Here is a 72,089-nt window from a genome sequence, read left to right on the forward strand (position 1 = left end):
GAGTGTGGTGGTGGCGGTGTTTGTCTGCGGTTTCTGAGGGGGAGGTATATACCTCCAGTGGAGTTTTGAGTTAGACGGTCGGGTTGTTGAGTGAGTGTTGGGTGAGCTTAGCGTGTTTTTGTAAGTGTTGTGTGTTTTTGGGTGTTGTATACTGGTTAAGGTTGTATTTTTGGAAGTGTTGTATACTGGTTAGGGTTGTGGTTTTGGAAGTGTTGTATACTGGTTAGGGTTGTGTTTTTGGAAGTGTTGTATACTGGTTAGGGTTGTGTTTTTGGAAGTGTTGTATACTGGTTAGGGTTGGAATGGAGGGGTGAGGAGGAGGGGTTCCGTGGCTACAATGGTTTGTGGGTGGGTGGGAGTCGGAAAAAGGGAGGTCTAGTGTATGGCATAGAAGTGGGTCGAGCATGTTGACTAGGGGGGGTCGTCGTGCTGAAATATCGTACCGCCGTACTAAAGGTTCTTATCGTCGTAATTCAAGGGCCGTGTACCATCTTACCGTCGTATCGTACCGTCGTGTTAAGGCGTAACACCACCCTACTACTGTACCATCCTGCTCAAAGAAATCGTATTGTCGTGTTAAAGGGTCATATATAATCGTGGTGGTCAAGGACCGTACCGTCGTGCCAGAAGATCATACCGTCGTGTTAAAGAAACATTTCATGGTGCTGTCCGGGATGAAAGCAGACTATGAGAGTAAAAACATAACGCTAAATGAAACCTCCCTATGACGTCATCGTTTCTCGGAACTAACGTGAAGTTGCCAGCTCTCGCCACTTGAACCTCCCTACCGTACAGGATAAGCTTAGCAAAATAGACCCAGTTCACATCAAGGGTAATAATTACCAATAACTTGGACTGTATAAAAAAAAATTGGCTGATATTCATGATGAACTGAACTTTCCTTAAACAAAGCGTCTGGTGTCTGATTCGGTCATAGCAACGTACTGGTGGCATACGTATTGGCGCCCCACAAGCCTTTGTTCATACGAGGAAAGAATATATTGTCTCCAGAATATTGTAACTTTACATTGTAGATTTACGTTTCAACTTCCATGGATCGATGGAAATAGTCATGAGATAACGAGTAATCTATGTTTAGAATTCTTTAAGCGTTTCTTTTCTTACATAAGAATGTTGCTGGAACTAATTCATGGCTACCAAAGCGATTGAAGATTGTTATCAACAGTTAAGATAGGTAAACAACGGAGACCTTACAATGTTATCATACCTCTCTCTCTCTCTCTCTCTCTCTCTCTCTCACAAACACACTACCAACGTTGATGTATAACGTTCTATTACCAGAGAAAGAGAGAGAGCGCTACATTTGCTCGTTAATACAATGGAGAAGAGCGACGTCCTTATTTCTACAGCTACATAATCTCCGCTACACTTGCCTCTGACTGGGAAAGATAACGGAATCCAGTTATCTATTGACTGTATTCATCGATCAGTTACAAATTCTTTTTGATACTCTAGGATGTGGGGTACAACATGGGTAAATGGAGGTGAACTGAGTATAGTGGGCACAATACATGAATATAGGTCGGTGGTAGGTGGAGCCCGAGGGGACTCAAAGGATCATCACCCCAACGGGAGAGTCGGGACGATGTCAATGGCACGAGTGGAATACAAACAAAATTGTAACAGCCAGAATACAGCTTAGGGTACAGGTACATACATACCTGTGGCTGGTCTCGAGAACATTCCAAATGCCCAAGGTTCAGCTGGAAGACTGAACACATACCAGAACGCCATATTAGCCACTGTCACCACCAACTCGGTGATTTCAGACTTAACTTAAGGTCTCTGTAACTTTGTAACGTCTTAACTGCTGATGATATCTGTGCACTCTGTCTCGTTCCATGTGAATAGTGGTACCTAGCGTGTGTGTGTGTGTGTGTGTGTGTGTGTGTGGATATCTTTGCCAGGTATTTCTCGACCTGCCCTTGTTGATTAAGATGTTCTGTTGATGTATGTCTTATAGTTGTTTTCTTGTCCACAAGTGCCAGTAATATCTCATTCCTCCTCCTCTGCCGGGAAGATGGTCCTCTGGGCCCCAATCGGGCCCCACCTTACACCCACCTAAGTCCATGTGTTGTACCCCACTGAAGACTGTTCACCTGCCTCCACCCAACCCTAGTCACATACCCATACTATAACTTCTCACTTATCATGATTATCTATGAATATCAATACCACCACAACTACAACTAGCATCACGACTACAACTACCATCATCATAACCACAACTACCATAGCAACCCACGATCACCACTACTACCAATATAACTACAATTACCACCACTCCTGTCCCTACAACCATCATTACTACTATTACTATCCTACCAACACTCCCACTACCAACGCTCTCACTACAACCACCACAACTATCTCTTATCACCACTACCACTCCCAAAACTATCGCTACCAACACTACAACCATCACCACTACCAACACTATTACTACCCATCACTACCACCTCGATTACTCCTAACACCACCACCACCCCCTCAGCTACTATTACCACCACCCACATCATATTACCATCAGTGGAAAGGAATTCCCACAGGGGCATAAATGAATATAAGGGATTCCAAGAGCAGCAGACCACGGGGTCCTGACGTGACATATCATGCCAGTCAAGTAGACAGGACCGGAAACCCATGGGGGGGTTAGCGTGGTCCGAGAGGAAAGGCATAGATTTGACATATAGTCAAGGAGGCGCCAGTGCTATCTGTCGTGGATCCACAACCAAATGCCTTGAACATCCGTCCATTCGTTGACGTGTCTATATGGTACTACTACTTCCATGCACTCGAGTGGCTACATCGTTCCATATGTTGACAATTCTGTTGAGAAGGGGCAAACAAAGGACTTCGCCTCATTCGAATTTTCGCCCTCGAATCTAGTCACAGGCAAGGGAATCCGATACATCGAATGGTATCTGGCGACCCTATCGTTAAACAACGTGTATGTATGGGCGTTTATGTATATAGTATTTGTGCATATATGCGTGGATGGGCCGTTCTTCGTCTGTTTCCTGGCGCTACCTCATCCACGCAGGAAACTGCGATCAAGTATAATAAATGAAAAAATATATAAATATCTATTTATCTATTATACTTGATCGCCGTTTCCCGCTTTAGCAAGGTGGCGCCGGGACACAGACGAAGAATGACTCCACAGGTGTTCGATCGAGATGATCGAAGCCTTTGATCATTTTGAATATCGATATTGGATCCCATCTTTACTTCCCCCCCCCCTTTTTTTTTACGCTATATAATCGTCTTGGCAGCTCGATTTTGTGCTCTTTCCGGTCGTGTCTCTTTACTTGAAGGAGGGTGACCAAAAGTGAACACCGTTATCAAGATGAGACTCACCAGTAAGGAGTTAGGAGGATATCTCGAGAATTAGATTCGAAAGCCCTGCCCATGGATGCAAGAATATTGGTCACCTTTGTTACTGCTACTGTGTACTGCTTACTTGGATTTAGATCACTAAAGATTATTATCATTCACGTCTCCTTTTTTTTCCCCCTTATTTACATTTTGTAGTACATTAGAACTCATAGTTGAGCTTATTTTTCATGAACCTAACCCGATAAGTCAAACTTTATACGAATCAACATCAAAATCAATTGACCACCAGTGATCTGTTCAGTCCAATCAGTGTATCAATGTACGTTGGAAGAAGCAAGACGTTCACTTTCTGTTGTATGTCTATTTCTCTCCTTGGACCAGTCTTGGAATTTCGAGATCTTACAATGCAGTCCATTACGAATATTATCAATGTGTGTAAATGAGAAAGAGCCGGTCCCAAGAGTGATCCCTCGGGGCTTGAACATACAGGAGGATAAGAGGCGTGCAAGGAATAGTGTGAATTGGAATGATGTGGTATACCGGGGTCGACGTGCTGTCAGTGGACTGAACCAGGGCATGTGAAACGTCTGGGGTAAACTATAAAAATGTCTATGGGTCCTGGATGTGGAAAGGGAGCTGTGGTTTCGGTGCATTACACATGACAGCTGGAGACTGAGTGTGAACGATTTGTTTTGTTTTGTTTTCCTGGCGCTACATCGCTGAAGCGGGGTTCATTGATGATGTTTCCTGTGGGGCGGGGTGGCACCGAGAATGGATGAAGGCAAGCATGGGTATATATGTCTGTGTATGCGTATGTATATGTATATATGTTTTGATATGTATATGTGCATGTATGGGCGTTTATGTATGTGTTTGTGCATATATGCGTGGATGGGCCGTTCTTCGTCTGTTTCCTGGCGCTACCTCGTCCACGCAGGAAACTGCGATCAAGTTTTTTTTTTTTTTTTTTGAAAAAAATATATAAGTATCTATTTATTCGTGTTATACTTGATCGTCGTTTCCCGCTTTAGCAAGGTGGCGCCTGGACACAGACGAAGAATGACTCCTCAGGTGTGATACAAGAACTGATGATATTCATGTGGTTCTTAGTGAGAGCCAACTTGACCACATTATCCTCCTTTATAATGAGAAACATAATCCCTGTTTACAAGTTCGTTACTGTAAACTTGTCTGTTACTGAGTTTATCCATACGTCACAGGCGTGTCTTTAAGTCTGTGGTGTCTAGGCAGCCTTAAGATATCCATGAATTGTACACAACTGGATATATTTAAGGTTTCATGAGATAGTTATGAAGTAGGTAAATTTTGTTCAAGTATGGCCGAGGAGCGGCGGGCGATCGGCTGTCACAACATGGTGCAATCCTCCACCTCGGCCGCGATCACAACTTGCCACCGCATTTTTTCCAGCGAATTAATGCGATGAATTTAGACGGGTAAGTCAATAATTTTATTTGTCTTCGTAAAACTGAACTTGAATGGATTCGTATGGTATCCCTCAATTCTGTTAATGAAAGGGAGATCTTAATACTGGCCTTGTATAACAAAATATGAACAGAACAGGGAATAATCAGTATTTGTACGTCAATAGCTTATATTCAAGTGTTCAAAGGCCTTTAAGATATTAGAATGTCATATTTCATTATGATCTGAAAAAAGAATTTTCGAATCAAGGTCGAAACTTTCTCAAAAACACTTCATTTTGATAATCAAGTGGAAGTAGATGACAACTACACAGCAAGTTGTATCATGTATTCCGCCGCGAACATTCTTGTACTTTCCCCCGTCATTATTTTCATTTTCCATACATAAAAACATTAATTGGACAATTTAAATCACGTTTAAAAGCAATTGGGCATATAAGAATTGATAAGACACTAAAGGATAGCAAGTATTTCCAAAAATAGGGATTGGGGATTCCCCAAGAAACTTTGCACACACTGGCAACCCCATCTGCTACGTCACCGAGATTATAAATACAGGGTGAATAGCGCGCTCGCTCCGTGTTCGAGATTCGTTGATTAAGTGAGAGGTAGGAGGCGCTACCACCGGTCTCTGTGTAGCCAAATCGTTGAGGATTGCGTCAGATAGGGTGTGGAGCCCGCCACCCACTGACTTTGATACTCTCACCGTACTAACAGTACTTTTGGGAAGGTATGCACCACGCCTGTCATAGGATTAAGAGTTAATGTGTGTGTTAATGAAATGTATTACGGTATACTTTTAAGATGATATTTGACTTGTTTAAGTTATCCCTAATAGTGACATACAGGAGGAAATCGCAAAATGTTGGGGAGAGTGCATGCCTGGAATCCATTACAGTGACGGTAGATCACGTGCCTCACTGGGACAGGTGAATCAATGGTGGCACTCGAGCAGAATCACGTGCTGCACTCTGCACTTGAATCATCAGTGGCTTTTGGTCAGAAAAAATCACGTGCGGCGGTGTGACGGCAGAATCAGACAACATAGTTGAGCTTATCACCGTCATCACCTCCCACCCCACCAACAGTCACATGGTGGTGGTGGTGGTGGACGTGGACATACGGTTGAATTTTATTGGAATTTACCCTCCGATCTTTAGTGCTAGTGGGATTTATTCTGGAATACAGTCGTCACTGGGATTTATTAACCCGCGATGCCTTGTATTTCCCGGATATATCGCGTGATGCCTGGTGCCTCTTAAGATTTACCCCCTTAATGCCTGGTGCCACTCAAGATTTACCCCCTTAATGCCTGGTGCCACTCAAGATTTACCCCCTTAATGCCTGGTGCTACTTAAGATTTACCCCCTTAATGCCTGGTGCTACTTAAGATTTACCCCCTTAATGCCTGGTGTCACTTAAGATATACCCCCTTAATGCCTGGTGTCACTTAAGATTTACCCCCTTAATGCCTGGTGCTACTTAAGATTTACCCCCTTAATGCCTGGTGCCACTGTTATTTACCCCTTGATGCTGCTGGTGTATATACCTCGTCATGCCTGGTGGTACTGGTATTAAACCCGTCGTGTCTGGACAGTGGGAAGTATTCCATGATGGTGGGCGCTCGCTAGACTAACCCCATGTTACTGGGATTTACGTCTTGAAACTTGGATGTTACTGAGGTGTATCCTCTTGCTACCCTCCCAGTACTACGATGTACAGTGTGGTGGATGGTGCGTGCTTGAGGACTTTTATTTATACATGGCGCTGGTGGTATGGACTTCGTGATACTGTGGTTACCCCGTGATGCCAGGTGCTTGTGTGATTACCCCGTGATGCCTACTCCTTGTGTGATTACCCCGTGATGCCCGGTGCTTGTGTGGTTACCCCTTGGTGCCCGGTGCTTGTGTGATTACCCCGTGATGCCAGGTGCTTGTGTGGTTACCCCTTGGTGCCCGGTGCTTGTGTGATTACCCCGTGATGCCAGGTGCTTGTGTGATTACCCCGTGATGCCCGGTGCTTGTGTGGTTACCCCTTGGTGCCCAGTGCTTGTGTGATTACCCCGTGATGCCAGGTGCTTGTGTGATTACCCCGTGATGCCCGGTGCTGGTGGGGTTACCCCGTGATGCCAGGTGCTTGTGTGATTACCCCGTGATGCCTGGTGCTTGTGTGATTACCCCGTGATGCCCGGTGCTTGTGTGGTTACCCCTTGATGCCTACTCCTTGTGTGATTACCCCGTGATGCCCGGTGCTGGTGGGGTTACCCCGTGATGCCAGGTGCTTGTGTGATTACCCCGTGATGCCTGGTGCTTGTGTGACTACCCCGTGATGCCCGGTGCTGGTGGGGTTACCCCTTGATGCCTACTCCTTGTGTGATTACCCCGTGATGCCCGGTGCTTGTGTGGTTACCCCTTGATGCCTACTCCTTGTGTGATTACCCCGTGATGCCCGGTGCTGGTGGGGTTACCCCGTGATGCCAGGTGCTTGTGTGATTACCCCTTGATGCCTACTCCTTGTGTGATTACCCCGTGATGCCCGGTGCTGGTGGGGTTACCCCGTGATGCCAGGTGCTTGTGTGATTACCCCGTGATGCCTGGTGCTTGTGTGATTACCCCGTGATGCCTGGTGCTTGTGTGATTACCCCGTGATGCCCGGTGCTTGTGTGGTTACCCCTTGATGCCTACTCCTTGTGCGATTACCCCGTGATGCCCGGTGCTGGTGGGGTTACCCCGTGATGCCAGGTGCTTGTGTGATTACCCCTTGCTGACTGGTGCATTTTAGGATTGCCCTGTGATGCCCGGTGCTTGTGTGACTGTGATGCCTGCTTTGATCTAAGCATTTATCTAGATAGTAAGTAGTGGTCATGAGTGTACATGGGCTGAAGTAGTGATGCAGTAATGTGTCATAGCGTTACATTTACTGAGGCTGGTTGGTAGGTGGCTGTAGTAGATGTACCAAGCCAATAAATGAATAATGATGTGTAGATGTACCAAGCCTATAAATGAGTTCTGGTGTGTGCTGGTGTAGCACTGAAGTACGATTGTAACTGATAATCTTGATGTGCTCTTTTCGTATGTTCACTTTAGGTGTCTTTACTCTTCTATTTATTTTCTTTCGTGTTTGTGAATCCTAGTTGTGTTAAATTAGTATATATTATATATATGAATTTAACGGGTAACAATGTGCGAGTATATGTATTCGATACATATATGCCAATAGGTTTCCTGGCACATGTGAATTTTACTTGTGCCTTTTATATGTGGTTGAAATACGTATCATATATATTTCTTTTTGTAATAAGATTAGTTAGTTTAGCGTGCATATTAAAGTAACATGCTTTTCAGGCCTGGCGAAAACCGGCTTTCCCTGTTGGTGTTCCTTAACTCTTCAAGATTGATTTCAAGCCTTCATTGTCGGATCCAGTGAGTACACGTTAGATTTTTAATGTTCAGTTTGTTTCATCACTGTGAGAATCACCATGCTCACGGAATTACACCATTTTTATTTACTGTAAATGAGAATGGTTCAGACTGATGATTTAATCTAGATAAGCTGATCAGTGATGGAAGGCAAAAGTCTGTTCCCGGGATTTGGTGAGAAAAAAAAAACTTTGAAAGGAGTGTTATAATTATGAACAGTTGGTATATCAGGGCAGTTGCTTCCACACGTCATTTGAGTGTCTTCAATTAAAGGAAGAAAACCTCGTGAGATTTCTTGCCTTTTTTTCCCCGCAAAGTTCATGATACTCAACCAGATGTAGAATGTTAAGTAGTCATGGAACATCGCCGGGACAGACTTTTTCCTTTTACCACATACGTATATACTCACACTCACCAGTTGTACTTCCCAGAACCTTGCTTGTGTAATTCACCTGTTGTTAAATATTCATACCTTCTCTGGGAAGCAATCCCTTGGTCCAGTCTTTCCACTAGAGAATATTGCTAACTCTTCTTCGAGTCTACCACACTTTTCTACTGCCTCTGGACTCTGAAACTTTGATCAACTCATTTAAGAGTCTATTCGTGTAGATAGAAAAGCTCCTAGTTGAATTTTACAGATGACAAAGAATTAAAGTAATCGAAATGAAAGAACTATATAGATGCGGCGGCAAAATTGATGTAAAGGAAAGTTTAACTGAACCTGAAAACCCTCCCGGGAAAGACACTACAGAGCTACTGTCTTCAATAGTTGGACAAGTTTATGCGAGTAACCTGGAAGAAGCATGATGAGCCATTAATATATATATATATATATATATATATATATATATATATATATATATATATATATATATATATATATATATGCTACTTAAGACACGACATACACAAGGATCAAGTACAGAAAGTTTAAACCTTTGAGTGCATCGTAAAATATCGAGAGCATTCTCTGAATGCGATTATCCTCAGCAAAATGAAAATCTTATTTTGTAACTTCTTACTCTTATTAGAAAACAAAGATTAGTTTTCATGTGTGCCATCTAAAATTTACTTTGGAAATCCAATAACTGAAAAATAAGGATATATATATATATATATATATATATATATATATATATATATATATATATATATATATATACATCTTTCAAACTATTCGCCATTTCCCGCGTTAGCAAGGTAGCGTTAAGAACAGAGGACTGGGCCTCTGAGGGAATATCCTCACCTGGCCCCCTTCTCTGTTCCTTCTTTGGGAAAATTAAAAAAAAAAAAAAGGGGAGGATTTCCAGCCCCCTGCTCCCTCCCCTTTTAGTTGCCTTCTACGACACTCTGGGAATACGTGGGAAGTATTCTTTCTCCCCTATCCCCAGGGATATATATATATATATATATATATATATATATATATATATATATATATATATATATATATATAAAACAATCGCCGTCTCCAGCGTTAGCAAGGTAGCGCAAGGTAACAGGCGAAAGAATGGCCCAACCCACCCACATACGTATGGATATACACAAACGCCTACACGCCCATATACATACCTATACGTTTCAACATATACATACCTATACATACACAGATATATGTACATATTCATACTTGCTGCCTTCACCCATTGCCATCGCCACACAGGAAATAGTATTCCCCCCAAGGTAGCGCCAGGAAAAGACAAAAAGGCCACATTCGTTCACACTCAGTCTCTAGCTGTTATGTTTAATGTACCGAAACCTAAGCTCATATATATATATATATATATATATATATATATATATATATATATATATATATATATGAGAGAGAGAGAGAGAATTTCCTTTAAAATCCATTGCAACTACCCTGCCAGCCAAACCTCATCCTTTCAGTCGCTTTCTACTACACGCAAGGAATACATGGTCAGTGTCGTTCCTTCCCTATCTGCAGGGAGTGAGTGACGTAGCATCATATATAGATAATTAAGTTTTTGAGAAAAGATCATTGGGCTTTCCCTAGTTCCTTCGTGGAAAGTAACACAAGATAGGAGAAGTTCCAGACCGCTCCTGCCCCTTGTAGCTGTCTTCTATGACATGTAGGAGACAATGGACAGTATTCTTTCATTTCCCATGCAGCAGTTTGAAGAACAGTCAGGAAAAAGTTTCTGGAAACACTTGTATGATGTAAGATTTTCCTTACCAATCTCTGCTGGTTGACCTTGGAAATCTGTTACTTTCTCCAATTGTTTTGCATTAGAGCATAATACATTTTTTTCCTTCTAGGCTATGAGGACACCAGGTATGCCAACACTGCGTGTGGATGGTGTTGTAGAAGCAGTGCTGTCTGTGCTAGCTAGCTGGGATCATTTTATTCTCTCTTGTATGAGATATCAGGAATTCCTCACTTATGAGTCAGAAACCCACAACTCTGCTTAAATATCTTCTGTAGTGTCTTCTTCATTATACCTAAAATGCCTCTATTAAAAACTAAAGGGTGAAACAAAAGTTTGCAGGGATGCATGGATGTATGATTATCAGCTGAGCTGATGCCACTGGATCTTGTCTTTATCTCTCATCAAAATGTGGTGATTTATTGACTATACATCAAATAACAATCGTTTCACTACACCTTTGCATATAATATTTTGATATATTATTCATATCTTACTTGGGTTAGGTTATAAAAGCATAGAAAGAAGAATTACTGTTGAATTAATCTCTCGATTGCACAGCATGGGAGTGACTTGACTGTAGGTTTATGTTTCTGTTAACCACTAATTCTAGCATATGGCAGGACATACTGGAGTCTAGATGCCACATCAAAATTCATGGAAAAATGTACTTCATGAAAGATGAGGATTGATGTTTTTAAATGGTCTTGGAAACTGGCTAAGAAGAGTTTCTGGTGGGAGCACAAAAGGGGGATGAAGCTCAGAGGGTCAAAGAAAACTTAGCATGTGGTCTTAATGAGTTCTAGGTGCGAACCTAGAAAGACAATTGTGCAGCAATAGAGAGGAATGCTCTTCCACGTTAAGCATGACATGCAATTAGTACGACGTACTTGGCCAGCCATTGTAGCAAATTCACTCTGTAGGCTCTCTCTCTCTCTCTCTCTCTCTCTCTCTCTCTCTCTCTCTCTCTCTCTCTCTCCACTATTTATGAATGTTTCCTATTCTGCAAAACCTAGACCTGTGATGTGCTTCTAACTGCTTCCCAGAGTTGGTCACACCTACATACACACCACAAACATTTATAGTAACCTCCCTCATATGTTTGAATACATTTATTGTTTTACCGTATTTACACACACACACACACACACACACACACACACAGTACAAATAAATGATATCAAATAGGGAAAAAACACACACACACACACACTAAGGAGTTGACATTGTCCCTGCCCTGCAACCAGAGTCCCACCTAAGAAGAATAGTGAAGTAGACCTGTTTTCTAGCAGGTATTAAAATAGGAGTTAAGTTTAGGGAAAAGTTATTATTGAGGATACATAAGGCCAAAACTTGAATATGCTTCTCTAGTTTGGACATTGTGCTTGAAGAAGTGCAAAGAATTAATAGATGAAATTCAGATTACAAAAATAGCAGAAGAATTATTAGAGCTGAGTTACAGGGAAAGGCTGGAGGCTCTAAATTTATCCACCCTGGAAGAGAGAACATTAAGGTGTGACTTGACTACAACCTCGTATGTTTAAATAGATTAATACTAAGGCAGTGAATATTTTTTCAAGAGATGTAGGGTATATTCCTTAAACTTAATATGAAATTTAGTAAGAAACTTTAAGAAAAAAAAATGAAGTACCATTATAGTACTAAAGTGGTGGATGAATGAAATAAAATGACTGAAAACATGGTTAATTCAGACATCAAACAGGAATTAAACAAAAGTTGTATGATTGAGAATGTTCAAGAGATGAGGCATCATGAGTGTAAAACTCCTTTCCTTTACAATACATATAAGTAATTACACACATACAACACGTATGATGGAGAACATTCAAGAGATGGGCATCACGAGTGTAAAACTCCCTTCCTTTACAGTACATATAATTACAAACATACACACACCTGTCAGAAGGCACATGGTCCTGATAAAATTTCATGTGCTTAGAATGCGTATAGATACATTAGAGAAACTTTTTGAAGAGTAAAAGGCCAGGGGAGTGAATCAAGGCAAACAATCACACCTGTCGGTGAGTACTATCACAAACAGGCACTGAACTACAGACATCTCATTGATGAATGTGATCTTTAAGGTTCTGGAAAAGAAATAGAAAGTAAAAGTATGATTTTTAGTGAGGAAAAATTGCTGCTGTGAGAGACAGTTTAAGGGAAAGGACATATGTATCAAACATTTTAGATATCTTTGAGACAGTGGCCTCTCTCTCTTATTCAGAAGAAAAGGCTGGATAGATGTCGGGACTGCTAGAAAGCATTTAACACCATACTGCATGGGAGGTTGAGTAAAGGAGAAACTTCCTCGGAGGACAGGATTACCTGAGTTGAGGGGAACAAAGTTGCATGTCAGAGAACCCTTCTTACAATAGGTTGAGGTCATCAGCGGAGTGCCACACTGTTCTGTTCTGGGACCTGTACACCTCTTGATTTACTTAAATGACTTTCTTGAAAGTATGGACTCCTACTTGAATATGTTTGCAGAGAATGTATAGGTCATGAGGTAAGTAAAAAGCTTGGAGGGTTGCATAGCCCTATAAGGGGACTGTGACAAACTCCAAAGTTAGAGTAGCAGTATGTTAGGAGAAAAGTTAAGATGATCAGCTGTCTGCTGGCAAATATTAGAATAGCTTTCAAGTATATGGTTAAGTAAAAGTTCAGTAAGCTGTTCATATCCTTTATAAGGCGAAAATTAGAATGAAATTCTTAAGTTTGGTCATTGCACCAAATGAAGCACAAGAAGGTAATAGAGAAGGCCCAGAGTAGGGCAGCAAAGATTGATTCCTGAATTAAGAGAGCTAAATTATAGGAGAAGGCTAGAAGACCAAAAGTTGCCCTCTTTGGAAGAGAGAAGAGTAAGAGTGACCTGATCACAACAATAAAGTTTGTAGATCAGAATAGTGATGCATTTTACAGATCTTGAAAAGATGTAGAGATAGGATAACCTGATGTCATGATGAAATTAAGCAAGAAACGTGTTACAAAAGCTTTAAAGAAGTAATTCTGTTGTATGAGAGTGGTGGATGAATGAAATAAAGGGAATACTAAACAGCAATTGATGAAAGCACATTGAAGTTAAAAAATCCATGATAATAGAGATAGGGATCTTGTGAGTGTGAAAACTCCCTCCCTGGCATTGCTCTTTTGTTCTTATTTGGTTACCTGAATCCCACAGTAGGAGGAGAGTAAAGGAAACTAGTTGACTATAGACAGATATCAGAATATCATCAAGTATATGAACAGGGAAATTTATCGCTAACTGTTTACATCCTGTATCTCGCCATATTTAGAATATACTACTTTCATTTGGCCATTGCACTTATAGAAGCACAAAGAACCAATATGCAAAGTCTAGAAGAGGCTGTCAAAGAAAGCACTGGAGTTCAAATATTTAGGTTACAGGGAAGGCTAAAGGCATATATGCCCACTTTGAAAGAGTGAAGAGTAACCTGAGCATGATCCTTCAGGATTAGAATTAACTTGATAACTTAGATTGTGAACAGATCTAAGGATGTAGGATAGAATAAGTAGAGGATGTGATATGAAATTAAAGAAGCAGTTTGTAAGAAAAGATATATAAAGTACTTTTATCGCAAGAGTAGTTGATGAATTGGGTTATGGGATGGGGTATGCTGATGGCACAAAGAAATTGTATAGTATGTTGATCGTGTAAAAAAGTTGTGTCAATGGAGAAAGTTCAAGAGATGGCATTATGTAGTATGCTTCCCTTATACAATACGAAAGGTAATTACATACTCGCTCACAGGTCCCTCATGCACACATACAAGAAACACACTCACAAGCACTTACAAAGAAAATTGAAAACATTATGTGTAATAGTAGTTGGAACTCAAATGTTATGTAAATCAATAATGTTTGTCTCAATTAACATGCTCAGTAGATTCATTGAGGGTGTAGTTCTGTTGATGAGAAGAAGTAATGTGCATATGACTCCAGGTGGTGCCTTCCTCACAGTCCTGTGGTGCCTGCCTCACAGTCCTGAGCTGCACCTGGAGCAGGGCTGGCAGAAACCTCTGGAGAAGAAGAAGGTTTAGACCGGCCTACATCTTCTCTATTGACTTCTGAGGGACACCCATCATGGTGTTTAAACTGCTACTTCCAGATCTCTTATTTTTTTAGAGTATCAAGAGTCATTATTAATCTGACGTAGCAGTGAAGCAGACACAGGAGTAATACAGGCTGAACTGTTTGGCTTTGAAAGCCATTTCTAGAAAAGGCAGATTGTGGTGAACAACAGGACATCCCTGGCAGCCATGCTGGAGTTGTTGGTAAAACATGTATGGTTTCTGTAGCTCTATTGTGAAGCGTAAGACCAAGCAATAAGAAGTGATTGCTTTGTGTTCCGCTGTTTAAGTTAGGGTGAAGATAAAGAGTTAAGGAATCAAAAGACCTTACTTTTAAGTCATAATTGTTTATAAAGCCTTTATAAGATTGGAGTAGAGGCCCAACAACAATTCACTCTCAGTGGTTTAATTAGCTGTGGAAGCATCATGCAAGTTTCTTTTTCCAATATTAATCAAAGACTTATTTTCTCTTTTTAGAGTCCACAATGGTTCGTACAGAGATTGGCAGCGCCTCTGAGAATGGCTCCTTACCATCAGAAGGAGGGTATGGAAGACACCTCAACCACAAGAAAGGTTGGGGTGTCATCCTCAAACCTGATGACAGCTGTTGGAACTTGGACCGAAACCATGGTGAGTTAGAAATTTTGGGTTTATAAAAATATTACATTTATTTTGTTTATGCAGTCACTCTGTCCTAGAAATTATAAAGGCCGCAACTGTAGTCTCATACCTCTTGCAGCCAAAACTACTGCCGAAACAGAGTGGACCTGGGAACGACAATCACATTTTGGCCATGGGAGACTGCTTTATCAACGGTTCCTCGTCTGATCTCAACACGCCTGAAATCAGTGAGTCTGCATGTGAATCCCCTTAATATGCAACTGTCTTCATTGTCAATTCTGATGCTGGACATCCTCCTTTAAGGCAGTGCATATTTCCTCCACTTTCCGTATGCAAGCTCCTGCTGTTTACCCCCTATATTCTCTCTCTCTCTCTCTCTCTCTCTTAGTACATTTTCAGCTGGTTCACAACTGTTCTTTTGTCTTTTACTTTTTTCTTCAGTTGTGGTTTCTATGAATTATCTAATGATCAGTTCCTCTTGTGCACTTTTCCTTGTTTCCATTGTATTCCTTTTATTTGCCCAAGACTGTTTCTGCGTATTTGTCTGGTAAAATTTTGAGCAACACTCCTGATTTTTTTCCACTTTTTTCCATGTAGTTACTTGATTCCTATGGCATATCTCACTTGGCAGGCAGATAGGTTCTCAAGTTAGGCAGACTTGTATCCTTTTGGATACTGGATTTCATGTTTGCACCTTACATCTTAATGTGGATATTAGAAATTTTACCTTTTACACAGGATATACATGGGTACTGTGTTATTCTTTCTTCTCTGTCCTCTTGGAGTGGGGAATGATGTTATCATTATAATAATTAATTATTATTATTATCAGTATAGTGTGAATTGGTTGATTGTGTATGGTCTTATTGTTGTTTTGTATGCTTGCCTCAAAACTCTTAAAAATACTTAGACTATCAGTGGGTATTTAGTATATCCTAGTTTTCTGAAATTGGTGTAATGTGATTGAGTTGATAACTCTGTGAGAGAAAAGGCTTTCTAATGTTTTTACTATAAAAATCTTGTGATCATTACCTCTTAACTTGTTCCCAGTCTCATGAAAGAACTTTGAGCTATCGATGTTTTCCATTCCTTTTGTAATTTCTTAAGTTTCTATTAAGTCACCCCTCTTTCTCCTCTCCTCTCATGTGGTTGATATGAGTAGACCCGGTCTTTTTTAATACGACAGTTTTCTTAATTCTGAAACTATGTTAGTTACTCTACTCAGGACTCTCTAAAGCATCTATGATTTTCCCTAGATGAGATCAGCTTTGAAAAGCACACTCTCAGTGTGGTCTTACATGAGTTTTAAGTAATACTAAGAAAGACTTCAGACACACATATTTGAACAAATGTTTTCTCAGTCCTTCCTTTTGATTGGCTTTTCACTCTATATCTGAAATGTAGTTGTAAATTTCATATATCTTGGCTTTTTTTTTGTTTTTTAACAACCACTAAGTTTTCATGAAATATATGAAGCAGTCGGGGATTTCATGTAAAAGTCTTTGTTGCGAGGTTATGGACTAGGGCTGTGGTGTTGGTTTATATATGACAGCAGCTAGAGAATGGATGTCAGTAAATAAATACAAAAATATAGGAAATATTGTTAGTGTTGTCATTACTGTATATTGTTATTATTTCAGTTTGCTTTTTGATATCACTTAAAGGAAGCCAAACTCATTTGCCCTCTTTCAGCCCATGTATCTTCCTTGTCACTTCTTACTGTTTTCTCATGAAATGCCATACATTTTATATAACAATTAGAGAATTGATATGTGCAAGTGAGACCAATTTTCGTTTTTTCCTGATTTTATCTCATTAAAGGTGGAGAGGCAGTTTTTTTTTTTTTTTTTTTTTTTTTTTTTTTTTTTTATACTTTGTCGCTGTCTCCCGCGTCTGCGAGGTAGCGCAAGGAAACAGACGAAAGAAATGGCCCAACCCCCCCCATACACATGTACATACACACGTCCACACACGCAAATATACATACCTACACAGCTTTCCATGGTTTACCCCAGACGCTTCACATGCCTTGATTCAATCCACTGACAGCACGTCAACCCCTGTATACCACATCGCTCCAATTCACTCTATTCCTTGCCCTCCTTTCACCCTCCTGCATGTTCAGGCCCCGATCACACAAAATCCTTTTCACTCCATCTTTCCACCTCCAATTTGGTCTCCCTCTTCTCCTCGTTCCCTCCACCTCCGACACATATATCCTCTTGGTCAATCTTTCCTCACTCATTCTCTCCATGTGCCCAAACCACTTCAAAACACCCTCTTCTGCTCTCTCAACCACGCTCTTTTTATTTCCACACATCTCTCTTACCCTCACGTTACTTACTCGATCAAACCACCTCACACCACACATTGTCCTCAAACATCTCATTTCCAGCACATCCATCCTCCTACGCACAACTCTATCCACAGCCCACGCCTCGCAACCATACAACATTGTTGGAACTACTATTCCTTCAAACATACCCATTTTTGCTTTCCGGGATAATGTTCTCGACTTCCACACATTTTTCAAGGCTCCCAAAATTTTCGCCCCCTCCCCCACCCTATGATCCACTTCCGCTTCCACGGTTCCATCCGCTGACAGATCCACTCCCAGACATCTAAAACACTTCACTTCCTCCAGCCTCTCACCATTCAAACTCACCTCCCAATTGACTTGACCCTCAACCCCACTGTACCTAACAACCCTGCTCCTATTGACATTTACTCCCAACTTTCCTCCTCCACACACTCTACCAAACTCCGTCACCAGCCTCTGCAGCTTCTCACATGAATCCGCCACCAGCGCTGTATCACCAGCGAACAACAACTGACTCACTTCCCAAGCTCTCTCATCCCCAACAGACTTCACACTTGCCCCCCCCTCCAAAACTCTTGCATTTACCTCCCCAACAACCCCATCCATAAACAAACCAAACAACCATGGAGACATCACACACCCCTGCCGCAAACCTACATTCACTGAGAACCAATCACTTTCCTCTCCTCCTACACGTACACATGCCTCACATCCCCGATAAAAACTTTTCACTGCTTCTAACAACTCTCCTCCCACACCACACATTCTTAATACCCTCCACAGAGCATCTCTATCAACTCTATCATATGCCTTCTCCATATATAAGAAAATACATATACATAGAATCGAGTGTTAGCTGAGAAGGTAAACAAAAGTTGCACATCGAAGAGTACATGACAGACAGACAAGTTTTGGCATTTAGTCCAGTAGGCATGAATTGAGATATCTAGAAACCAGTAGGCAAAGGAGGTATGTGGTTGAAATCTTAAAGCAGGGTGGGCAGTAGGTGGTATATGGTAGAAATCATAAAGCAGGATGTGCAGGTGCCTCCATGCCATAGTACTGTGAATATTAGATCAGCCATAGGGGTGATGTTTGTTTTGCTGTCAGGTTTGTGGAGAAATTTTATATAAAAAAAAAACCTGAATGGTCTCATACTTGCATGTCTTTAGTTGTGATTAGATCAATACTATCAAAATGCCTTAAGGAAAACAAGTACAATAATTTGGGAAATAAAAAAAGCAATCTTTTTTCTTTAATTTTTGCAATTTGTTTCTTTCCAGAACTTGATGAAGACTTGTTTTTTGAGAAAAACACTAGCAGCCACAATGACTGCAGCTTGGATGCAGTATCTGAGATAGCACACATTGCAAATCCAGACAGAGTTGCCAGGAGCAACTTATCTGATAACCAAGTGGTGTTCGACTTAAGCCCTGCCCCACCTGACTTGCAGTCTGACTATTTCATGGACTTCCAGAAGTTCACAGCACCAGGAACAGCAGATGGCTTTATTACTACAGCTGAAAATAAACATGCATTAACTAAAGCCCCTGAACTAGATCTCCCAAGGCCCCGGCCTCCACCATCTCCCTCAGACTTTCTTACAGACATCAGACAGGGAATAAACCCACAAGCTGAAGTTGGTATTATGAAAGCCCAGTCCACAAGCAGGCCCACTCTTCCTCAGATGCTTTTGGATGATGGTTGTGATTTCAAGATTCCCACAGAAATTTTAGAACAGATGAGTAAACTTTTCCCAGATGCTCTACCTGATGATGTCCACATTAGTTCCACGGAACTTGACATGTGCTTGGGAATGCAGGAAGACCTCCTTAGTGGTGCCCTACACCAGTGTGGGATACCTAATGAAGAGGTAATTGAAATTTTGCTTGTGATTTTCATGTAGAAATTATTTTTGCATGTGATAATTTTAGAATTTAAGCTTTACCAGACATAGGCTGTACTTATCCTTCAAGAAGGCTTAGGCTAGGGTGTTTGTGTGTGGATATAAGTAGCTTTGGGGTAAAGTCAGGGGTTAAGAGCAAGGGCTAAGGAAGGTGAACAAGGAGTTCTGGTAATGTGTTAGGAGTGTACAGAAGTGAGCTTCAGAGGGTGCAGGTTAAATGAAATTGGATTTTCAGAGAGGTGATTATTTGTGTTGTGCCCCTAGAAATGAGAGGGCTAAGTTAAGAGTTGCAGGTGTTTTGGCCAGAAGAACAAAGTGAGTGTGGCTGCAATTGTGATGCAAGGGAAGGAATTTTAGCAATGATTTGAATGGGAGAGTAGGGAATATGGTAGTTAAGGGAATAAGTAGGTGGCATGGGGGGTACCTGGATGAATAAGAATGATGAAGTGTATGCTGAAAAAGGATGGGCTATAAAGAGGGACATTCATTAGGATACAACAATAAATAGGAAAGAAGGTAAGTGGGCACTATTGGATTAAGCGCTAATTTTTTGGCATGCGAAGGAGAGACTCATAGATGTGAGTGTCTTGAGAGGGGCAACAGGTGGGATGTCTAATCATTATGTGGTGCTGAGGTGAGGTGAATGTTTGAAGATGCTATACGAAGAAATGAAAATTATACAGGTGGGAGAGGTTTGTAAAGTGAGTGAGCTCAGAAAGAGGCTTAAAAGAAGAGATGGAATGTAGAATGGCTGAGGAAGAGACTTATATAGGGGAGGATTTCTGACAAATGCTAGACAAGTGTGTTGCATGCTGAAGGTGCAAGGGGTACAAGTAAGCAAACTCTGAGAGTGATGTAGTGAGAAATTAATTGCCTGTGAAAGAGGTAAGAGAGATGTATGGTGGTTACTTAAGGGAAGGAGTGCAAGTGTTAGCAAGTGGTTTAGTTAGAAATAAATTGCCTGTGAAAGAGGTAAGAGAGATGTATGGGACTTGCTTTAGTACAAGTGATGGGGAAATTTACTGGAGAATTTGGCAGGAGTTTAAGAGAAAGATGCTGGGACTCAAAGAGGGCAAATGAGAGATAAGATGAGCAGGTATCAGCATACTTCATGGAAAATAGGAAAATGTTTTTGATGGAGGTTAATGGTTTCAGCAAAACTGCTGAATAAATGGAAATATTGGTGAAGGGGGAAAATAGGGAAATGTTATTGGATAGGAATGAGGTGAAGTGGACTGAATATTTTAAAAGGTTGTTAAATGTGATAGGATAGGTGATATGGAATGTGTTGGATATCGATGAATGAAAAGTGAATGAGCCATGAGAAAAAAGTTTTATTAGAAGTGATCAAAGCCTTGTGTAAGAAGTTTAGCAGAAGGACTGGATTACATGGGAATGGAGTTTTTGTAGATGAAGTGATTGTGTTGTTGATTGTTAGTTGCATTTAAGGAACTAGAGAAAGCACATATTGTGTTGATAGAGATGCTTTGTGGATGGCATTGAAAATGTATGTTGTAGGTGGATAGCTTCTAGAAGCAATGAAAAGAGGTTTTTAAACTGAGTAAGGTACGTTTGGAAGTCAGAAGAGGATGAGTGTTTCCAGGTGAAGGTGGGAGTGCAGCAGGTGTATGAAGTTACCAGGACTGTTTTAATTGTGTATGGATGGATTGATGAGGGAGGTGAATGCAAGGGTCTTGGGTTGGATGGGTGGGCTGGGATGTGAATCAATTGTTTGTTGCTGATTCGGTGCTATTGCTAGATTTGAATAAGAAACTGTAGATGGCGTCTGAGTTTGGGAGAGCATCTGAAAGAAGAAAGTTGAAAAGTAATTTAAAAAGAAAAAGGTTTGCATTGAGGAGAGAGGGTTGTACATAGAGAGTTTGGAGAGACTTTAGAGTAAGAGAACTGCTTTAAATATCAGATTGGATATGGTAGTAGATTGAACTGTAGCAGCTGAAGTGTGCCACTAGAAAGATGAAGGGCTATGCTCCCAATCACATTGAGAAATGTATAGAAAGAGAATCTCTCTCTTGGCTCCAGTCTCAGACAAGTCCACATCAAGACCTGGCCTTAATTGAAATGAAGAGAGAATTCTGAAGTGGAAAAAGAAAAGACAAGGGAAATATATTTTTTGAATGGGTATCGGGCAAGATGTGTATGTATTTTATGCGTCAAGGTCAGCAGAATGAATTTTTAGTTCAAAAAGAAGATTGGTATGCTTTATCATGGTTAGCTTTGCAAACTACTGTCACACAATGTTAGCCAAACTTATATCATCTCAATCTTTTTCAGATATTCAGTGTATCTGAAGACTTTCTACCAGAAGTAGCCATGGAAGTGGCTCAGAGCACCTTCACTGATGACATATCTCACATGCAGACTCAGTGCACTTCACTTGAAGATATCACAAATGTCCAGGCCCTGAGCACACCACATGTAGACATCAGTGATGTTCAGGCGCAGAGCCCTTCACACGATAACATCATCCGCATCCAGGACCAGAGCATTTCTCATGGTGACATCACTCACAATCAAGCCCAGAGCACTTCACATGGCGACATCACTCACAATCAGGCCCAGAGCACTTCACTTGGTGACATCACTCACAATCAGGTCCAGAGCACTTCACCTGGTAACATCACTCACATCCAGGCCCAGAGCACTTCATGTGATGACACTAGTCACAACCAAGCCCAGAGCACTTCATGTGATGACACCAGTCACAACCAAGCCCAGAGCAGTAATTGCATCCAATACCTAATTCCAGTCATTCATACAGACAACAGTCAGTCTAATTTTCCATCATCTGATTATGTTTCTACTCATACTGATCAATCAAAAAGCTTTTTGACTGGTCCAGCCCCTGTCATTCCAACTGGGGTTGCTACAACGTTAGGATCTGATGCAACCTCTCGGGTTGGTCCCATAAGAGTAACACGACAGAGGAGGAGTGCCAGGAAACCTGTCAGGTTTAGGGACAGTGATGCTTTTGATGAATCTGTCACCACCACTGACCTGAATATTACTGTGGAATACCCAGGGGAACAGACAGGATCTGGAGACACCACCACCCGCAAGGAGGACAAGCTGTTGCAGAGGGAGCTAACAGATAGGGAGAAGTACCACAGAATACGTGTTTTGAACAATGAGGCATCAAAGAGATGTAGAGAGAAGAGAAAAAAGACTATGAAGGAGATGGAAGAGGAGATGTTTACACTGGAGGAGAGGAACCAAAAGCTGAAGGAGAAAGAAGCCGCTCTCAGGAGACTAAGAGACAAATTACAAGCCTTTGTAAGTGAATTCTTTAGTAAACAGTTTGCTTCAAAAGAGTAATGTGTAAACATTGAAATGCCATATTCTGATTGGAAAAAGTAGTAAATTCATTTATGGGTTATTGAAGATCAAGGATTTGTCCCAGTGGTAATAATGGTGCTTGCTGGCACTATGTTAAGGTCTAGATATTTGTTTATAATTACTGAATGTATAATATTTGTTTTTATTGATTTACATATACATCAGGTTTTATATATTTATATAATTTAAAATTATTGGAAAATGTTTCCAGTTATTTATAATTTTGTGAATTTCAAAGAAAAGAGAAATAAAAAGTTGAATATTTATCGACACTTTTCTATATCCTTTAAAGATGTAGTGCATGTAAAGAAGAAAAAACGGATAACTGGTTTACAGAGGTTCCTACATAATGGAGAACAGTTGCAGGAAAGTGTGCAACACAACGAGAGCATGTGAAGGTACATTTAGAGCAGCTGGTGAATAAATGAATAAAGTGCAGGTACAGCAACAGCAGAACTTTAGACAATGTATGAATCTGAAGAAAAAACTCGAAGAGTAGTCATTGTAACATTGGTTGTTAAAAGTAATCAGTAAAGTCGGGATTATCCTATATCAGTGGTCACAAATATTGATTAAGTCAGGGTAATACTGTAACGCTGGTCATAATGATGACCTAAGACAGGGTTACACCAATGTACGTCACAATGGACAACAAAGTCAGCCAAAATAATATGGTGGGAATTAAAGTGAAACGTGTAGAATGTATATGCCAGACCATTGGCTTTACTGAGAATTGTATTTACTCTGAGAAACACATTTATTGCTTTGTTTTCACTTATATCTTGTTTCACTACGTACTTTTCTGTAGAACAGTATAGGGTTAAATTCCAAAGACTCTTGAGTTCTTTTACCGAGTTAAAGCTAATTACAGCATTATATATCAATCCCAGTCAAATGAATGAACCACACACCCTAAGTAACGGAACATAACCTGTACTCCTCGGCTCACAGGCACAGCATTTTCATGATGAACAGCACTACATCTGGTCATATTAATGACCAGCCTTACATTAAGTGAAAATGTTGACCAGCCTTACATTAAGTGAAAAAGTTGACCAACCTTACAGTAGGTCAAAATGCTGACCAGCCTTACAATCAATAGTGTTGACTAGCCTTACATTAAGTGAAAAAGTTGACCAGCCTTACAATATGTCAAAATGTTGACCAGCCTTGCATCAGGTCATAAGGTAGAGCAGCCTTACATTAGATCATATTGACAGGTCATGGAAGCTTCAACTAGTAATATGTGGGTTTTATGACCTGCGTACATACAAGAATCATTCAGTCTTAACTATCACCCCACCAGTTGCGCAGTGTCATACCACTGGTTGTTCCAAAAGCTTTCCAACCTTTCCTCCCTTCTCTACTCCTAATGGATATCCAAACTGCCGTTCCACTAGTCGTCCCGCCATTCATCCCACCAGTCGTAGAAATTGTCCCACCAATCATCATCCCACTGGTTATCCAACCTAATGTCCCACACGTCGTCCCAATGGTCATGCCACCCGCTGTCACACCCTCTCACCCCAACAGTCACCCAACCTACTACATCACTGGTCCTCGCACTATAGTTATCCCACCAATCGCCTAACCTGTCTTGCCACAGGTCATCCACCAGCTGGTCGAGCACACATCCGTCGCTAAATGAGTCAGCTGATGACGTCACCAGGTGCTGATAAACATGTACCCACTCCCTCACTCATTCACCCACAACCTCCCTCATTCGTTCACCCACCTCCTCCTTCATTCATTCACCCTCACCCTCTCACACTCGTTCACTCGCTTCCTCCCATACCCATTCACTTACACTTACTTATTCACTTCCCCCTTACTCATTCACCCACTTCCTCCCTCACTCATTTTCCTGTTCCCTCACTTATTCACCCACTCCCTCACTAATTTACCTACTCTCTCCTTAATTCATTCACCCATTCCCTCCCTCACTTATTCATCTATCCCATCACTCATTCAACCACTCCCCCACACTCATTTCCTCATTCTGTCACTCCCTCATTTATTTAGTAACGCACTGCCTCACACACCGAATGGAAAGTCCGTAAAGCCTGACAAGTTATTGGAAGCACAGATCTGAGGTGGGTATGTTCTGCCATTATTGACATTCCCCAGCAATTCTTGAACATGTCACAGCAGCGTCGGACTCTCCCAGTCAAATTACGTAGGTCTTTAACTTGTCCACTGACTGTTCCCGCGGGACGGGTACTTCATGCTGACTGTATCACCAGCGGACAGTGTCCAGTCACTCATGCTAACTGTACACCAGCGGACAGTGTCCAGTCACTCATGCTAACTGTATCACCAGCGGACAGCGTCAAGACACTCATACTAACTGTATCACCAGCAGACAGCGTCCAGTCACTCAATCTGACCGTATCACTAGCAGACAGCGTCGTCACTCATGCTAACTGTATCACAAGTGGACAGCGTCCAGTCACACATGCTAACTGTATCACCAGCGGACATCGTCCAGTCACACATGTTAACTGTATCACCAGCAGACAGCGTCCAGTCACTCATGCTAACTGTATCACCAGCGGACAGCGTCCAGTCACTCATTTTGACCGTATCACCAGTCACCATCAGGCGTCATCAAGAGTCACCATGGCGTACCCCGCGGGATGGCTACTTCATGGCCCGGCGTCATCACGGGCCATCATCCCCGACTGAGCCAATCTGCCGCACGGCCGGGATGGCTGCCTGCCTCACCATACACATTCCTCCTCCTCTACCGAGCCAACGTTACCCGAGGGACGGTTCCCTCATCCTCCGGCGTCATCAAGAGTCATCGTCTACTGAACCAACGTAACCCAATGACGGGTTCCTCGTCGTCTGCCGTCATCACAGGCCTCTATGTATGGCCGCACGCGAACCTAACAAGTTAAGCCAACAAACGTTTCTCCAGAACGGAGCCCTTAATACAAGGGACTGTTTCCCGTTTTGGCCGCGTCCCGAATCTCTTATATATAATACGTTGTCAGCCTCGCTACTCAACAGATTGGTACACCAATCACACCAAACACCACTCACAACGTCGATCAGTGCCTACGACCATGTCTTACTGGACTGGCCAATCTACAAGCAAGACCAAGAGGGACCACAACAGAACCTGCCCCACCTACAACATGCAACACCTTCGCACTGCCCTCGACTCCGTCCTGCCCACTACCACCCAGCCACAGTCTCCCTATGGTGGTCTGGCCGCTCTAGATAACTTCGACCTGGACATGGTGGCGAATCTTGCACCAGAAGACAACTGGGAAGGATCAACACCCACAGCGCCTGACTCCTACCTGCCACATTATCTGTCATCTGACTCACAAGACGACCACCTCGTAAGTGGAATTACTAAGTGGTTTCTTCCTCACACAATCCATATTCATGTGACACCACTGACCCTACGCTCTCTGCTCTGCCTCATTATGCACTCTGGTCCACTGACATGGAACACACACACACTCCCCGACACTACATAACTGACAAAGTCATCTTATCTGCTGTTTGAATACATGATCCAGATTGCCTGGCCCACGGTTGACAGTACTGCCTGGCCCAAGGCTCACACACTGCTGCTTCTTCCACGACCCACATCCCATCGTCACATATATGTGTATATATTTCTTATATATGTGAAATCTAAACCCATTAGGAGTAGTGAGATATAAATGCGTGGACTTAGTGACACGGGGAACTAAGCTTCAGTTCCTACATTAAAAGGAGAATGTTGGCTTGGACCAGGAGTCCTTCACTTACCACATTCAATGTTTTCGTTATATTTAGTCTTACTGATGATAACATTAGACAATGGTTGTGAACAAACATAATTACACTGTTGACAATCTCTACACAGGTCTTGTCTCAACAGCTGTCTCTTATATTGACACTTGTCAGGAAGGCAGCAGATTCAGTCTCTTATGGTATACACTAGAGAGAGAGATGATCTCTCCCTGATGATACACTCGCATGGGGAAAAGCAGGAAGGGAAGTCGCTACTGCTCAAAGTTTCTCCTACCTTGTTACTAGGTGGCACCAAGCAATATTGGAATCACATCAACATAATAGTTACCCATTTACTTAACATATAGTCATTTACGAGAATTACTTTGACATTCCAAACAATCACTTCTTAGGGCTATGAAATGGCGCCAGTTTCCAGGACATGCATTCCAACATGGACTCGGGGTTCCAGTCCTAGATCCAGGCCTCACTCAACATTCCTCAAACAAAAAGATGCAAACTTTTGGGCGTTGCCAATCATTTCGCTATATCTAGGATGTAAACTGAGAATAAATCTATAAGCACACTAAAATATATTTCTATATTCTGCTACTGTCCTCTGGCATTAGAGATAATAATTAGTATTACCTTGATGTACAGAGTCTGGGTATGGTTAACCCCAACGACGTCCTAAGAACCACTGACATGGGAACCTCCTACCACACTATGGACACTTTGGACCCATTCCTGCCGCCAGATGAAGTCGAGTTGTACCTGAGCGACTTAACCAAGTCCTCCGATAGTGAAGATCAACAGTGCCTGCCACACCTACCACAGCACCAGGCCTCCTTCCCTGCTACAGGGGCCATCAAAAAGAAAGGCGCGCCTCACCGACACAGAAGGCAGTTCCTTCCTGAAGGAGAAGAGAAACAACGACGAGGTCGCCAACTGAACAACGAGGCGTCGCAGCTGTACCGTAAGAGACGGAAGGCAACGACCAAGGAGATGCAGGGTCTCCAGCAGCAGCTGCAGGAGAAGAATCAGCGGCTGACATCCTTCCATCAACAGCTGGAGACTTCACTGCAATGGTGCCAAGACGTGCACACCAATTACCTGCCCTCCTCCTCCTCAGCAAGCCTTCTTCCCGGACCTTCACTCAGCCACGACTTCCACCCTGACCCTCCTCAAGCCTACTCCCTTACCCCCCTCGACCCTGACCCTCCTTACACCCACTCCCTCACACCTCTCTACCCTGACCCTTCTTACACCCACTCCCTCACACCCCTACACCATGGCCTCCACTCTGATCCTTCCCCATCCTGAGCCTCCATCAGCCTGGCCATTCAGAAGCCAAAGAAGCTTACGAGATCCAGTATTCCTAACTGGCCAAGTCGTCCCCCCACTCTTCCCTCACATCAAAATATCTGAAGTCTAACAAACCTTTCCTCTGTGTCAACAATATGTATGATAATGACTCAACTGTTTAAACATCAACCTGATGAAACGCTAACGAGACTCTTAAGATGTAAGAGCTCGAGAATAATGAGATGTTTTCTTTCTGTGATTTTGAAAGTATAGGTTTGGCTACAATGTTTTTACTGCAAGAGTCTGTTACAGGACCTGTATGTACCCCACTGGTCCAAACCTTCTATGTCTAGTGGCGCGAGGGAACACAGGGGGGGAGGCAGGTGTTGAAGTCCCCCCTCTTTGAAAAGCAGGGGGTTCTCAGCCTCCCAGTTTTGTTTACATTTACTTGTACAGAACTGCAGTATGGCGCATCCTCACCTTCAGATCACTGGCTCTTGTTCCAGTGAGGCATCATCACTCCCCCCACTTGTTAGAAGGTGCCGCCGTGACTGTAGTTCCACTGGTGAGATACAGGAATATAGCCAACCCATGCACTGTAGTACATGTATTTATATCATTAATAATAAAAAAAATGTCGTTAAAAGTGTGATATATTATCCTTATGTCCAGGCAATGAAGATGCCATACCACCCCCTCCGTAGACCCAATACTTAAAGAGATAAAGTTGTCATGGCAACACTGAAGGTTGACACTGGATAAAGGTCTTAACCAACGACACGTGTAGTCGGGTATCAAATGATGGTAGAGTATCACCACTAGAGAAAGTCCAGTGACACATATTGGTAGTGTATCACCACTAGAGAATGTCCAATGACGCATTTTTGTAGTGTATCACCACTAGAGAGTGTCCAGTGACACATGTTGCTAATGTATCACCACTATAGAATGTCTAGTGATACGTGTTGGTAATCACCACTAGTGAATGTCCACTGACACATGTTCGTAGTGTACCATCACTAGAGAATGTCCACTGACACATGTTCGTAGTGTATCACCACTACAGAATGTCCAGTGACACATGCTTGACCTGTATCACCGTCATAAAATGTTCAGTAATACATGCTGATAGCGCCTATCCAGTAGACAGTGTCCAGTGACACATGGTGGTAACGCGTCACTACCACTCACTGACACAAGCTGACAGTGAATCATAAGCAGACAGTGTCCAGTGACACATGCTGACCCGTGTATCACCGGCAGAGTGTCCAGTGACACATGCTGACCCGTGTATCACCAGCAGAGTGTCCAGTGACACATGCTGACCCGTGTATCACCAGCAGAGTGTCCAGTGACACATGCTGACCCGTGTATCAGCGGCAGACGGTGTCTCCTGACACATAATGAGTGTATCACCAGCAGACACTGTCCAGTGACATCCATAAAATGTATCACGAGCAGACTGTGTCCAATGACACATGCTGACTGTATCATCAACATTGGCAGTCGACTGTATCACCAGCAGACAGTGTCCAGTCACTTACGCTGACTGTATCACCAGCAGACAGAGTCAAGTCACTTGCGCTGACTGTATCACCAGCAGTGTCCTGTCACTTACGCTGACTGTATCACCAGCAGACAGAGTCCTGTCACACACGCTGACTGTATCACCAGCAGACAGTGTCCTGTCACTCACGCTGACTGTATCACCAGCAGACAGTGGCCAGTCACTCATGCTAACTGTATCACCGGCAGACAGCGTCCAGTCACTTACGCTGACTGTATAACCAGCAGACAGCGTCCAGTCACTCATGCTAACTGTATCACCAGCAGACATAGTCTAGTAACTCATGCTAACTGTATCACCAGCAGACAGGGTCCAGTCACTCATGCTAACTGTATCACCAGCAGACAGTGTCCAGTCACTCATGCTGACTGTATCACCAGCAGACAGTGTCCAGTCACTCATGCTGACCGTATCACCAGCAGACAGTGTCCAGTCGCTCATGCTAACTGTACCACCAGCAGACAGTGTCCAGTCACTCATGCTAACTGTATCACCAGCAGACAGTGTCCAGTCACTCATGCTAACTGTATCACCAGCAGACAGTGTCACAGCGTCCAGTCACTCATGCTAACTGTATGACCAACAGACAGTGTCCAGTCAATCATGCAAACTGTATCACCAGCAGACAGTGTCCAGTCACTCATGCAAACTGTATCACCAGCAGACAGTGTCCAGTCACTCATGCTAACTGTATCACCAGCAGACAGTGTCCAGTCACTCATGCTGACTGTAACACCAGCAGACAGTGTCCTCACTCATGCTAACTGTATCACCAGCAGACATTGTCCAGTCACTCGTGCTGACTGTATGACCAGCAGACAGTGTCCAGTCACTCATGCTGACTGTATCACCAGCGGACAGTGTCCAGTCACTCATGCTAACTGTATCACCAGCAGACAGTGTCCAGTCACTCATGCTAACTGTATCACCAGCAGACAGCGTCCAGTCACTCATGCTAACTGTACAACAAGAGGACAGTGTCCAGTCACTCATGCTAACTGTATCGCCAGCAGACAGTGTCCAGCCATTTATACTAACTGCATCACCAGCAGACAGCGTCCAGTCACTCATGCTAACTGTATCACCAGCAGACAGTGTCCTGTCACTCATGCTAACTATATCACCAGCAGACAGCGTCCAGTCACTCATGCTAACTGCATCACCAGCAGACAGCGTCCAGTCACTCATGCTAACTGTATCACCAGCAGACAGTGTCACAGCGTCCAGTCACTCATGCTAACTGTATGACCAGCAGACAGTGTCCAGTCACTCATGCTAACTGTATCACCAGCAGACAGCGTCCAGTCGCTCATGCTAACTGTATCATCAGCAGACAGTGTCCAGTCACTCATGCAAACTGTATCACCAGCAGACAGTGTCCAGTCACTCATGCAAACTGTATCACCAGCAGACAGTGGCCAGTCACTCATGCAAACTGTATCACCAGCAGACAGCGTCCAGTCACTCATGCTAACTGTATCACCAGCAGACAGTGTCCAGTCACTCATGCAAACTGTATCACCAGCAGACAGTGGCCAGTCACTCATGCAAACTGTATGACCAGCAGACAGTGTCGTCACTCATGCTAACTGTATCACCAGCAGACAGTGTCCAGTCACTCATGCTAACTGTATCACCAGCAGACAGTGTCCAGTCACTCATGCTAACTGTATCACCAGCAGACAGTGTCCAGTCACTCATGCTAACTGTATCACCAGCAGACAGTGGCCAGTCACTCATGCAAACTGTATCACCAGCAGACAGTGGCCAGTCACTCATGCTAACTGTATCACCAGCAGACAGTGTCCAGTCACTCATGCTAACTGTATCACCAGCAGACAGTGGCCAGTCACTCATGCTAACTGTATCACCAGCAGACAGCGTCCAGTCACTCAATCTGACCATATCACCAGCAGACAGTGTCCAGTCACTCATGCTAACTGTATCACCAGCAGACAGCGTCCAGTAACACATGCTAACTGTATCACCAGCAGACAGCGTCCAGTCACTCATGCTAACTGTATCACCAGCAGACAGCGTCCAGTCACTCATTCTGACCGTATCACCAGTCACCATCAGGCGTCATCAAGAGTCACCATGGCGTACCCCGCGGGATGGCTACTTCATGGCCCGGCGTCATCACGGGCCATCATCCCCGACTGAGCCAATCTGCCGCACGGCCGGGATGGCTGCCTGCCTCACCATACACATTCCTCCTCCTCTACCGAGCCAACGTTACCCGAGGGACGGTTCCCTCATCCTCCGGCGTCATCAAGAGTCATCGTCTACTGAACCAACGTAACCCAATGACGGGTTCCTCGTCGTCTGCCGTCATCACAGGCCTCTATGTATGGCCGCACGCGAACCTAACAAGTTAAGCCAACAAACGTTTCTCCAGAACGGAGCCCTTAATACAAGGGACTGTTTCCCGTTTTGGCCGCGTCCCGAATCTCTTATATATAATACGTTGTCAGCCTCGCTACTCAACAGATTGGTACACCAATCACACCAAACACCACTCACGACGTCGATCAGTGCCTACGACCATGTCTCACTGGACTGGCCAATCTACAAGCAAGACCAAGAGGGACCACAACAGAACCTGCCCCACCTACAACATGCAACACCTTCGCACTGCCCTCGACTCCGTCCTGCCCACTACCACCCAGCCACAGTCTCCCTATGGTGGTCTGGCCGCTCTAGATAACTTCGACCTGGACATGGTGGCGAATCTTGCACCAGAAGACAACTGGGAAGGATCAACACCCACAGCGCCTGACTCCTACCTGCCACATTATCTGTCATCTGACTCACAAGACGACCACCTCGTAAGTGGAATTACTAAGTGGTTTCTTCCTCACACAATCCATATTCATGTGACACCACTGACCCTACGCTCTCTGCTCTGCCTCATTATGTACTCTGGTCCACTGACATGGAACACACACACACTCCCCGACACTACATAACTGACAAAGTCATCTTATCTGCTGTTTGAATACATGATCCAGATTGCCTGGCCCACGGTTGACAGTACTGCCTGGCCCAAGGCTCACACTACTGCTTCTTCCACGACCCACATCCCATCGTCACATATATGTGTATATATTTCTTATATATGTGAAATCTAAACCCATTAGGAGTAGTGAGATATAAATGCGTGGACTTAGTGACACGGGGAACTAAGCTTCAGTTCCTACATTAAAAGGAGAATGTTGGCTTGGACCAGGAGTCCTTCACTTACCACATTCCATGCTTTCGTTATATTTAGTCTTACTGATGATGACACTAGACAATGGTTGTGAACAAACATAATTACACTGTTGACAATCTCCACACAGGTCTTGTCTCAACAGCTGTCTCTTATATTGACACTTGTCAGGAAGGCAGCAGATTCAGTCTCTTATGGCAGACACTAGAGAGAGAGATGATCTCTCCCTGATGATACACTCGCATGGGGAAAAGCAGGAAGGGAAGTCGCTACTGCTCAAAGTTTCTCCTACCTTGTTACTAGGTGGCACCAAGCAATATTGGAATCACATCAACATAATAGTTACCCATGATACTTGTTTTACTTAACATATAGTCATTTACGAGAATTACTTTGACATTCCAAACAATCACTTCTTAGGGCTATGAAATGGCGCCAGTTTCCAGGACATGCATTCCAACATGGACTCGGGGTTCCAGTCCTAGATCCAGGCCTCACTCAACATTCCTCAAACAAAAAGATGCAAACTTTTGGGCGTTGCCAATCATTTCGCTATATCTAGGATGTAAACTGAGAATAAATCTATAAGCACACTAAAATATATTTCTATATTCTGCTACTGTCTTCTGGCATTAGAGATAATAATTAGTATTACCTTTATGTACAGAGTCTGGGTATGGTTAACCCCAACGACGTCCTAAGAACCACTGACATGGGAACCTCCTACCACACTATGGACACTTTGGACCCATTCCTGCCGCCAGATGAAGTCGAGTTGTACCTGAACGACTTAACCAAGTCCTCCGATAGTGAAGATCAACAGTGCCTGCCACACCTACCACAGCACCAGGCCTCCTTCCCTGCTACAGGGGCCATGAAAAAGAAAGGCGCGCCTCACCGACACAGAAGGCAGTTCCTTCCTGAAGGAGAAGAGAAACAACGACGAGGTCGCCAACTGAACAACGAGGCGTCGCAGCTGTACCGTAAGAGACGGAAGGCAACGACCAAGGAGATGCAGGGTCTCCAGCAGCAGCTGCAGGAGAAGAATCAGAGGCTGACATCCATCCATCAACAGCTGGAGACTTCACTGCAATGGTGCCAAGACGTGCACACCAATTACCTGCCCTCCTCCTCCTCAGCAAGCCTTCTTCCCGGACCTTCACTCAGCCACGACTTCCACCCTGACCCTCCTCAAGCCTACTCCCTTACCCCCCTCGACCCTGACCCTCCTTACACCCACTCCCTCACACCTCTCTACCCTGACCCTTCTTACACCCACTCCCTCACACCCCTACACCATGGCCTCCACTCTGATCCTTCCCCATCCTGAGCCTCCATCAGCCTGGCCATTCAGAAGCCAAAGAAGCTTACGAGATCCAGTATTCCTAACTGGCCAAGTCGTCCCCCCACTCTTCCCTCACATCAAAATATCTGAAGTCTAACAAACCTTTCCTCTGTGTCAACAATATGTAGGATAATGACTCAACTGTTTAAACATCAACCTGATGAAACGCTAACGAGACTCTTAAGATGTAAGAGCTCGAGAATAATGAGATGTTTTCTTTCTGTGATTTTGAAAGTATAGGTTTGGCTAAAATGTTTTTACTGCAAGAGTCCACTGGTGAGATACAGGAATATAGCCAACCCATGCACTGTAGTACATGTATTTATATCATTAATAATGAAAAAATGTTGCTACAAGTGTGATATATTATCCTTATGTCCAGGCAATGAAGATGCCATACCAACCCCTCCGCAGACCCAATACTTAAAAAGAGATAAAGTTGTCATGGCAACACTGAAGGTTGACACTGGATAAAGGTCTTAACCAATGACACGTGTAGTCGAGTATCAAATGATGGTAGTGTATCACCACTAGAGAATGTCCAGTGACACATGCTGGCAATGTATCACCTGCAGAGAGGTCGTGACTCATGTTGGCAATGCTGACACCAGCAGAGGTACTGTGGTGTAGGCTCTCAGTGTACCACCAGCACAGTGTCCAGCGACGCATGTGGGCAGTGTATCACTACCACAAAATGCAGTGTCACATGCTGGTACAGAGACACATTCTGGTGGGTATCACCAGCAGAGGTACAGCGACACACGTTGACACCCAATGACTAGTGACACATGTTGACAATATGACCGGTAGACAGCGTCCAGTGACACATGTTGAGTGTCACCTGTTGTACTCATTGAGATAATGACAGTATCACCAATGTGTCCAGTGACATAATGTTGACAGTATCACCAACAGACAATGTCTGGCTAGTGACACATAGTGACAGCATTCTAGCCATCCACAGTCGCCCCACAAAGTGACATTTTACTGACGACGTCCTAACTTGGTGGCAGGTCACAGTGGGTGAACTCAACCTGACCAAAGTAGTCCTAAGGAAATGAGTTTGGTGGATCAACCTACGGCCGTCGCTGTAGTCACAGATGACCGACCTGACCCTTTTCATAAGAAGACCCCGCTCTCAGTCCACCAGCACACGGAGAGAGGTCAGGGCTTGCTACATTCGGCTTCGACAACCTGACCTTCCTACCTCTTATATACCCGGGTGTCACAGCAGGAATGCAGTCAGGCAGCGTCCTCGTGCGCGACGCTAGACAACGAGTGTACCACTCCAGTACCTGAAGTCTTGGCCGTGTGACACAAGATTCAAGCCGCTCTTTGGGCACCTCCAAACATCAGTACGAGTCCCAACGTGACTCCTGACGCTTCATTTTCATTTTGGCGCGTCACCTCCGACGTCCATCTTCGGCATGACTCGCGTGGGACACCACCTCCGCCCGTCACGAGCAGCAATTGTAACAAAAAGGGACCTACGGCCACGCCTGCGGGGGCACTCCTGCATCGCAGACACAAAACGGCAGCCGACGATCACTCCATGGGCCACGATACAGGTCACATCCACCTTCTAAAGGAGCTCCACATAGACTAGGCAGCCACATGCTCATGCTTCATCTGGCATCCTCATCAGCATCACAGGATCCTGGTCAAGCCTGTCTCATGTTATTCGACCTGCCTCACTTTACTTTTTCACAGAAATCCTGCAACTTCAGTCGCTCAGCCTCTGGGTGTATTACTCGACCTGCCTCACTTATTCACGGTAATTCTGTACCTCCAGTAGCTCACTGTCTCTGGGTTATTTCACAATTATGGACCTTGATGAAAAGAGCATTGTTATTGTTGTCGTTCATCGTGTTTCCTTGCCTCCTCTCTCTAAGTTACACCACTCCAACAAAACCATCTAGAACACGTCCTACAGCATGTATGCAGAAAATCTCAACAAACAAGTGGCTTCATAAATGCTGAAATAGCAAAAAAAAAAAAAAAATCTCACCTTAGAGAGAGAGAGAGAGAGAGAGAGAGAGAGAGAGAGAGAGAGAGAGAGAGAGAGAGAGAATAAACGACTTAAAAATCAAGTAAATTTCATTGGGAAAAAAAACTGAATGGGCTGCTGTCAGAGAGATGTTGATTTGTATGTTTAGTGTGGATCGCTTGAAAGGCATGGTATGAATTCATCATGTCTCTCTATCATGCACTTCCACGGGTATTACAGTCGCTGCTCAGACTCAACGTTTACTCACAACAATTACTGTCACATCACAAACTATCATAAAATACCGATCGGGTACTTAATGCTGTCAGTAATATCAGCCATGCGTGATGGAGCAAATTCACAACACTGTACGACATGATAAACAAACAGATAGACTGGGTTCACACATGTAGCAAATGAAATGGCTTATCAATCAACGCTGATATATCAGTAGTGAAAAAGGCAAATAAGAGTAAGAATCATGTAGAGTTATAAAAAAGTAAATGAGGAAACAGGCTTGAGTGTAAATAGCACAAGGAAACAGTAATAAATGACTTAACTCTACGAAACTGCTCAGATGTCGGAATATCTTGTCTCTTGACAAGTCGCTCCTATATAAAGGTATGGCCCGTCCTCGTTGTAGGAATCGTAAAACAAAAAGCTCAGGGCAGGCGGACGGTACAGGCAATGCAGGTCGGCAACGCGTCGAGTTTGGGCACCACGGACAGTTATGTAGCGCCCTATGTTGGCTAGCAATACCATGCGTCACTGTGTCATTATTTCTACACTATTCCTTGATCCTATTCACTGCGCCATATAGGGATGGCGAAAACAAGACGCTGGCGAAGGCGTGACACCGAGTTTAACCACAAACAAACAACATACACCAGGAAAAGTGTTGATTCCGAGAACCTACTGCTTCTGCCGACAGGGTGCATGACGCTCGTTGAAAACAAATGGGAGACGAGCGTAATACATTACATATCAACATTACATGTAGAGATACGGAAGACATAGTTTTCATAAGGATACGCAACATAAACTTCTTCCACTCGTATGGAGTACTGTTCGCACATCTGGAATAGGACCTCACTGCACCCTTGCTTAACAGAGTTGAGTCTTAAGCGGCCCGTATTCTAAACTCTCCCAGGCTAATTTCAAAACTTGACCCTTTTTCACTGCGCCGTAATCTTAGTTTACTTTCCCTTCTACTATGGGTATCACTATGGTTTTTTTGCTTTCGCGAACAGCCTGCTTGTGTGCCCCGACCACTAGTAAGACCATGCGATACTCGGCAAGCTGCTGCGTTGACAACACAAGGGTGCGTTGCTTTGATAATTTATTTTCATCCTAACACCTCGAGCCTTCGGAACTCTCTACCTTGTAATGTCTTTTCCAATGACTATGACCTGGCATATCTTAAAAGTTTTTCACTTCCTCCAAAATTCGTAAATACTTTTCCTTGTCTCTTCCTTTTCTTAGTCCTCTCTATACTTCATTATTAATAAAGTCTAGCCTTGATTTGGACTTTAGTCGCTACCCCCTATTTCAGCGAGGCACCGCCAGGAAAACAGACAAAAAAGGCCACATTTGTTCACACTGTCTCTATCTATCATGTAATGCACTGAAACCACAGCTCCCTATTCACATCCAGGCCCCACAGACCTTTCATGGTTTACCCCAAACGTTTCACATACCTTGGTTCAGTCCACTGACAGCACATCGACCCCGGTATACCACATCATTCCAATTCACTCTATTCCTTGCACGCCTCTCATCCTCCTGTATGTTCAGGCCCCGATCTCTCAAAATCTTTTTCACTCCATCCTTCCACTTCCAATTCGGTCTTCCGCTTCTCCTTGTTCCCTCCACCTCAGACACATATATCCTTTTTGTCAATCTTTCCTCACTCATTTTCTCTGTATGTCCAAACCATTTCAACACACCCTCTTCTGCTCTCTCAACCACACACTTTTTCTTTCCACACATCTCTCTTACCCTTTCACACTGCTCTTACCCAATTTAATGCTTTGTACATGCTTTCACCCTCTCATTTAATACCCTCCCATATAATTTCCAAGTAATACTCAACAAACTTATGCCTCTGTAGTTTGAACACTCACCTTCATCCACTTTGCCTTTGTACAATGGCACTATGCATGTATTCCGCCAATCCTCAGGCATTTCAACATGATCCATACATACACTGAATATCATTACCAACCATTCAACAACAAAGCCATCCCTTCTTAATAAATTCTACTGCAATAACATCTGAACCCGTCGCCTTGCCGGATTTCATCTTCCGCAAAGCTTTCACAACCTCTTCTCTCTTAATCAAACCATTCTCCCTGACCCTCTCACTTTGCACACCAACCCGACCAAAACACCCTATATCTGCAATTCTATCATCAAAAACGTTCAACAAACTTACAAAATACTCTCTCCATCTTTTCACTTCATCACTACATGTTATTACTTCCCCACTTGCCCCCTTCACCGATGTTTCCATTTGTTCTCTTGTCTTACGCACGTTATTTACCTCCTTCCAAAACATCTCTTTATCCTTCCTACGTTTAATGATACTCTCTCACTCCAACATTCATTTGTCCTCTTTCTCAACCCTTGCACCTTTCTCTTGACCTCCTGCTGCTTTCTTTCATACACCTCCCAGTCATTTGCACATCTTCCCTGCAAGTATCGTCCAAACGCCTCTTTTTTCTTTCACTTACAACTTTAATTCTTTGCATTTGAATCACTCATCACTAAATCCGGTTTCGTGCGACAAAGCTGCTGACACACTCTCAGCTGCTCCCAAAACACTTGCCTCACATTGTCTTTCTTCTCATGACCAGGTGCATAAGCACCAATATTCACCCGACCTATTCTACCACTTTCAGGTTTACCCACATCATGTTTAGAATCTAATCTCTTACTCTCCTATCATATACTCCCACACCTTCAGGAGTAGTGCTACTCCTTATTTAACTATTGTTAAATATATATTAAATATATATTCTAAGATAATCTTCATAAGATAGCATACGACATCGCAATATTCAGTTTTTATCACCAGGAACAAGATGCGCGTCCTCCTAAAACTGATAAGCTGTCAATATTGTCTTTCGGTTGGTCCGGTGAGCAAGGAGCCATAAGCTTACAGGTTTGCCTGTCCTCACTTCTGACGCAGAAGACAATATGCTCAGTGGCAGGTCTGCAAACGACAAGGTATACTAAGAACTCGAGCCACTCAAGGGGCTTGTCCTGCATCGTGAGGTTTGGCTTGCATGGTCTTGGCTCAACCCAACATTGCTGGCTGGCCGCTCCCAGTACACACTCCCGTTGGGTATATAGAATGTTATTCATAACCTCTTCTCTAGACACCAGTACGTATACTTATCAACCCTGCTCAACTATTTGTTCCAAATCTTGTACTCTTTATAACGGATGAGAACGACTGCAACAGGATCTTAAAATGATGAGGTGGCCACAGGGACTAATGCTCAGTAATTCAATTCAATTCCGTTACTTAATACCATCATAGAGGAACAGGATCCTCGTACTGTCACTAGGTAAACCTGTACAATACCATCAAAAGCATCTGGCAAGTGTCACGAGTATATATAGATACAATAATGGGGCTTACTAAAGCCTAAGGAAGGAAGGACATTTTTCAACACATCAATACTGTTTACATAATATCTGGCCAGTAGGGGGAAGATTATCGTGGATCCGTTAGGGGTCGTGGGCTCAGCAATGATCGTCGCCTCTCCGTCAGGGAGTCGTGGGCTCAGTAATCTATATTTTCATTCAACACACAACACACTCTTAAACTCCTTTTCAACATCCAGTTAAAAGAAATCCTCCGCATGAGTGATAACTGCTGTACATGAAACTTAACACGACTAACAACTGGCTGCCAGTACACACTGAATCACCAACAGAACTTAGAAGTAAGAAAACTAATGGGTGACGAAACGTTGGCAGCAGCCACTTATCGTACCTCTGGAGTCTACATCCTCACCAACCACCTGTACATAAGTTGCATCACGTTATCACCCACTAGAACACAACTGGGCGACTGTGTTAAAACTTGTGGGGGCCACAACTCTTAAACGTGTCAACTGATTAATCTTCCCATTATATATGTCCACAAATCTGTTTCTTCTGACACACTAATTTAGATTTTATCATGCAATATATATGGTAAAGACACAGACTCGTCTGGTTGTGACCCTTTAGCTCATATCATATATTAATGAACGCCCACTTGGTGTAACTATATCTACATTACCAGTGTAATGGTCACTGTCGTACATGACAAATGTCTTAACAACAAGCAAGATCTCGGGACATAATTCTTAGATGTCAGACACTTCTGATTGGTGTGTGGTATTATAGTCATCTACTATACAGGCCTAATCCTCATAGAGTCCTAGTTGTAAATTAGCCAATGACAGAATAATATGTGCCTTCAAAATTCCTCATACCATCAAGAGATTCTAGATAGCATTACCAGGTACTTCTGCCATGTGACCATCACCTGTAAATGATAACCAGAGGTCACACAAGTAGGCTGGGTCAGACATAGTGACCCTGATCATTGAACACCCAAAAAAATGTCACTATCATATCAAAATGAAAGAAATACAGGATTATGCATGTCTCTATATTTGAAAAAATACGTTAAGTGTAAGTTCTCGAGTTTCAATCAAGGACTTGATTCAAAATACTATTATAAAAATTAAAAATGTTTAATAGCATACATTTAAGCGTAAATTACATAGTTGGTTTCATAAATTCTTTGATATAATCAATACATCAAAGTGAGACACCGGGAGGAAACTAATCCAACACTGAACATGACTGGGACACAGCATAGGCTATATCATAATATGTGTACAGGTGAAAGAGCCCAGAGGAACATTTTAAGTCCGACCCATATGTTGCCGGAGGAAATTGTGGCTGAACTGCTTCATCTTGTCCCTAAGCTGTTCCAGGTTGGCCACCCTGGCTTGCAACTCAGCGTTCCTCTCGCGAAGAACTCGTTCTTCCTCCTCCATCTGAGATAATTGATTGCGGTGTCTTTCACGGTAATGTCTTGAGGCTTCATTATTCAGGTCTCTGATACGCTGGTACTTTTCCTCCTCTGTGAGCGTTCTGTACGACACTCTAGGCCGTCGCCGACGTGGTCTGGTAGCCGTGTCGCTACTGGTGCTGCTGCCGGCATCGCTGGTACCGCCCAGCTCCTCCGCGGGCGGAGACAACCCTTCCAGAGGCGGGTAACACTGTGAGTGAGAGTCGCTGGCCACGCCCAACTCCTCCAGATGTGGGTACTGCTGTGAGTGGGAGTTGCTGGTCACGCCTAGTTTCTCTAAGGGCGGGTATGAGTTTGAGTAGGCGTCGTTGGCCACGCCCAGATCTATAGGAGGGAATGAATGTAACTGAGTGTCTGATGTTGGGTGGTGGGCGATGGGCGGCTGAAGGGAAGCAATGCTGGACCTTTGACTTCTCGTGGTCTTCGGCCGTCGTCGTGTAGTGCCTGGCAACCTGGGCCCAGAGGCCATTGGTTGCAAGCCTCCATTATTGCTTCCAGTAAAACTGTTGTCCACATTCTGCCAAGATTTAAGAAAGAAAGTGTCGTTAGTGAATGAAATGAATAACTGATGCTGATTACGTCAAATTCATAAGTTACGAATATGACTAATAAACTGTTCAATAAACCCTAATCTAATTTACCTCTAGATATTGAATTAACTGAATCACTTATGTTATCCAGAACCTCTGATTATGAACTCTTGCAGCCCATGGATACACTACTCTCAGTAGCAGGGAAATGTAGACTCCTTTGGAGTGAAATATCTTAAGCAAAACAGAGGCGCCTCGCCAAGATGACTTAATTCGCTGTAAAACCTCAGGTGGATCCACGTCCGACTATATATATATATATATATATATATATATATATATATATATATATATATATATATATATATATATATATATATATATATATATTGTGTGTGTGTGTGTTACCAGACTCCGCCAGCTCAAGGTTAAACTGCCAGTGAAAAGTTGTCTTTGGCTAGACTGAATCAAAAGCAGTATGAGTTAATGTCTTCTCACTCCACAACAGTCTACATTTCCGTTACTGGAAGTACCTCCGCTCTGAGCTGCAGAAACCTCTAGAAAGAGGACCTAAGTTACTGCAGGACTCAGTCAATTTAGAAAGACAGTTGTAATATATAGATATATATATATATATATATATATATATATATATATATATATATATATATATATATATATATATATGTATATAAATATGTGTGTGTGTGTGTGTAATATATGATTCCGCCTCCATAACTATAGGGTATCCTATCCATGTTTGAGTTTACCTTAACACAGTTAAATGAAGTAGCAAGACTGCACGTACTAAAACATTTCTGAGTAACCTACCCTATTACCATAACAGACTAGGTTTACCTTAACATCTGATCAGGGAAACAACCTATCAAAGAGGGGGGTGTATGTCAGAAAAGCCAACGTTATCTTCAAAATGTCCAGTGAAGACGAGAAACTTCACCTACCAGGGTTTCTTCGTCGACGTCCTGCCACAGGGAAGCGGCCCCGATCTCCAGGTCCATGAGGTTGCTCCCAGGGTCGTAATCTCCCACGGGAAAGTCGTAATTATTCGGCAGGAGGGAGTTGATCATGTCCTCTAGATCCTTTGGCAACTGTAGTCTGCTGCCACCACTGATGGAAACATCCTGGTCTTGTCGTCCACCCTGAATGCCATTATTCGCGGGAAACTGCACGTCAGACATCACAGAATTCAGTTTGAGCTGACGCTCAAATTTTAGGGACATACAGTTGTCGTCGGGGTTAATACTCATGGTATTTGGGAACAAGGACTGGTCCGAGCGGTAGCTTTCCATGATATGCGTAACTCGTGAACATGCAGCTCTTGTCTGCCACCACACAGTCAGTTGTTCGACTAGATTACGAACACTAACAGTAATGTACTGAAACTGGACGTTCGGTCCAAGTGTATATATAGCAAGAGGACCTTGCGTCACGTTGTGCGGCTCAAAACGTTTTCATTGACACTTTTAGTACGTGTTGCATGTACGAGAACGTTTTGAGCTCGTTTATTATGATTATACTTTATTTATAGATTATCTTCATTTACCTATTATTGATATAGTATTTCTCAAGATAACTTATCCCTTGAATTACTAAATATGAAGATTTATACTATAAAGCAAAAGCCCACAGTGCCTGGCAACTCAGGTCATACGTGTTGAGCCTTGTAAGCTCGGCGCTGCCGGACGTAAGACACTCCATCATACATTGATCTTGTTGTCACAAGTATGATTATCATTTACTGTCAACAATTCACTCAATCGTATGATATAAGATTAATTAACAGTAATTGTTCGAAAGAGACTCGTCAGTGTTCAGAGGACGTAACAGGAAAAAAATGTTTGAATTACGTTATAGAGAGAAGGGATGATGGGGTGGGTGTGTGTTCATGTTGTGACAGGAAACAGCAAGACGAACGACATCACACATGACGTCACCACTACACGTTTGAGTCCAGCACAGGCCTTTTCTTTTTTGACGAACTTGTCTTTGAGAATCTTCAATGACGCCAAACACGTGACTCAGCCGGATTTTTTTTTTTTTCGTTATTGTTCAGCTGTGCATGTTATACGGTTTGAACCTACATCATCAGACTCGTCTCGTGATCTTTAGAGAACACTCTATTAACCACAAACTAGTTTTACCCTGAGTGTCTCGTGTATCAATACGTATATATACTAGTCCATTCCGTACATCACAATTGTTCCCTATGACTTATCTTGATCTCCCAATAGGTTTGTTATCATTGCCAGTTATCTCTGAATGAGTCAATGTACATCATTGAATGCATCATAATATGAGGAGCTTCTAACGTGCCGGGATTATATGAAGGAAACAGCGTTACGTTGGCAGACGACGACCCCATAGTGCTGTGCTGATGAACACATGAGGGAACTGTTCACCACTACGGGACGTGTGGTTATATATATATACATATATATATATATATATATATATATATATATATATATATATATATATATATATATATATATATATATATATATATATATATATATATTGATGCTGACGGCTCGTCTTCATAAACCTGGAAATTGTTGGTTTAATAACTCAAAATGGCTCACTAACTGAGGTATTCCTCCGCTAGTGTGGTGTTTTGATCAACAACCTCCCTTCTGTTGTGTGAGTCTTGCCATTTTACCCTCGATTTACGGTCAAGTGTTCCATCAGTAAATATGCATATATGTAATATCCTGAAGCTCCTCATCATATTCATGTGAATGATTGATAAAAAAAAATTTTGGTTGTCATATGCATTTCATCTCAGTATTCGAAATAAGAGGTACGTGAATTATCGGACAGAAGTTACGATACTCATATGTTTGTAGGTCATCAATTGGGAGACATGTTATAGTTTTGTAGGTCGGGGTGTTATGATACATATTTTATACATTGTGTATCGTAGGTCGGGAGTTATGATACATATATATTGTAGGTCAGCAGTTATGGTACATATGTTATACATTGTAGGTCAGCAGTTATGATACATATATATTGTAGGTCAGCAGTTATGATAAATATGTTATATATTGTAGGTCAGCAGTTATGATACATATGTTACATATTGTAGGTCAGCAGTTATGATACATATATATTGTAGGTCAGCAGTTATGATACATGTTATATATTGTTGGTCAGCAGTTATGATACATATGTTACATATTGTAGGTCAGCAGCAGTTATGATACATATATATATTGTAGGTCGGCAGTTATGATACATATGAACATATTGTAGGTCAGCAGTTTTGATACACGTTATATATTGTAGGTCAGCAGTTATGATACATATGTTACATATTGTAGGTCAGCAGTTATGATACACGATATATGGAGGAGAGTATGGTACCCAGCCTGTGTTAGTGGGACGTGGTGGGTTGGTATCGTAATTTCATTTTCCGGCACATTTAAAGAACTGGGCAAGGTTTAATGGCCGTAAGAGAGATGGTTGATGACATAAGAGAGATGGTTGATGACAATGAGATAAGAATGGACACTGGTGGACACCAGGAACAGGGGCGCCTCAAGATGAACGAACCTTCCTTTTTTTTCGTTTTAACCCAAGTCGACAACACGGGCGCAGAGCAGGTGTTGGGAACAGGCAAGAATTGATCCCCTCGAGGTCATGGAACCCAACAAGACGCGAGTGACGAGTCTGTGGGACGAGAGTGTGGCGGGGGAAATGTCTGATATTGTCATAGCCAGGAGGAGGGTTCAGGTGAGGCCCAAGTAGAGCTGCCTCAAAAGCACGTCAGCTTTCTGATATTGTTATAGCCAGGAGGAAGGTTCAGGTGAGGCCCAAGTAGAGCTGCCTCAAAAGCACGTCAGCTTTCTGATATTGTTATAGCCAGGAGGAAGGTTCAGGTGAGGCCCAAGTAGAGCTGCCTCAAAAGCACGTCGGCTATAATCATAATTAGTCCAAATTTACATAAACAAAACACCTCAGTGTCAGTCTGGGTGAAGGGTACATATCGAGGGGTAGGTGGAGGCAAGTGTAGGGCGTACAGCGGGTACAAATACATGGACACTGGAAGGTGACAGGTGGGCCTGAGTGGGGCCTAGGGGCAACAGACAGTCAGTCATGTTGTTATGGGACAATCATGTTGATAATTGACAGTCAGTCTCGTTGATAACTGACAATCATTCATGTTGATAATTACCGGACAGTCAGTCATGTTGATACTGAACAGTCAGTCATGTTGATACTGGACAGTCAGTCATGTTGATAACTGACAGTCAGTCATGTTGATACTGAACAGTCAGTCATGTAGATACTGGACAGTCAGTCATGTAGATACTGGACAGTCAGTCATGTTGATACTGGGCAGTCAGTCATGTTGATACTGAACAGTCAGTCATGTTGATACTGAACAGTCAGTCATGTTGATAACTGACAGTCAGTCATGTTGATATTGGACAGTCAGTCATGTTGATATTGGACAGTCAGTCATGTTGATACTGGACAGTCAGTCATGTTGATACTGGACAGTCAGTCAGTCAGTAACAGGAGTGATATGGGGTACGACAGCATACAATACAATAGAGGCATAGAACACCTCACATTACAATGTTAAGGGTCATATTATAGAAGGGGCCGGGCACAATATATACACACTAGTTACCTACACGCTGAGAAATAATATGTATTACAAATGGGGTACAGTGTACTACAGCCATTGGGCGGGGCGTTTGTTAACATGAGGAGTACTAATACAAGGAGTCAAAAATACATTACAAATACGACATATTACGCACAAAACGTACTGGTCATGATGCACCATTAGATGTACTGTTAATGACGCACCATCAAATACGCATGTGCTGGTCATGACGCACCAATGTAGCAGTCAGACGGGGTCATCTCCTCTTAAAAACACGACCTTATATATACGCCTGTACATACAAGAGTATACATACAGGAAAGTACATACAGGCATATAAACAAAGGGAAAGAACATACATATGTGCACAATGTACATGTATGCCTACAGGTACATACATACAGGATCATACATTCAGGAAGTATACACAGGTGCATACCATCTGAAATGCACATGCAGTCACATGTACATACAATTGTATGTAGGAACGTACACACAGCCAGAAGCCTGCGAACACGTAGGAATGTACATAAGCTACGAATGTATAAAACAAACGATAACGTACATTCACCCACATCCGTCAAGACAAACATGTAGGAACGTACGTAGAAGCATACACGTACAGACAGACATAGAGGAACGTGTACATACACCCACACAAGGGGAAGAGGTCGTGGGGGACTCATACATCAACACCATCGTTCGATATGTCTTCACACGTACCCAGCATGGACGTTGATAACATACGAGCATGGATGTTGAGAACATCATATATATATCTACAATAAACACCGGTCGTAAGAAGTGAACCATGCTATACTCAAGATGGACCATGGGGTAAACGAGGACAATAAAGGTGCAAGGTAAAACAGGACATAAATAAAGCATGGACTCAAATGGTCGGAACTACACAGACTTCAACAGTGTCTATGAGCAACGTTGACTAAGAAGTGGAGTTCAGCTGCCGAGAACCAGCAGGGCTCTGTGTTGCGAGGTTCTGTGGAGCTTACTACGAAGGAGTCGAGGCGTGGGTACCTTCAACCTCAACCACAGAGGGGATCGGTAAGGGACATGAAAACAGTGGTATAATCAAAGATGTCATTGAGCATAAGGGCTTCGAGATGTGAAGTGGTAAAGGAATAAACAGCTCTCCAGACAAGTCATCTTTGCATAGTATAAGACTGACCACCGAATGAGTAAATGAAAATTGAAAAAAAAGGGAAAATTGAGAACTTTGAAAAAAAAAATCCAAGAACTTGTCCTGCATTCATGAGGAATCAGGTGCCAGTTTAGAAACAGCTAATTAACCTACGAGATTCAGAGAGAAGAATCGACCAGGAGGATAAAATTTCACCAATATACGCTATAGATGTGTGCATATATACGCCAGATAAACCATTTGAATTGCTGCTGAAGACGTCACTAGAGCAAGACAGAGTGGCCAAGGGAATGGTAAAGAGCAAACTTCGTACATACATGTATGAGGGAAAACCGGGAACAGACTATGAATTACTGACCAGCCTAAGTAGTGGTGGCGTAGGTTCTGGAAAGTAAGGTTCTGGAAAAAATGAATAAAAAAAAAAGCAAGTGGGTGATTTTCTCTAAGATAAATGACTTGAGTGATAGACAATATTGTTTTCTGGAGAGGAAGTCATGTGTGATAAGGATATCAAAGTTCTACGAACCGCGAACTCAGTCCTGGATAAAAGGGATGGCTGGGTGGACTGCTGGACTGCTGTATCTGCACCAGAAAGCATTTGACACTACCGCATGGGAAGATGATGATGATGATGATACTGAAATAATGGGGGGAGGAGGGGGAAGGAAGAGAGAACTCCTTCGATGAACAGATGATCTCAAAGGGAGGGAACAAATGACGCATGTTAGAACCTTTTTTTTTTTTTTGCAAATGGGTCGAGGTGAGCAGCGGAGTGCCACTGGGTTCTGTCCTGGGGCCATTACTCTTCACGATCTCAAGGTACAGACTCCAGTCTGAATTTGCAGATGATGCGGAGGTCATGAGGGAAGTGGAAAGTGAAGAGGATTGCATTAGATTACAAGGGGGAGCTTAACAGACTTCAAAGTGGGTCTGAAATATGTTTTGGTGAAATTCAACCCAAACTTATGTAATGAGGATGGGGCAAAGCGAAAATCTGTCTCTGTGTATATATTAAGCTTTAGGATTTCAGGATTCTCTGTGTGAGGAGAAGGACTTGAAAGTCGCGGTCGTCCATAACTTGTTGCCAGAATTCCATATAAAAACAGTGAACAAAACATCTGCTGGTAAATATCCGTGTAACCTTCGGGTAAACGTTTAAGGAATTATCTAAAAAGTCTAGATTTAACAAGGCCAAAAGTATGTTCCTCGCGCCAGCACATCTTAAGCAGCATAAAGTGCTAAAAGAGAAGGTCCAGAGGAGGGCAACAAAAATGATATCAGAATTAAGAGTGAAATGCTGAAAGCTTTAAATTTATCCTGCTTAGAAGAGAGAGAGTGAGGGGTGACCTGATCACAAGTTTTCAAAATAGGTCGATTACGTGGACAGCGAACAAATCTTCGAAAGATGCTTGGATAGAGCATCCAGAGGATAAACCATGAAATTGAGCACGAAACTAATCTAAAAGGATATACTGAAATACTTTTATAATGTAAGTGATGGGTGAATGGAAGAGAATAAATGAGGACAGAGTTAATGTAGACAATATAAATAAAAGGTCGTGCAATGGTACAAAATGTTCAAGAGATGTGGCTCCACGTTTAAAACTCCTTCCCAACACTACAAATCAGTAATGACGTACGTACAGACAGACACGTAGGAACGTAACACAACTACATGCATAAGGGCAATATTGTAGGACCGTACATACAGCCACATACGTACAAACCACGTATTCGGTGGTAACACTGACGCACCTTCAAACTTTTAAAACTAGTGAGATCTGCAGGTTCCATTGCGTCAGCGAACCTCGACTGATGGAGACGCAAAATAAAAGGCATATATGAGCTAAACGAGTGGGAACGTAAATACAGCAAACACAATTGAACATACAGCAAACAGAATATGCATACTCATCTCGCGAATTAAACGGCCAGAGGCCTGCAGCAACCTACCAAACTCGAGTTGCCAACCAGACATTCTTATACATAACTACCACAGCTGTTACAATCACCCGGACGGAACCTTTTATATCCACTACACAACTTAGAGGTACTGGGACACTTATTATGAGAAAAATATTTGCATGTATGGATCTATGTAAGTCTGCTTTAATATTAAAAAGGCATCGTTGGGATCTACGCGGGGGAACAAAACGTCATAGTCGCTACACGCGCCAACATGCTGGAGCGGTTGGCGGTATATATACGTACACTGGTAGAGCATCCTCACCATTACCTAGTGACCAGCTTGGCTGTCTCCACTACCCTCTATTAGTAACCATATCGTCTGATAATCAACATTCTTCACGGTCTGCCCCCCTTAAAACAATGGATCCCAACCTTGGTCAAGATAAACTGTCAACAAATCTCTCGTCGGGCATCCTTACCTTAGATAACAGTAATTATCTGGCTAATGCCAGCACCAACTTGTACTTGACCGGTCCAAGGTGCAGCGGGATGTTCCCAACATGTGCTGATGATGCAATGATCAGCGTGGATGTTACCATACCTCCAGGACTCGAACATAGTAGCGTCAGTAACGCGCTGGTGTTCTACAATGATCCACAGAGCACTCGCCTGACCCAGCCGGACCTGCTGACCACCTGGAATAACCTGGATAAGACCCAGCCTGATCTGGATTTGACTCAGACTGAGCCCCTGTCATCGATTGACCTGGGTGTGTCCCAGTCCGATCTGGATTTGTATGACCTAGGCCTGACCCAGACTGACCTGGCAGCTTTTGATGATCTGGCCGACACTCTGGACCTGGACTCTGGTGATTCTTCGTTCTTCGAATACCCTGATGAAGTAAGCAAACTTGTTACATGAAGTAAAAATAAGTAGGCTTATATATATATATATATATATATATATATATATATATATATATATATATATATATATATATATATATATATATATATAATCCCTCATATTCCCTTAATATATAAAAATTACATTTATTTTCTATTACCTACAATGAATTACACGCAATCTCTATTTGCAGGGGTTGGAGGCTCTGAAAATGGAAGACTTGCTTGTGAGCAAACGTAAGGAACCAAGGCGAGCCGAATGGCCGGCCATGGAGTCATGTTCTCCATTCCACACACCCAGAAAGTCTAAGAGAAGAGCAGCCAACAACAAGATGGCCTTACAACCTGCCACCCAACACTATCCTGACACCCCTCACCATGTCAGTCACCTCCACGACCGACCTTCAGCTGTAAGTCCTACCGGTGTTTCACATGACCCCATTTTGTCTACCCAACACCAATTTACCGCCTACCCACTATCCACGGAACAACACTCCACGCCAAACACTCACTCACAGCCGTACCCGCTTCTTGAGGAGCTGGGCATGGCCAGCGATGCTCACTTACGGCTGGACCAGCCCCTGAAGGAGCTGGGCGTGGCCAGCGACAACGTCAGCAGTACTCAATGCAACCCGACTGCCAAACCACGTCGGCGGCGACCCAGAGTGTCGTACAGCACGCTAACGGAGGAAGAGAGGTATCAACGTATCCGAGATCTGAATAACGAGGCCTCGAAGTTGTACCGTGAACGACACCGCAATCATTTATCTCAGATGGAGGAGGAAGAACAAGTCCTCCACAAGAGGAACACTGCGTTGCGAGCCAAAGTGGCTAACCTGCAGCAGCTCAGGGATAATATGATGCAGTTCTCCCAAAACTTTCTCCGACAACACTTAGGTCAGAGTTGACGCCCAGTGCAGATGGCTCAACGTAAAATCATTTCATTCCACATCATATCTTCAGGGCATTCCTGAAAATATTTGTTTCACATATTTATTTGTGTCGTCCTTTCTATGTCTCTCTCTGCATGTATGTAACCTTTCATCTTACTTTGTATTATACGATTGCCATTAATGTTATTATTCCTTTTATGCCTGGACAAGTATTCTCCGTTGTCCATGTTCTGTACCCACTGGATGCTCTTTACTTGCCTCTCCTTGCCCGTAGTCATGTATTCATCACCCAAACTGTTACTGATTTGAATATATTTTGATATTTTTAAAAGTAAAATTGATAGCTCTATCTTTTTTTAATATTGTCTACCCAAGCATTTCTGTAAACTAAGAAGCACAAAGAACAAGAAGGGTAATACAATCTTTCACCCCAATTTCATTTTAAAGGGATTTTTTTTTCTATTTCAGTTGTGTGATGTGCGATGCAATCCTCCTTATGGAAAAAAATTTTGGAGGCGAACACATCAGTTTGTGTGGTTAAATGACTGTGAAACAAAATTACAGTTAGGAAGCATTTCGCTTCAGCCAGCACTCGGGAAAAGAGTGTTGATGCTGCCTTTATTATATTACCAGGGGTCCTTCGGGTGGCAGTTGATGTCACCATGTGACAAAGATTATCCTTATATCTAACCTCTATAACACCTATGACGTGCACCAGCTTAGAGCTTTCACATATACACCATCTGGTTGTTGTGTGTCTAAGTGCCTCGTATGCTGAAGGTCAACATAAAGCCTCACAGCTATTATCACTTGGCTAAAGTGGATCAGCCCCATGCCTTATATCTACACCACCTGGTTAAAGTGGGTCAGCCAGCCTAGCCCCTTATATATATATATATATATATATATATATATATATATATATATATATATATATATATATATATATATATATATATATATATATATATATATATATATATATATATATATCTATTCCACTTAGCTGACGCAGATCAGCCTCATACCCACATCTATACCAACCAGCTGAAGTGGATCAGCCTATCTCCTTAAATATGTACCACCTGGTTGACGTGGGTCAATCGAATTCCTCGTCTACACATCCTAAGTGAAACGGGTCAGCCTTGTACCACACATATTTCCATCTGACTGACGTGCTTCAGTGTAGTCCTCACATCAGTACCACCTGGCTTTGGGCTGAAATGGGTTAGTCTTATCCCTCACATGTTTCTCCTTGTTGAGCAGTCTTCTGTTAAATCAGTTAACTTGTTTTCCTCCATGGTTACCCGTCATTAGTAGTCCCAGTTGACGTTGAAAATGTTACAATATACCTAGTAAATACGATGGAAAGCAGACAATATTTTAAAGGTGACTTCATTTCACAGCTTAAATGAATGTCAGAAACACGAGTTAATGACATTTTAAGACCAGATTTGAATTCAGCTTGAAAAATACTTCTTATAATGAGTTTTTAAAAAGAAATCTATTTCTCTGAGAAAAATGCCAAAAATTCAAGGGTATTCTTTAGCTCAAAAAACTTTTTGTTTCAAAACTGAAAGATAAGATATTCAAACACTTCTATATTTGATATAATCATGGAAAATACATCATAGTGCTCTCAGTTACCGATAAATACCCAGTAATTACGATGTAAAGAACAAAAAATATTTTAAAATAGACTTCATTTAACAGCTTAAAGGAATGTCATAAAGACGACTGAACGACATTTTAAGACCAGATTTGAATTCAGCATGAAAAATACTTCTTATAATGAGTTTTTAAAGGAAATCTATTTTTCTGAGAAAAATGCCTAAAATTCAAGGTAATAGTTCAGGGTATTTTTTAGCTCAAAAAACTTTTTGTTTCAAAATTGAAAGATAAGGTTATTCAAACAGTTCTAGACTTGAAAGAATCATGGAAAATATATTATAATGTTCTCAGTTACCGATACATACCCAGTAAATACAATGCAAAGGAGCAGTAAATATTTTAAATGTTACTTCATTTAACAGCTTAAAAGACAACTGAATGACATTTTAAAACCAGATTTGAATTCACCATGAAAAATACTTCTTATAATGAGTTTTTAAAGGAAATCTATTTTTCTGAGAAAAATGCCAAAAATTGAAGGTAATAGTTCAGGGTATTTTTTAGCTCAAAAAACTTTTTGTTTCAAAATGGAAAGATAAGACATACAAACACTTCTATACGTGACATAATCATGGAAAATACATCATCATTCTTTGAGTTACCGATATATACCCAGTAAATACGATGCAAAAGAACAGAAAATATCTTAAAATAGACTTCATTTAACAGCTTAAGTGAAAGCCATAAAGACGACTGAACGACATTTTAACACCAGATTTAAAATGAGCATGTCAATTACTTCTTATAATGAGTTTTTAAAGGAAATCTATTTTTTTGAAAAAATGCCAAAATTTGAAGGTAATAATAGTTCATGGTATTTTTTACCTCAAAAAACTTTTTGTTTCAAAATTAAGAGATAAGATACTCAAACACATCTATACTTGAAAGAATCATGGAAAATATATTATAATACTCTCAGTTACCGATACATACCCAGTAAATACGATGCAAAGGAGCAGTAGATTTTTTAAAAAATGACTTTATTTAACAGCTTAAAAGAGGACTGAATGACATTTTAAGACCAGATTTGAATTCAGCATGAAAAATACTTCTTATCATGAGTTTTTAAAGGAAATCTATTTTTCTGAGAAAAATGCCTAAAATTCAAGGCATTCAGGGTATTTTTTAGCTCAAAAAACTTTTTGTTTCAAAATTGAAAGATAAGACATTCAAACACTTATATATTTGAAATAATTACGGGAAATATATCATAATGATCTCAGTTACCGATACATACCCAGTAAATACGATGCAAAGGAACAGAAAACATTTTAAAAAAGAATTCATTTAACACCTTAAATGAATGGCAGAAAGACAACTGAACGACATTTTAGGACCATATTTGAATTGAGCATGAAAAATACTTTTTGTAATGAGTTTTTAAAGGAAATCTATTTTGCTGAGAAAAATGCCAAAAAAAATTCAGGATATTTTTTAGCTCAAAAACTTTTTGTTCCAAGATTGAAAGATAAGATATACAAACAGTTCTATAGTCCAAAGAATCATGGATATACATTATAATGCTCTCAGTTACCGATACATACCCAGTAAATACGATGCAAAGGTGAAGTAAATATTCTAAAAGTGACTTTATTTAACAACTTAAAAGACGACTGAGTGACATTTAAGACCAGATTTGAATTCAACATGAAAAATACTTCTTATAATGAGTTTTTAAAGGAAATCTATTTTTCTGAGAAAAATGCCAAAAATTCAAGGTAATAGTTCAGGGTATTTTTTAGCTCAAAAAAATTTGTTTCAAAATTAAAAGATAAGACATTAAAACACTTCTATATCTGAAATAATCACGGGAAATATATCATAATGCTCTCAGTTACCGATACATACCCAGTAAATACGATGCAAAGGAACAGAAAAGATTTTAAAAAAGAATTCATTTAACACCTTAAATGAATGGCAGAAAGACGACTGAACGACATATTAGGACCATATTTGAATTCAGCATGAAAAATACTTTTTCTAATGAGTTTTTAAAGGAAATCTATATTTCTGAGAAAAATGCCAAAAATTGAAGGTAATAGTTCAGGGTATTTTTATTAGGTCAAAAAACTTTTTGTTTCAAAATTGAAAGATAAGACATTCAAACACTTCTATAGTTGAAAGAATCATGGAAAATATAATGCTCTCATTTACCGATACATACCTAGTAAATACGATGCAAAGGAGCAGTAAATATTTCGAAAATGACTTTATTTAACAGCTTAAAAGACGACTGAATGATATTTTAAGACCAGATTTGAATTCAGCATGAAAAATACTTCTTATAAAGAGTGTTTAAAGGAAATCTATTTTTCTGAGAAAAATGCCAAAAATTCAGGGTATTTTTTAGCTCAAAAAACATTTTGTTTCAAAATTCAAAGATTAGACATTCAAACACTTCTATATTTGAAATAATCACGGGAAATATATCATAATGCTCTCAGTTACCGATACATACCCAGTGAATACGATGCAAGGAACAGAAAACATTTTAAAAAAGATTCATTTAACACCTTAAATGAATGTCAGAAAGACGACTGAACGACATATTAGGACCATATTTGAATTCAGCATGAAAAGTACTTTTTCTAATGAGTTTTTAAAGGAAATCTATATTTCTGAGAAAAATGCCAAAAATTGAAGATAATAGTTCAGGGTATTTTTTTTTTAGCTCGAAAAACTCTTTGTTTCAAAATTGAAAGATAAGACATTCAAACACTTCTATAGTTGAAAGAATCATGGAAAATATAATGCTCTAATTTACCGATACATACCTAGTAAATACGATGCAAAGGAGCAGTAAATATTTCGAAAATGACTTTATTTAACAGCTTAAAAGACGACTGAATGACATTTTAAAACCAGATTTGAATTCAGCATGAAAAATACTTCTTATAATGAGTGTTTAAAGGAAATCTATTTTTCTGAGAAAAATGCCAAAAATTCAAGGTAATAGTTCAGGGTATTTTTTAGCTCAAAAAAAATTTTGTTTCAAAATTCAAAGATTAGACATTGAAACACTTCTATATTTGAAACAATCACGGGAAATATATTATAATGCTCTCAGTCACCGATACATACCCAGTAAATACGATGCAAAGGAGCAGAAAATATTTTAAAAGTGACTTCATTTAACAGCATAAATGAATGTCATAAAGACGATTGAATGATTTTTAGGACCATATTTGCATTCAGCATGAAAAATATTTCTTATAATGAGTTTTTAAAGGATATCTATTTTCCTGAGAAAAATGACAAAAATTCAAGGTAATAGTTCAGGGTATTTTTTAGCTCAAAAAACTTTTTGTTTCAAAATGGAAAGATAAGATATTCAAACACTTCTATATTTGAAATAATCACGGGAAATATATCATAATGCTCTCAGTTACCGATACATACCCAGTAAATACGATGCAAAGGAACAGGAAACAGTTTAAAAAAGACTTCATTTAACACCTTAAATGAATGGCAGAAAGACGACTGAACGACATTTTAGGACCATATTTGAATTCAGAATGAAAAATACTACTTATAATGAGTGTTTAAAGGAAATCTATTTTTCTGAGAAAAATGCCAAAAATTCAAGGTAATAGTTCACGGTATTTTTTAGCTCAAAAAACTTTTTGTTTCAAAATTGAAAGATAATACATTCAAACACTTCTATAGTTGAAAGAATCATGGAAAATGTATTATAATGCTCTCAGTTACCAATACATACCCAGTAAATACGATGCAAAGAAGCAGTAAATATTTTGAAAATGACTTTATTTAACAGCTTAAAAGACGACTGAATGACATTTTAAGACCAGATTTGAATTCAGCATGAAAAATAATTCTTATAATGAGTTTTTAAAAGAAATCTATTTTTCTGAGAAAAATACCAAAAATTGAAGGTAATAGTTCAGGGTATTTTTTAGCTCAAAAAACTTTTTGTTTCAAAATTCAAAGATAAGACATTCAAACACTTCTATATTTGAAATAATCACAGGAAATATATCATAATGCTCTCAGTTACCGATAAATACCCAGTAAATACGATGCAAAGGAACAGAAAACATTTTAAAAAAGAATTCAGTTAACACCTTAAATGAATGTCAGAAAGACGACTGACCGACATTTTAGGACCATATTTGAATTCAGCATGAAAAATGCTTTTTGTAATGAGTTTTTAAAGAAAATCTATTTTTCTGAGAAAAATGCCAAATATTGAAGGTATTATTAGTTCAGGGTATTTTTTAGCTCAAAAAATTTTTTGTTTCAAAATTAAAGGATAAGGCATTCAAACATTTCTATACTTAAAAGAATCATGGAAAATATATTATAATGTTCTCAATTAACGATACATACCCAGTAAATACGATGCAAAGTAGCAGAAAATATTTCAAAAGTGACTTCATTTAACAGCATAAATGAATGTCATAAAGACGACTGAATGATTTTTAGGACCATATTTGCATTCAGCATGAAAAATACTCATTATAATGAGTTTTTAAAGGAAATCTATTTTTCTGAGAAAAATGGCAAAAATTCAAGGTAATAGTTCAGGGTATTTTTTAGCTCAAAAAACTTTTTGTTTCAAAATTCAAAGATAAGACATTCAAACACTTCTATAGTTGAAATAATCACGGGAAATATATCATAATGCTCTCAGTTACCGATACATACCCAGTGAATACGATGCAAGGAATAGAAAACATTTTAAAAAAGATTCATATAACACCTTAAATGAATGGCAGAAAGACGACTGAACGACATATTAGGACCATATTTGAATTCAGCATGAAAAATACTTTTTCTATGAGTTTTTAAAGGAAATCTATATTTCTGAGAAAAATGCCAAAAATTGAAGGTAATAGTTCAGGGTATTTTTTTTTAGCTCAAAAAACTTTTTGTTTCAAAATTGAAAGATAAGACATTCAAACACTTCTATAGTTGAAAGAATCATGGAAAATATAATGCTCTCATTTACCGACACATACCAAGTAAATACGATGCAAAGGAGCAGTAAATATTTCGAAAATGACTTTATTTAACGGCTTAAAAGACGACTGAAAGATATTTTAAGACCAGATTTGAATTCAGCATTAAAAATACTTCTTATAATGAGTGTTTAAAGGAAATCTATTTTTCTGAGAAAAATGCCAAAAATTCAAGGTAATAGTTCAGGGTATTTCTTAGCTCAAAAAACATTTTGTTTCAAAATTCAAAGATTAGACATTGAAACACTTCTATATTTGAAATAATCACGGGAAATATATTATAATGCTCTCAGTCACCGATACATACCCAGTAAATACGATGCAAAGGAGCAGAAAATATTTTAAAAGTGATTTCATTTAACAGCATAAATGAATGTCATAAAGACGATTGAATGATTTTTAGGACCATATTTGCATTCAGCATGAAAAATACTTCTTATAATGAGTTTTTAAAGGAAATCTATTTTTCTGAGAAAAATGCCAAAAATTCAAGGTAATAGTTCAGGGTATTTTTTAGCTCAAAAAACTTTTTGTTTCAAAATGGAAAGATAAGACATTCAAACACTTCTATATTTGAAATAATCACGGGAAATATATCATAATGCTCTCAGTTACCGATACATACCCAGTAAATACGATGCAAAGGAACAGGAAACGTTTTAAAAAAGACTTCATTTAACACCTTAAATGAATGGCAGAAAGACGACTGAACGACATACTAGGACCATATTTGAATTCAGAATGAAAAATACTTTTTCTAATGAGTTTTTAAAGGAAATCTATATTTCTGAGAAAAATGCCAAAAATTGAAGGTAATAGTTCAGGGTATTTTTTCTTAGCTCAAAAAACTTTTTGTTTCAAAATTGAAAGATAAGACATTCAAACACTTCTATAGTTGAAAGAATCATGGAAAATATTATGCTCTCATTTACCGATACATACCTAGTAAATACGATGTAAAGGAGCAGTAAATATTTCGAAAATGACTTTATTTAACAGCTTAAAAGACGACTGAATGACATTTTAAGACCAGATTTGAATTCAGCATGAAAAATACTTCTTATAATGAGTGTTTAGAGGAAATCTATTTTTCTGAGAAAAATGCCAAAAAACATTTTGTTTCAAAATTCAAAGATTAGACATTGAAACACTTCTATATTTGAAATAATCACGAGAAATATATTATAATGCTCTCAGTCACCCTTACATACCCAGTAAATACGATGCAAAGGAGCAGAAAATATTTTAAAAGTGACTTCATTTAACAGCATAAATGAATGTCATAAAGTCGACTGAATGATTTTTAGGACCATATTTGCATTCAGCATGAAAAATACTTCTTATAATGTGTTTTTAAAGGAAATCTATTTTCCTGAGAAAAATGCCAAAAATTCAGGGTAATAGTTCAGGGTATTTTTTAGCTCAAAAAACTTTTTATTTCAAAATGGAAAGATAAAACAATCAAACACTTCTCTATTTGAAATAATCACGGGAAATATATCATAATGCTCTCAGTTACCGATACATACCCAGTAAATACGATGCAAAGGAACAGGAAACATTTTAAAAAAGACTTCATTTAACGCCTTAAATGAATGGCAGAAAGACGACTGAACGACATTTTAGGACCATATTTGAATTCAGCATGAAAAATACTTCTTATAAGGAGTTTTTAAAGGAAATCTATTTTTCTGAGAAAAATGCCAAAAATTCAAGGTAATAGTTCACGGTCTTTTTTAGCTCAAAAAACTTTTTGATTCAAAATTCAAAGATAAGACATTCAAACACTTCTATATTTGAAATAATCACGGGAAATATATCATAATGCTCTCAGTTACCGATACATACCCAGTAAATACGATGCAAAGGAACAGAAATCATTTTAAAAAAGACTTCATTTAACACCTTAAATGAATGTGAGAAAGATAACTGAACGACATTTTAGGACCATATTTGAATTGAGCATAAAAAATACTTTTTGTAATGAGTTTTTAAAGGAAACCTATTTTCCTGAGAAAAATCCCAAAAAAATTCAGGGTATTTTTTAGCTCAAAAACATTTTGTTTCAAGATTGAAAGATAAGATATTCAAACAGTTCTATAGTACAAAGAATCATGGAAATATATTATAATGCTCTCAGTTACCGATACATACCCAGTAAATACGATGCAAAGGTGAAGAAAATATTCTAAAAGTTACTTTATTTAACAACTTAAAAGACGACTGAGTGACAATTTAAGACCAGATTTGAATTCAGCATGAAAAATACTTCTTATAATGAGTTTTTAAAGGAAATCTATTTTTCTGAGAAAAATGCCAAAAATTCAAGGTAATAGTTCAGGGTATTTTTTAGCTCAAAAAACTTTTTATTTCAAAATGGAAAGATAAGACATTCAAACACTTCTATATTTGAAATAATCACGGGAAATATATCATAATGCTCTCAGTTACCGATACATACCCAGTAAATACGATGCATAGGAACGGAAAACATTTTAAAAAAGAATTCATTTAACACCTTAAATGAATGGCAGAAAGACGACTGAACGACATTTTAGGACTATATTTGAATTCAGCATGAAAAATACTTCTTATAATGAGTTTTTAGAGGAAATCTATTTTTCTGAGAAAAATGCCAAAAATTCCGGGTAATAGTTCAGGGTATTTTTTAGCTCAAAAAACTTTTTGTTTCAAAATGGAAAGATAAGACATTCAAACACTTCTATATTTGAAATAATCACGGGAAATATATCATAATGCTCTCAGTTACCGATACATACCCAGTAAATACGATGCAAAGAAGCAGTAAATATTTTGAAAATGACTTTATTTAACAGCTTAAAAGAGGACTGAATGACATTTTAAGACCAGATTTGAATTCAGCATGAAAAATACTTCTTATAATGAGTTTTTAAAGGAAATCTATTTTTCTGAGAAAAATGCCAAAGATTCAAGGCAATAGTTCATGGTATCTTTTAGCTCAAAAAACTTCTTGTTTCAAAATTGAAAGATAAGACATTCAAACACTTCTATATTTGAAATAATTACGGGAAATATATCATAATGCTCTCAGTTACCGATACATACCCAGTAAATACGATGCAAAGGAACAGAAAACATTTTAAAAAAGACTTCATTTAACACCTTAAATGAATGTCAGAAAGACAACTGAACGACATTTTATGACCATATTTGAATTCAGCATGAAAAATACTTTTTGTAGTGAGTTTTTAAAGAAAATCTATTTTTCTGAGAAAAATGCCAAAAATTCAAGGTATTATAAGTTCAGGGTATTTTTTAGATCAAAAAACTTTTTGTTTCAAAATTAAAGGTAAGGCATTCAAACAGTTCTATACTTGAAAGAATCATGGAAAATATATTATAATGTTCTATATTAACGATACATACCCAGTAAGTACGATGCAAATGAGCAGAAAATATTTTAAATGTGACTTCATTTAACAGCATAAATGAATGTCATAAAGACGACTGAATGATTTTTAGAACCATATCAGCATTCAGCATGAAAAATACTACTTATAATGAGTTTTTAAAGGAAATCTATTTTTCTATGAAAAATGCCAAAAATTTAAGGAGCAGGGTATTTTTTAGCTAAAAAATATTTTTGTTTCAAAATTGAAAGATAAGACATTCAAACACTTCTATATTTGAAATAGTCATCGGAAATATATCATAGTGCTCTCAGATACCGATACATACCCAGTAAATACGATGCAAAGGAACAGAAAACATTTTAAAAAAGAATTCATTTAACACCTTAAATGAATGGCAGAAAGACGACTGAACGACATTTTAGGACCATATTTGAATTCAGCATGAAAAATACTTTCTGTAATGAGTTTTTAAAGAAAATCTATTTTTCTGAGAAAAATGCCAAAAATTGAAGGGTATTTTTTAGCTCAAAAAATTTTTTGTTTCAAAATTAAAGGATAAGGCATTCAAACAATTATATACTTGAAAGAATCATGGAAGATATATCATAATGTTCTCAATTAACGATAGATACCCAGTAAGTACCATGCAAAGGAGCAGAAAATATTTTAAAAGTGACTTCATTTAACAGCATAAATGAATGTCATAAAACCGACAGAATGATTTTTCACGACCAAATTTGCATTCAGAATGAAAAATACTTCTTATAATGAGTTTTTAAAGGAAATCTATTTTTCTGAGAAAATGCCAAAAACTGAAGGTAATAGTTCAGGGTATTTTTTGGCTCAAAAAAATTTTTATTTCAAAATTGAAAGATAAGACATTCAAACACTTGTATACTTGAAAGAATCATGGAAAATATATTATAATGTTCTCAATTACCGATATATACCCAGTAAATACGATGCAAAGGAGCAGAAAATATTTTAAAAGTGACTTCATTTAACAGCATAAATGAATGTCATAAAGACGACTGAATGATTTTTAGGACCATATTTGCATTCAGCATGAAAAATACTTCTTATAATGAGTTTTTAAAGGAAATCTATTTTTCTGAGAAAAATGCCAAAAATTCAAGGTAATAGTTCAGGGTATTTTCTAGCTCAAAAAACTTTTTGTTTCAAAATGGAAAGATAAGATATTCAAACAGTTCTAAACTTGAAAGAATCATAGAAAATATATCAGAAAGCTCTCAGTTACCGATACATACCCAGTAAATACGATGCAAAGGAGCAGTAACTATTTTAAATTTTACTTCATTTAACAGCTTAAAAGATAATTGAATGACATTTTAAGACTAGATTTGAATTCAGCATGAAAAATACTTCTTATAATGAGTTTTTAAAGGAAATCTATTTTTTTGAGAAAAATGCCAAAAATTCAAGGTAATAGTTCAGGGTATTTTTTTAGCTCAAAAAACTTTTTGTTTCAAAATTCAAAAATAAGACATTCAAACACTTCTATATTTGAAATAATCACGGGAAATATATCATAATGCCCTCAGTTACCGATACATACCCAGTATATACGACGCAAAGGAATAGAAAACATTTTAAAAAAGAATTCATTTAACACCTTAAATGAATGGCAGAAAGACGAATGAACGACATTTAAGGACCATATTTGAATTCAGCCTGAAAAATACTTTTTCTAATGAGTATTCAAAGGAAATCTATTTTTCTGAGAAAAATGCCAAAAATTGAAGGTAATAGTTCAGGCTATTTTTTAGCTCAAAAAACTTTTCGTTTCAAAATGGAAAGATAAGACATTCAAACAATTCTTTACTTAAAAGAATCATGGAAAATATATTATAAAGTTCTCAATTAAAGATACATACCCAGTAAATACGATGCAAATGAGCAGAAAATATTTTAAAAGTGACTTCATCTAACAGCATAAATGAATGTCATCAAGACGACTGAATGGTTTTTAGGACCATAATTGAATTCAGCATGAAAAATACTTCTTATAATGAGTTTTCAAAGAATATCTATTTTTCTGAGAAAATGCCAAAAATTGAAGGTAATAGTTCAGGGTATTTTTTAGCTCAAAAAACTTTTTGTTTCAAAATGGAAAGATAAGACATTCAAACACTTCTATATTTGAAATAATCATGGCAAATATACCATAAAGCTCTCAGTTACCGATACATACCCAGTAAATACGATGCAAAGAAGCAGAAAATATTTGAAAAGTGACTTCATTTAACAGGATAAATGAATGTCATAAAAACGACAGAATGATTTTTCACGACCATATCTGCATTCAGAATGAAAAATACTTCTTATAATGAGTTTTTAAAGGAAATCTATTTTTCTGAGAAAAATGCCAAAAATTGAAGGTAATAGTTCAGGGTATTTTTTGGCTCAAAAAACTTTTTATTTCAAAATTGAAAGATAAGACATTCAAACACTTCTATACTTGAAAGAATCATGGAAAATATATTATAAAGTTCTCAATTATCGATATATACCCAGTAAATACGATGCAAAGGAGCAGAAAATATTTTAAAAGTGACTTCATTTAACAGCATAAATGAATGTCATAAAGACGACTGAATGATTTTTAGGACCATATTTGCATTCAGCATGAAAAATACTTCTTATAATGAGTTTTTAAAGGAAATCTATTTTTCTGAGAAAAATGCCAAAAATTCAAGGTAATAGTTCAGGGTATTTTTTAGCTCAAAAAACTTTTTGTTTCAAAATGGAAAGATAAGACCTTCAAACACTTTTATATTTGAAATAATCACGGGAAATATATCATAATGCTCTGAGTTACCGATACATACCCAGTAAATACGATGCAAAGGAACAGAAAACATTTTTAAAAATAATTCAATTAACACCTTAAATGAATGGCAGAAAGCCGACTGAACGACATTTTAGGACCATATTTGAATTCAGCATGAAAAATACTTTTTGTAGTGAGTTTTTAAAGAAAATCTATTTTTCTGAGAAAAATGCCAAAAATTCAAGGTATTAGTTCAGGGTATTTTTTAGATCAAAAAACTTTTTGTTTCAAAATTAAAGGTAAGGTATTCAAACAGTTCTATACTTGAAAGAATCGTGGAAAATATATTATAATGTTCTCAATTAATGATATATACCCAGTAAATACGATGCAAAGGAGCAGAAAATATTTTAAATGTGACTTCATTTAACAGTATAAATGAATGTCATAAAGACGACTGAATGTTTTTTAGGACCATATTTGCATTCAGCATGAAAAATACTACTTATAATGAGTTTTTAAAGGAAATCTATTTTTCTATGAAAAATGCCAAAAATTGAAGGTAATAGTTCAGGGTATTTTTTAGCTGAAATATATTTTTGTTTCAAAATTGAAAGATAAGACATTCAAACACTTCTATATTTGAAATAATCACGGGAAATATATCATAATGCTCTCAGATACCGATACATACCCAGTAAATACGATGCAAAGGAACAGAAAACATTTTAAAAAAGAATTCATTTAACACCTTAAATGAATGGCAGAAAGACGACTGAACGACATTTTTAGGCCATATTTGAATTCAGCATGAAAAATACTTTCTGTAATGAGTTTTTAAAGAAAATCTATTTTTCTGAGAAAAATGCCAAAAATTGAAGGGTATTTTTTAGCTCAAAAAACTTTTTGTTTCAAAATTAAAGGATAAGGCATTCAAACAATTCTATACTTGAAAGAATCATGGGAGATATATCATAATGTTCTTAATTAACGATACATACCCAATAAATACCATGCAAAGGAGCAGAAAATATTTTAAAAGTGACTTCAATTAACAGCATAAATGAATGTTATAAAACCGACAGAATGATTTTTCACGACCAAATTTGCTTTCAGAATGAAAAATACTTCTTATAATGAGTTTTTAAAGGAAATCTATCTTTCTGAGAAAAATGCCAAAAATTGAAGGTAATAGTTCAGGGTATTTTTTGGCTCAAAAAACTTTTTATTTCAAAATTGAAAGATAAGACATTCAAACACTTCTATACTTGAAAGAATCATGGAAAATATATTATAATGTTCTCAATTACCGATACATACCCAGTAAATACGATGCAAAGGAGCAGAAAATATTTTAAAAGTGACTTCATTTAACAGCATAAATGAATGTCATAAAGACGACTGAATGATTTTTAGGACCATATTTGCATTCAGCATGAAAAATACTTATAATGAGTTTTTAAAGGAAATCTATTTTTCTGAGAAAAATGCCAAAAATTCAAGGTAATAGTTCAGGGTATTTTTTAGCTCAAAAAACTTTTTGTTTCAAAATGGAAAGATAAGATATTCAAACAGTTCTAAACTTGAAAGAATCATAGAAAATATATCAGAAAGCTCTCAGTTACCGATACATACCCAGTAAATACGATGCAAAGGAGCAGTAACTATTTTAAATGTTACTTCATTTAACAGCTTAAAAGACAATTGAATGACATTTTAAGACTAGATTTGAATTCAGCATGAAAAATACTTCTTATAATGAGTTTTTAAAGGAAATCTATTTTTTTGAGAAAAATGCCAAAAATTCAAGGTAATAGTTCAGGGTATTTTTTTAGCTCAAAAAACTTTTTGTTTCAAAATTCAAAAATAAGACATTCAAACACTTCTATATTTGAAATAATCACGGGAAATATATCATAATGCCCTCAGTTACCGATACATACCCAGTATATACGACGCAAAGGAACAGAAAACATTTTAAAAAAGAATTCATTTAACACCTTAAATGAATGGCAGAAAGACGAATGAACAACATTTAAGGACCATATTTGAATTCAGCCTGAAAAATACTTTTTCTAATGAGTATTCAAAGGAAATCTATTTTTCTGAGAAAAATGCCAAAAATTGAAGGTAATAGTTCAGGCTATTTTTTAGCTCAAAAAACTTTTCGTTTCAAAATTGAAAGATAAGACATTCAAACAATTCTTTACTTAAAAGAATCATGGAAAATATATTATAATGTTCTCAATTAAAGATACATACCCAGTAAATACGATGCAAATGAGCAGAAAATATTTTAAAAGTGACTTCATCTAACAGCATAAATGAATGTCATCAAGACGACTGAATGGTTTTTAGGACCATAATTGAATTCAGCATGAAAAATACTTCTTATAATGAGTTTTCAAAGAATATCTATTTTTCTGAGAAAATGCCAAAAATTGAAGGTAATAGTTCAGGGTATTTTTTAGCTCAAAAAACTTTTTGTTTCAAAATGGAAAGATAAGACATTCAAACATTTCTATACTTGAAAGAATCATGGAAAATATATCATAATGCTCTCAGTTACCGATACATACCCAGTAAATACGATGCAAAGAAGCAGAAAATATTTTAAAAGTGACTTCATTTAACAGCATAAATGAATGTCATAAAAACGACTGAATGATTTTTTAGGACCATATTTGCATTCAGCATGAAAAATGCTTCTTATAATGAGTTTTTAAAGGAAATCTATTTTTCTGAGAAAAATGCCAAAAATTCAAGGTATTTTTGGGTATTTTTTAGCTCAAAAAACTTTTTGTTTTAAAATTGAAAGATAAGATATTCAAACAGTTCCATACTTGAAAGAATCATGGAAAATATATCATAATGCTCTCAGTTACCGATACATACCCAGTAAATACGATGCAAAGGAGCAGTAACTATTTTAAATGTTACTTCATTTAACAGCTTAAAAGACGACTGAATGACATTTTAGGACCATATTTGAATTCAGCATGAAAAATACTTCTTATAATGAGTTTTTAAAGGAAATCTATTTTTCTGAGAAAAATGCCAAAAATTCAAGGTAATAGTTCAGGGTATTTTTTAGCTCGAAAAACTTTTTGTTTCAAAATGGAAAGATAAGACCTTCAAACACTTCTATATTTGAAATAATCACGGGAAATATATCATAATCCTCTCAGTTACCGATACATACCCAGTAAATACGATGCAAAGGAACAGAAAACATTTTAAAAAAGATTTCATTTTACATCTTAAATGAATGTCAGAAAGACGACTGAACGACATTTTAGGACCATATTTGAATTCAGCATGAAAAATACTTTTTGTAATGAGTTTTTAAAGGAAGTCTATTTTTCTGAGAAAAATGCCAAAGGAGCAGTAAAGATTTTAAAAGTGACTTCATTTAACAGCTTAAATGAATGTCATGAAGACGACTGAATGACATTTTAAGACCAGATTTAAATTCAGCACGAAAAATACTTCTTATAATGAGTTTTTCAACGAAATAAATTTTTTTGAGAAAAATGACAAAAATTGAAGGTAATAGTTCAGGGTATTTTTTAGCTCAAAAAACTTTTTGTTTCAAAATGGAAAGATAAGACATTCAAACACTTCTATATTTGAAATAATCACGGGAAATATATCATAATGCTCTCAGTTACCGATACATACCCAGTAAATACGATGCAAAGGAACAGAAAACATTTTTAAAAAGACTTCATTTAACACCTTAAATGAATGTCAGAAAGACGACTGAACGACATTTTAGGACCATATTTGAATTCAGCATGAAAAATACTTTTTCTAATGAGTTTTTAAAGGAAATCTATTTTTCTGAGAAAAATTCCAAAAATTCAAGGTAATAGTTCAGGGTATTTTTTAGCTCAAAAAGCTTTTTGTTTCAAAATTGAACGATAAAACATTTAAACAGTTCTATACTTGAAAGAATCATGGAAAATTTATTATAATGTTCTCAGTTACCGGTACATACCCAGTAAATACGATGCAAAGGAGCAGTAAATATTTTAAAAATTACTTTATTTAACAGCTTAAAAGACGACTGAATGACATTTTAAGACCAGATTTGAATTCAGCATGAAAAATACTTCTTATAATGAGTTTTTAAAGGAAATCCATTCTTCCGAGAAAAATGCTAAAAATTCAAGGTTACCGATACATACCCAGTAAATACGATGCAAAGAAGCAGAAAATATTTTAAAAGTGACTTCATTTAACAGCATAAATGAATGTCATAAAAACGACTGAATGATTTTTTAGGACCATATTTGCATTCAGCATGAAAAATGCTTCTTATAATGAGTTTTTAAAGGAAATCTATTTTTCTGAGAAAAATGCCAAAAATTCAAGGTATTTTTGGGTATTTTTTAGCTCAAAAAACTTTTTGTTTTAAAATTGAAAGATAAGATATTCAAACAGTTCCATACTTGAAAGAATCATGGAAAATATATCATAATGCTCTCAGTTACCGATACATACCCAGTAAATACGATGCAAAAGAGCAGTAACTATTTTAAATGTTACTTCATTTAACAGCTTAAAAGACGACTGAATGACATTTTAGGACCATATTTGAATTCAGCATGAAAAATACTTCTTATAATGAGTTTTTAAAGGAAATCTATTTTTCTGAGAAAAATGCCAAAAATTCAAGGTAATAGTTCAGGGTATTTTTTAGCTCGAAAAACTTTTTGTTTCAAAATGGAAAGATAAGACCTTCAAACACTTCTATATTTGAAATAATCACGGGAAATATATCATAATCCTCTCAGTTACCGATACATACCCAGTAAATACGATGCAAAGGAACAGAAAACATTTTAAAAAAGATTTCATTTAACATCTTAAATGAATGTCAGAAAGACGACTGAACGACATTTTAGGACCATATTTGAATTCAGCATGAAAAATACTTTTTGTAATGAGTTTTTAAAGGAAGTCTATTTTTCTGAGAAAAATGCCAAAGGAGCAGTAAAGATTTTAAAAGTGACTTCATTTAACAGCTTAAATGAATGTCATGAAGACGACTGAATGACATTTTAAGACCAGATTTAAATTCAGCACGAAAAATACTTCTTATAATGAGTTTTTCAACGAAAAAAATTTTTTTGAGAAAAATGACAAAAATTGAAGGTAATAGTTCAGGGTATTTTTTAGCTCAAAAAACTTTTTGTTTCAAAATTGAATTTGCCATTTTCTTCACAAAAATTTTTTGGGGATCTATACAATAACCCAGAAGTAGTTTAAAACGTCTGATTCATTATACTTCAGTACCTGTGGGCTCTTATGTATCGACATCTGATTTTCAAAGCGTTTTTGTTTGTCGACTGTCATCGAGTTTAGGGGAATAATTCCGGCACTCATGTAATACGGGTTTATATTTTCAGCTTGTTTGGGCATAATGTATAGATGTATATATATATATATATATATATATATATATATATATATATATATATATATATATATATATATAGGGGAGAAAGAATACTTACCACGTATTCCCTGCGTGTCGTAGAAGGCGACTAAAAGGGGAGGGAGCGGGGGGCTGGAAATCCTCCCCTCTCGTTTTTTTTTTTTAATTTTCCAAAAGAGGGAACAGAGAATTGCGCCAGGTGAGGGTATTCCCTCAAAGGCCCAGTCCTCTGTTCTTAACGCTACCTCGCTAATGCGGGAAATGGCGAATAGTTTAAAAGAAAGAATATATATATATATATATATATATATATATATATATATATATATATATATATATATATATATATATAGAGAGAGAGAGAGAGAGAGAGAGAGAGAGAGAGAGAGAGAGAGAGAGAGACTATGTATGACCCAGTCTGTTTGGTTACGCCTGGCCTCACGATCGGATAATTTCCTGTATCTGTATTTAACACGTTCCTGGCAAAAAAAGCTTTTTCATACGTTTGTCTGAAACTCTTCTACCTAAGCTTGCATCATCAATCTCGTATAAATGAAAACTATCAGTACCAAACAAGCTCCCATTATGAGTGAAATTGACTCGTATGAAGAGTTAACCTCCTCTTCCGCCAAGTTAAATGCACGCTACTGCCATTGACATCAAGTAATCTACTCAACATGCTACCTTCAAAGTTCCAAAGATGAGTTGAACAAAACTTTCCTGGAACCATCTTTAAACTTCCTAGGAAGTGTTTTAAATCTGTAACATCTCCAGATAAGCCCCGTACCATATTATCAGTCCAAGTTTGAATAATGACAGTGGTGTCTTCCTGTGTCCATGCAAGTCCCAGTTAACACAGTCTCTTTCTGCACCCATTCCTTACGGGCATATCTAGGGGATATATCGTCTATAGCAAGCACTGAAATTGCGCTCCTGGCTTGATCAAAAATGTACATACAATGGATGTATATAAAAATATATACAGTGTCATTATACACCGTTGAAGAGTTAGCATATGTCAAAAACAAACCTGTTAAGTGGCGCCCCACCTCAAAGTGGCGCCCAGGGCACCTGCCCTACCTGCCATACCCTAGATACGCCAATGCCATTCTTACCCCCAACCCGTATCCAAACACCTTACCAAATAGTACCAGCCAAGAGTCACTCAGGTCTTCCATTTTATCGTTACTCTGTAAACCTCTTAATTCACCTCTTGAATTGGGCTTCGTCCTATTTCTAACCACGTAAAACTGATCACTTCAATCCCCAGACGCAACCATGAGAACCCCATTAATTCTTTTATTCTATTTTCATTGATACATCATAATGTTTCTCGGCTATTATTTTGGCTCAACTTTCACTATTAATCGATCAATCATCACTGATCTCCCTTGATAACCTATTCTATAATCATAGAAAAAAAAACAATTGAGGTATTTACCTTCGTCTCCATAAAACACAAAGATAAAAGCAGGTCCTTAAGGAGGTGCCTCAGGCGAGGTAGTGTGGTTTGGGGTATGGCATACTATACACTGTGACCCACGACCTCATTAGAGCAGGGAGCAGGACAGGGGTCAGGTGAGACCTTGGCTGGGTCACGACTGCTTCATATTTGTCTTTAGTCTCATCTGGGTCACTATACACTGTGACCCACGACCTCACTAGAGCAGGGAGCAGGACAGGGGTCAGGTGAGTCCTGGCTGGGTCACGACTGTTTCATATTTTGTCTTTAGTCTCACCTGGTGGGTCACGACTGCTTCTTTCTTGTCTCAAGCTGTGCCAGGTTAAGACCCCGTCAGAGTCGGTTAGTGTTCCCTACCTAGACACCGTGATCAATATATATAATAAACATGCCATCAAATTAGGATGAACCATTTTTACTTGACGGTGTGGCCGACCACCGTCAGTGTTGGGTGCGTTCCCAACCCAAACAATGTCTCCCAGACCATCTGTGAAACCTGACCTTCTCTTATTTAAAAATACGTTGCTATTATATGACTAACTGGACTAAAATATTAGTAAGCATCTGTGTGCCATCCAAATGATAATTAAGTAGAAACAGCATATTTTCTCTCTCTGAAATGAAAACTTGTGTGATGACAAGAGCTTCCTAGTCAGTGGATGACTGAATTTCGATTGTGAGTGTGAATGTGGTGAGGTTTGGCCATGGCCACAGGTGTTATATCTACACGGCACACATCTGGAGGCTGGACACTCTCTCCCGTCAATTACCACGGACTTAATTACGGGAAAATATATTGATTTAGGGTAACTGCTTATTCACTTTCTTTTCGCTACTAATGTCTGGACTTTGTGGGTAGAAGGGAAAAGTTGCAGGAATCATCCAGGTTTCTGCATATTGGTCCACGAGTTAGAAGGTTATTTTGCCGTCTGGAGCATAGGTCTACCATGATTCTATTTGGTGCTCCCAGATAACACTGTAACAATGTAGAGCAAAATGTAATGTATAACCTTGGTTTGTGTAAGGTTAGGTCTGGGTGAACATTGACTTTGTTGTCTGTAAACATTGTCCTGTGGAATAATTTTTCTCATGACTTTGGGGCAACTATTCTCCAGTCTGTGGGGCAACTATTCTCCAGTCTGTGGAGCAACTGGTCTCCAGTCTGTGAAGCAACTATTCTCCAGTCTGTGGGGCAACTTCTCAAGTCTATGGGCATTTATTATTAAATCAAAATTCCTACAATATTTGTGTATATTTTTTTTTTTTTAGAAATAACTGTTTAGTTGTACATTATGGTACAATGCCCTGAAAGAGATTGGTTCTATGTCAGACTTAGATATTTTACCTATTGCTTCATCTTGGTATGT

General features: G+C 39.3%; 4 protein-coding genes across 7 annotated transcripts in view; 3 read left to right on the plus strand and 1 right to left on the minus strand.

Moving 5' to 3' along the window:
• Positions 1-5,379: 5,379 nt before the first annotated feature.
• On the plus strand, positions 5,380-22,968 carry LOC139766531 (uncharacterized). 2 transcript variants are annotated; one of them, XM_071695308.1, is made up of 7 exons: positions 5,380-5,532; positions 8,147-8,224; positions 14,374-14,705; positions 14,979-15,131; positions 15,241-15,349; positions 18,726-19,315; positions 21,641-22,968. In XM_071695308.1, exons 3-7 carry the CDS (start codon positions 14,691-14,693, stop codon positions 22,679-22,681), a joined length of 1,908 nt encoding a protein of 635 aa, XP_071551409.1. In that variant the 5' UTR covers positions 5,380-5,532; positions 8,147-8,224; positions 14,374-14,690; the 3' UTR covers positions 22,682-22,968. The 2 variants fall into 2 exon arrangements, with proteins under 2 accessions (XP_071551409.1, XP_071551410.1); XM_071695309.1 differs by lacking the exon at positions 14,374-14,705.
• A 17,616-nt stretch (positions 22,969-40,584) lies between these two features.
• Positions 40,585-42,880, minus strand: LOC139766533 (uncharacterized). Its single transcript, XM_071695310.1, has 2 exons — positions 42,440-42,880; positions 40,585-41,464 (listed from the first exon to the last, which is right to left on the minus strand). The coding sequence occupies exons 1-2, from the start codon at positions 42,785-42,787 to the stop codon at positions 40,778-40,780; spliced, it is 1,035 nt and encodes a 344-aa protein (XP_071551411.1). The 5' UTR covers positions 42,788-42,880; the 3' UTR covers positions 40,585-40,777.
• A 6,462-nt stretch (positions 42,881-49,342) lies between these two features.
• Positions 49,343-51,330, plus strand: LOC139766535 (uncharacterized). The gene is made up of 2 exons (XM_071695314.1): positions 49,343-50,083; positions 50,283-51,330. The coding sequence occupies exons 1-2, from the start codon at positions 49,343-49,345 to the stop codon at positions 50,994-50,996; spliced, it is 1,455 nt and encodes a 484-aa protein (XP_071551415.1). The 3' UTR covers positions 50,997-51,330.
• Positions 51,331-70,811: 19,481 nt separating this feature from the next.
• LOC139766536 (uncharacterized) overlaps positions 70,812-72,089 on the plus strand; it is a 9,231-nt gene continuing 7,953 nt past the window's right edge. Inside the window, exon 1 of one of the 3 annotated variants that reach the window (XM_071695316.1) lies at positions 70,812-70,949. The gene's annotated coding sequence lies outside the window, so the exon portion shown is untranslated. Of the gene's footprint in view, positions 70,950-71,026; positions 71,065-71,385; positions 71,529-72,089 lie in introns of those variants that run through there. The other 2 variants (XM_071695317.1, XM_071695315.1) reach the window with 2 other exon arrangements.

The sequence above is a fragment of the Panulirus ornatus genome, chromosome 58, assembly GCF_036320965.1.
Source record: "Panulirus ornatus isolate Po-2019 chromosome 58, ASM3632096v1, whole genome shotgun sequence".
NCBI classification, from domain to species: domain Eukaryota; kingdom Metazoa; phylum Arthropoda; class Malacostraca; order Decapoda; family Palinuridae; genus Panulirus; species Panulirus ornatus.

Coding starts and splice junctions, on each gene's coding strand:
- LOC139766531 (XM_071695308.1), top strand. Junction 15,132..15,240: donor GAACTTGGACCGAAACCATG/GTGAGTTAGAAA, acceptor TACCTCTTGCAG/CCAAAACTACTGCCGAAACA. Junction 19,316..21,640: donor GTGGGATACCTAATGAAGAG/GTAATTGAAATT, acceptor AATCTTTTTCAG/ATATTCAGTGTATCTGAAGA.
- LOC139766533 (XM_071695310.1), bottom strand. CDS start 42,787: ATGGAAAGCTACCGCTCGGACCAGTCCTTGTTCCCAAATACCATGAGT. Junction 41,465..42,439: donor ACGTCGACGAAGAAACCCTG/GTAGGTGAAGTT, acceptor AAATCTTGGCAG/AATGTGGACAACAGTTTTAC.
- LOC139766535 (XM_071695314.1), top strand. CDS start 49,343: ATGAGAAAAATATTTGCATGTATGGATCTATGTAAGTCTGCTTTAATA. Junction 50,084..50,282: donor TCTTCGAATACCCTGATGAA/GTAAGCAAACTT, acceptor CTCTATTTGCAG/GGGTTGGAGGCTCTGAAAAT.